General features: G+C 39.1%; 5 protein-coding genes across 19 annotated transcripts in view; 3 read left to right on the forward strand and 2 right to left on the reverse strand.

Annotated features, from left to right (window-relative positions):
- Positions 1–21951: 21951 nt before the first annotated feature.
- LOC112561492 (zinc finger protein 706-like) lies at positions 21952–23632 on the forward strand. The gene is made up of 3 exons (XM_025234026.1): positions 21952–22097; positions 22653–22745; positions 23179–23632. The coding sequence occupies exons 1-2, from the start codon at positions 21960–21962 to the stop codon at positions 22740–22742; spliced, it is 228 nt and encodes a 75-aa protein (XP_025089811.1). The 5' UTR covers positions 21952–21959; the 3' UTR covers positions 22743–22745; positions 23179–23632.
- A 1471-nt stretch (positions 23633–25103) lies between these two features.
- Positions 25104–32605, reverse strand: LOC112561490. Of its 4 annotated transcripts, none has more exons than XM_025234023.1 (5): positions 31589–32605; positions 29779–30339; positions 28348–29126; positions 27818–28035; positions 25104–25846 (listed from the first exon to the last, which is right to left on the reverse strand). In XM_025234023.1, the coding sequence occupies exons 2-5, from the start codon at positions 30215–30217 to the stop codon at positions 25738–25740; spliced, it is 1545 nt and encodes a 514-aa protein (XP_025089808.1). In that variant the 5' UTR covers positions 30218–30339; positions 31589–32605; the 3' UTR covers positions 25104–25737. The 4 variants fall into 4 exon arrangements, with proteins under 4 accessions (XP_025089808.1, XP_025089810.1, XP_025089807.1 ...); XM_025234025.1 differs by lacking the exon at positions 31589–32605 and adding an exon at positions 31151–31531; XM_025234022.1 differs by lacking the exon at positions 31589–32605 and adding an exon at positions 30957–31044.
- A 141-nt stretch (positions 32606–32746) lies between these two features.
- LOC112561489 (solute carrier family 22 member 18-like) lies at positions 32747–48757 on the reverse strand. Of its 8 annotated transcripts, none has more exons than XM_025234020.1 (11): positions 41045–41256; positions 40718–40826; positions 39745–39830; positions 39082–39325; positions 37963–38095; positions 37073–37179; positions 36685–36777; positions 36216–36328; positions 35773–35874; positions 35249–35369; positions 32747–33956 (listed from the first exon to the last, which is right to left on the reverse strand). In XM_025234020.1, the coding sequence occupies exons 3-11, from the start codon at positions 39811–39813 to the stop codon at positions 33736–33738; spliced, it is 1203 nt and encodes a 400-aa protein (XP_025089805.1). In that variant the 5' UTR covers positions 39814–39830; positions 40718–40826; positions 41045–41256; the 3' UTR covers positions 32747–33735. The 8 variants fall into 8 exon arrangements, 7 of the variants coding, with proteins under 7 accessions (XP_025089805.1, XP_025089804.1, XP_025089801.1 ...); XM_025234019.1 differs by having other exon boundaries at positions 39745–39862; positions 41045–41255; XM_025234016.1 differs by lacking the exons at positions 39082–39325; positions 39745–39830; positions 40718–40826; positions 41045–41256 and adding exons at positions 47372–47615; positions 47730–47877; positions 48683–48757.
- Positions 48758–49902: 1145 nt separating this feature from the next.
- On the forward strand, positions 49903–55521 carry LOC112561568 (phytanoyl-CoA dioxygenase domain-containing protein 1-like). Its single transcript, XM_025234129.1, has 10 exons — positions 49903–49923; positions 50610–50747; positions 51027–51173; positions 51558–51652; positions 52029–52080; positions 52643–52710; positions 52937–53006; positions 53391–53503; positions 54616–54718; positions 55195–55521. Exons 1-10 carry the CDS (start codon positions 49903–49905, stop codon positions 55252–55254), a joined length of 867 nt encoding a protein of 288 aa, XP_025089914.1. The 3' UTR covers positions 55255–55521.
- A 12255-nt stretch (positions 55522–67776) lies between these two features.
- LOC112563049 (mucin-17-like) overlaps positions 67777–71334 on the forward strand; it is a 9848-nt gene continuing 6290 nt past the window's right edge. Inside the window, exons 1-5 of one of the 5 annotated variants that reach the window (XM_025236751.1) lie at positions 67777–68808; positions 69579–69778; positions 70267–70344; positions 70752–70914; positions 71293–71334. The exon at positions 71293–71334 is cut by the window's right edge and continues 52 nt beyond it. In XM_025236751.1, coding sequence (XP_025092536.1) covers positions 68715–68808; positions 69579–69778; positions 70267–70344; positions 70752–70914; positions 71293–71334 — 577 coding nt within the window. In that variant the 5' untranslated portion in view covers positions 67777–68714. Of the gene's footprint in view, positions 68809–69578; positions 70042–70266; positions 70345–70751; positions 70915–71292 lie in introns of those variants that run through there. The other 4 variants (XM_025236749.1, XM_025236747.1, XM_025236748.1 and 1 more) reach the window with 4 other exon arrangements.

Here is a 71334-nt window from a genome sequence, read left to right on the forward strand (position 1 = left end):
GGTTAACAGAAATAAAGGAAAAAGGAATATTTGGTATCGACACAATGACCAAACACAAGGATATGGCGATGACTGTTTTTTGAACTTTCCTCGTCTGGTCTTTGCGTATCGCCACGTTTATGTCTTCACCCGATAACCCAACATTTTGCGATCGTTTAGCAGAACTTAACATGTGTCGTAACATAATCACATTGCTGATGACGATGACTGTCATAGGTATCGCCAAATGCGTTACTAGATGTATATAGCGCAACAAGTACAGATACATCCAGTGGTACATATTGTCAGTAAAGCCACAGTCGAAAGCTTTCGTTGGTAGATTTTCATAGGTGACAGGTATTGCGTTACGCCCATACAGCTTGTGTGAGTGATACAGAAGGCTGACTACAATTATCACTCCAATAATCTTAACAGCTTTGCGTCGCGTGATCACGGAGTTAACACGATGTGGCCAGACGATGGCTAGAGCACGATGACAGGCAATAAAAGTTATTGTCCATAAACAGTATGTGTCACAGACTGCAAGTATAAAGGTAGGAAGCTTGCATTTCACATTTTCATCACCGAATCGCCTGAAAAGTAAGAATGAAAACAAATAGCGCCCGCCGACAAGTATGATATCAAATGAAGCAACGGACAGTATGAAAATGTCGATTGATGATCGTCTCTGACGCAGACGACGAAAAAGAACGACTACCATGATGTTGTTGAACATTCCAAAAACAAAAAAAACACCCCAAGCACTTGAACAGCGAGATACAATTTTCTCAAGAGATTTGTCAAGTTAATATATGCTTGAATTTCTTTGGGAGAAAAAATATATATATATATCGTTTCATTGTTATAAAGAGAACTGTTTTCTTCTATTTTTTTTGACATTCTTTTTTTTTAATGTCTGTGGAAGTTACTTTAGTATTGTATATCAGACACCTTAGGCAATGACTATTTCAACGAGTTTAACTTTTATCTCACTTAACCCGAAGATTGTCTTTTTTAGAAAAATCTTGGTTCCTGGTGGTGTGAATACTTCTTCGGACCTTTTCGGTTTCTGGTCTGCTTGATCTCCAGAACATAAAAAGAAAAAAAATTCAAAAGCGGACTCTTACTGTCATCAAAGACATTTTCTTTGTTCTTCGTGCAAACATTTCAAAATACTCAATTGTTAATACCTTTCTTCAGTATAGACTGTTGCTTGTGTTTTATTTCGAGTCAGTCTGCTATTTCACACCTACGTGAGCAACAATAATCTGTTTTCAAGCCTTAACATAGGATAAAAAGGACTAAACGAAATTCCGACTTTGTAGGTAAATATGTCCGCTAGGTGTTAACATCGGAGGTATCACTCGACCCCTGTGATGTACACAACACGCAGTTTGTCGACAATGATAGACTGCAACATTCACAGCACATCCTAGACATCAAGAGGTCAACTCTACAAACTGTGTGACACCTGTTCAACTTCTAAACACCACGCACAGAGAAACCTTTGTCTGAACGACAAATGAAAGGCTGAGAATCTGTAACATTTTATACTTTCTCCTCATCTCTTCCCCTCGCAAGAATTTTCTTATTACTACCGTCCACATAAAAATAAAACAAATATATACTGCTACGTTTCTTGCGAGAAAATATATTTTGTGCATGTCAAATTAAAAACTACATCGCAAAAACAAAAATCATCTTTTGCATCAGTAACGTTTACCACCTTCCAACACAGTCCCCACACATTTCTTTTTAACGCATGTCACATGTTTTTAATTTTTTACTCCTTTTTCTTTCTTCATTCTTACTTAATCAAAGAGAAACTATCTTTTAAGTGTTCCAGAGGATACCAAAGTATAAAATATATGCAAGAAACAATTTTCACTCGGACTAAATTAAATCGTTTTAATGTCAGTGACGGAAATTTCTCAGGTTTCACGGAGTTGTGGCTCACGCCTCTAGTGACTCAATGCCAGTCTAATGGCACCATTGTAACAATTGTATAGAAACCGTCTACAAAAACACAAGCTAATGTAGTCACAAGACTTTTATTACCCGCTGTCTTTCTTTGTGTTCCGTTGAACATTGCAAGTGTAAATGTAGAATGTAAAAACACGGCACGTTTTCCATTTAATTCAACCAATTCGTAGGTGCAAACAGAAGACGACTTCCACCTGCTGCTTGAATATTTGTTGCTCTATTCACCCTGTCTTTTGCAGACCACACTGCTGATAAATTTCGCCTTCCTTCCCTCACAGAAAAAAATTATTTCTAGGCGTTTCCTTTATTCCTGAGTGATCTCACACCAGGAGGGGGGGGAGGCTGCCAAGAGAACAGACCTCGCTGCTGTTAGTCACGTGACTACGGCTGCAGCAACTTCACACAGCGACGTTGGCAGCCAGTACCAGCATCGTCATACACCTTGTCGTAATTATCGACGATGAGACATTTTGCCTACCGGGGACACCCTTCTTTCTTGCTTGCACACACTTACAAACTGAACAAGGTAGACACGGTTAGTCAAGAGTTTTTACTCAATTCGCATTTTCCTTTTTCCCGTGTCTTTTTGCTAATACAGAAAAAACTATAAAGACATGTTAACATTTCTCGTTATAACTACATACTGCGTTACTTTTTTTCAGACAGGAAAAATACATCTACACAACATATCTGTTGTTAATAACTGCACTCACTTCCAAGAAATACGTTCTGATCTTAGTGGATTTCATTATCTAAGCAGATGTTACATATTTCAGGAAAAAAACAAACGTTCTCACTAACCCAACAGTGTTTAAATCCTGGACATGTTCATGCTAACCCATGCTAACCTTTCTTCATGCCTCAGTGTGTTTAAATCATTCACTTCTAATAATTAATGTACGCGCGACTGTCTTCTCTAAAGGCAGTTGCAAATTACTTATGCTCAAACATTTTTTATGTGAACAGATTATGAAGTCTTACGTAAAAAGAAAGGAAAATATAACACTCAAATGCTTTTGTAATCCGATTTGTCTTGCTTTCATTCAAACATGCACACTAATTCAGCCATTGGCAAATTACACGAAGAACTTCATTCCATCCATCAGCTCGTTCCGTCTCCAAATGTGAACTTCTACAAAAAATGTACTTCAACACATTTGTCATCTTTTAGCCCAAACAACCAACAAACACTCAGTAAATAAACAAAAAGGAATTGGAGAAATGGCGTTGGAGGTTCAATTGACAGAGCGTAAAAGACGAGTTTCAGAAGACGAGGAAAATCAATCATTCATTCATCCCGTGACTGGTTCCGGTCGATGGGGGTTGGGGGAGCACATGGATAGAGGGGGCATCAGACGAGTCCCGCTACTCACGTGTTGTGGGCGGCAGTCAGCAGGTCCTCAGTCTCCTCCACGTTCGTAAAGCAGTTCTTCCTCTCACCTCGGCAACGTCCATCGTTCTCCCAGGTATATTGAAGGACAGTCTCCACAAGGTGTCATGCTGGGTCACGCGGTCAAACCAGACCAGCTGACGTCACTTGACTGTTGGAAGTATGGGGTTCCTGGTGTCCAGCGAGTGTAGCGACCATGCATCGTACAAGGGTCACTGAGTACAGACACGCAGTCAGGTGGACATTTGTGTGTTGTTTTCTCCAAATCAAATCAAAGTTTATTGTTTTTTCCAAGGAAGTCCAAAACAGAAGTTTTGTTTTTCCTCACAAACCCAACCACGTATACAAACACAATATGAGCGTTTTCATAGATATATATACACACACACACACACAACATTATGAGCAGACCTACCTACCCATTACAAGACATTCAACAGACACGCACACCTACACTTTCTCACATATTCATGTGAACCTCCTAAGAAGGATGCCAGGTAATATTGTAAACCTACACGTAGCACTTTGTAGCGCCTGCCAGAGAGCAACAGCTGAACTTGAAGATGGAGAGGGTGTGTTTGGTCAGAGGTGATGTCATGTATCATCTTTCTGACTGCATGAAGGTACAAGTCACAAATTGGAAGCTGTCATGCACTAATAAATGTAATTATGTTTGCCTGGTGAATGACTTTGGCCAGTCTTGCCTTGTCTAGAACGAAAAAGTGACTATACCAGGTGGCGATGTTAAATGTAAGGATGCTCCCAACAAAAGACCTGTAGACAATCTCCAGTACCCCAGAGGTGAAGCTCAAGCTGCGGAGTTTCATTGAAAGATACAGTCTCTTGTCTGTCCACTTGGTTCACGTGATCACCACATGAGTCTTCCATCACTATAGCAAGATACTTAGTCATATGTACCTGCTGTACTTTGATTTTGATTGGTGGGAAGAGAAGGTTAGTTGTTAACAGAACAACCAATTCTGCATCTTTGCACGCCCTGTATACATTAGATTGTATTCAAAAATATGGTACAGTACTTCATACAATTATACTATGATTGCTGATAAAAAAAAGTTATTTAATACATTCAGTACATTTAATACATCTATTAGCACATCCAGAAATTTACTAATTTAGTCAAAGATTCTAAAAATAAAATATTGCAATAAAAGTATCCTTTTCCAAGTTTGAGTGTCAGCAGGATCCTGATGTTCCACTGATTCACAAAGATGTATATACAGTCAAATCTCTCTACTATGCCACCCCGCTACTATGCCACTCTCGGTATTATACCACTTTTGCTCGGTCCCGACTATAAATTCAATGTAAAAAAAAAAATTACTATGCCACCCCCTACTCTCGCTACTATGCCACTTTTGTGTGATTGTTAAAAGACACAAATTGTGAAATTCTGCTTAGTGCTCGATTATTATACTCTATGGTAGTGTAGGACATTGCAGTTAGGTGGATGGAACATAGCACGCACACAGGGAGGGTGGAGGGTGGCGATGGGGGGTGGTCGCTGGCCGGGTGACAGTCACGTGACAGAGGGAGAGCGGGAGGGGGTCAACTAGCGACAGGATGCAGGTGTGCGGATGTGGTTGGGAGGGGTGGAGGATGAAGAGGTGAGGGGGAGAATATGAGGAGACAGCTAGCGCAAGCCGACTATTCTTGAGAGCTTTGGACTGACGGGTAACTTGAGCAAATAAAGCCGTTTTTACGAACCCTCCGTATTATGCCACTCTCGCTACTATGCCACTTTTGCTCGGTCCCGGTAGGTGGCATAGTAGCCAGATTTGACTGTATATAGATATCACTGACGCCTCCACTAGCGGGCAGACGTTAAGATGAATCGACGCCCCCACTTAGAGACGAGAGACCACAACTTACCTGGGTCAAATACTCTAGGATACAAATACTGTGTGTGTAAACAGTTTATTTCACATTACATCACGTGACAATATTTGTGTACGTAATAATTACATACAGTAAATAAAGAATGCACACGCACAAAGCACAAAGTATAAAAGTTACATGATAATAGTAGTTGTAACATGTTGCAGGGACAGTTACAGCCCAGAATAAGCTGGCGCTGTGTGGCTACCAAAAATCTTATTAATTTTCAAAATATGAAAATACTGGAAGTCTACGTCACAATGAGTATGTAAACAAAACTATTAGTCATTCAGTAGGTGCTGCATAGACATCCGCTCTGTGCTAACTAGTTAACCTCATGTCACCCCTCGGTCACAAGGTATCTGTTCGCTCGAACTTTCTAATCGACTTTTATCCACTTCCCTTCGTCCTATATCTCTTTAATATTCGCCATTTACGTATTTCAAGTGAAAATGAAATATGAAATCGTTTCCAGCAGACAACAGGAAGTAAAATAATTTTAATTAGGGGAGACAATTAGCTACAGCACTGGGACTAGTGGACTGTAGGTTATCTCCCCTACTACGGTCATCAAGAAGGGAATAAAGTCGCAAAGTAGAACGATTGTTTAGTAAATATTTAGTAGCCATTTAATGCGTCTGTACCTCCCGTAGAAGTTTTCTCGACAACGACCGGACTGAGACAGCATGCTGGACTGGACTCATTGGAATTGCTTCTGTGGGATCATCTGTGATGAGATGGAGGCAGGATTGTAAACATTGAGACTCAACCATGTCGACAAGAATGTAGTAGCGTTGAGATGTAAAGTGCGGGTACAATGTCCACATAGCGAAAGGTGAAAGATATTCAACAAGATGTTGGCAAGTCAGGACAAAAATACAGGAGCGCGCGTCACAAACCTCGGCAAACAGTGCCAGAGGAGGTTCGCTCCCTTGGACCTGTCCAAAGCCGTTTAGGTTCTTAACCCATTTCGGCGGGAATAAAATGTTTTTCTCCTAAGAGTCTACTTTATTTACCTCTTTCATACACGACACGTGTAATCCCCAATATAGCTAACTCTTCCATGTCCAGAATTAGTGTTAGTCATTTCGTAATACTCAGGCAAATCTCCAATACCATACAACACACGTGCATCAAGTCCGATAGTGGCTAAAATTAGACTTCCAAAATGTTGTTGTTGTTGGTGGTGGTGGTGGTGGTGTGGTGTGGTGGTGGTGGTGGTGGTGGTGGTGGTGGTGGTGGTGGTGGTGGTATTAATGCACTTTTTCACAAACCGTAGAACAAAAGGTTTAGCTACTTTACACTTTTTATCTGCTTATGGTTTTCATAATAGCAGAGCATATTCTCGTGCATTTGATAACAAAAAGATAAATTGTGATAAGATCGTACATGTTACATGTTACAAAAGTGTTAACACTGGAAAATTTACGCTTGACAAAATAGAGCAGGCTATTTTTTAATTAGTTAAGTTACGTGGTCGGCGAATTTTTGCGAATGTAGTCAGCCAATGGCCAAAGCATGATGGCCGATAATTAACGTTGCCGAAAATATCCAAATCGTTTACAAGATTTTTACATCACCAACAAGAAACTGTAATATCGTTTATTACTGGATGGTTAATAGATGATCAAATTTAATGCAGACGAAAAAAAATGATATTGCTGAATATTGGAGAAACAATCCAAGTCGGCGGTGACAAAGATAAATAAAATAAAAAACTCTCTTTTTAAATCTTGCACGTTGATATGATATGTACACGGTAGTTCTTGCTCGCAACTGATCGATCATTGCCAGGTACTACGACAACGACTTCTCCAAGCAAGCTTGTACTGACGTCACCACACGCTGCTTAACGGCCGTCACACAAAAACTTTACAAACTTGTCCTTTGTTTGCTCCTGACCTCACAACAGGAGGTGGCTGCCGGGTAAACACGTCTCAGCTGTGTTAGTCACGTGACTACTGCTGCAGCAACCTGCAGGCTTGTCGTGCACATCGTCGTCATTGTTATCGACTACCCTGCCCTCCGAGGACACTTTGCACACCGAGCTATGTGAAGACACGGTCAGTCAAGAGGTTTTTACTTGATTAACAATTTAATCGTGGTGCACGTCTTTCTCACCAAGACACAGAAACAAATAAAGAGATTTCCTAAAGTCTTTTCTCATTCTCTCATCCTTGGTTATTGTCTCTAAATTGTCAGTAAGAACTAATAAATGTCCTACAAGATAACTAGTGTCTATTAATAATTACATCACGTATTCCCAAGAAATGTCATTTGTACTTAGCAGATTTGTTTATCTTACTGAAGAAATGTGTTGTAAGACGGAACTTTCTGGTTCAGTTTTTTCCGGGTGGTGATCGAGAGTGTTCTACTCGACTACTGTGTGATGCGTGCAGCTACCCGTGGCTGTCACCTACCCCCCTGTGGGTACAATCTACACCCAGCGCAGTGTCTGCAGAACACAAGATTATGGCGGATGCTTTCCAACCGTCCAATGGGGTGTTCTGTCTCATGACCTCTTGGGTCAGATTATCCAGGCTAGAATTTTCCGAGTGACAAATAGTTCCTTTGCCAAAGATATAGCCTTCCTAAACTCGCCATAGCTTGTGTTAGTATTTGTGGAATGTGTCATTTTGCAGTCTGTCAGGTCATTACAGTGCCTGTATGAGACCAAGTATTTATTTGTACCTTTTCTCATACTGTGTTTTGGTTGACTCACCAAACGTATCGTTATGTGTAGTCACTGTGGTCAGTGTGTCTGTGCTAGAAAGATAGAAAACGTGTGGAATGGAGAAAACAAGTAAGGAAGAGGGGTAGTGTGTGTATGTGTGTATGTGCATTTGTATATGATAGGCCTTATCTTTCTTTTTTTTTGATTTTTTTTTTTTTTGCTCTGTCTCTTTCATAATCAAACCTTTTTTCGAGAGCAATGTCACTCGGTCAAAAGACATTGTTTTTTTCTTAAGCTACCATGAATACATACAACAAAATTCAGCATGTAGAACAACAAAAATGTTTGAAGATACAAAGGCAAGTGAAGGACTCTTAACAACAGGGCACTCACTACTCGGTTTTCGTGGTCATTTGATTAAGATTGGAAGAGAACAAATACACTCTTTCTTTCCTTTTTTTATTCTTCACAGAGATTTAGGAACATTTTTAACAATATTTAAAATCATTTCTTCTCAATCGTTGATCAACCTAGGTGAAGGCAAGGTAAAATCGTAGTACAGACAAAGCCAGCTAATTGTAAGTATGCAGATGTCTGGTTTAGAACATCTCGCGTGGGTGGGAGTGCTAAAGTTCCTAATGCTAATTAATACTTTTCCATATAAGTCAAGCGAGTAATTAATTATTGTCGTCACCCATAAACATGTTCTAGAAACCCCGTTTTAAACTTTAGACTCACAATGGTAGGAAGTCTTTAAAAAAATTAGGAATAGCACAAACTTTATCCCAATTGTCAAGGTTAGCATTTACCCTGCAGACGAGTTACCTTTCCTAATTAGTTTAATCTCCCTATATCATCTGCTGCCTTCTTCACGTGCAACATCAGCACAGTGCCCAAAAAATCGCATTAAATCATATATACATAATATTGTACACACCAAGCTATCAACGTTCCACGAATAGAAAAAAATAATCAGTATTTAACCAGTTTATTCGCCATTTCATTTTATTATGGTTTGGTTATATTGATGCTATTTTTGGAAAAAAAAAAGATAGTGAAGATAAGTGTGAATAAGATGTACTCGCTTTTCTGGCAGCTGGAGGTAGTGTGAATATGTCACATGTGCACCCAACACTCGCGAAGTCGCATGGACATAAACGCCTTTTTCGTTGTGACAAAGACAACTATAATATGTGCTTCATACAGGCCTTGTTTAGGTTTAATTATGAAAAAGATCGTTACACCGTGAAAATACACGATAAAAGTTACATCCAACGATTGCTCTTTATAATTACCTAACCTTTCTAACTATATATATATATTGTACTACCAAAAGTGAGGTTTTTCCAGTCATTAGTCAGTTGGATCTGAAGAACTCTAGTTCCTACTCATAATGTCTCTATCTAGCAACGGTCACACAAGAGGCTGTACTCACTACACACTTAGTTGCAGTCACTCAAGTTCTCTGTAATGCCGACTCTTAGACTCGCAATGTCGAATCCATCGAAGTTCGTTTGTCTGACGGAGTCTTCACGGTTCTCGTCTCCTCCTAGGAATTGTTGCTTCTAAGTCAGTTACTCACACAATCATTTGCTGCTCCCATGATTGTGATGAAAGAACGCGCTGGCCCGTGACGGTTAATGAAACATTTTGTTTAAATGTACCGAATGAACTTCTTCCCCACAAAATACTCAAGATTTTCACAAAACATTTCACAATTCATTGCTCTCTTGTACAGTCCAAGCAAGTCTTAGACTTTAGTCAAAGGAAGACATCTTCTTCCTATAGCAGTAGCATCTATACCAAAGCAAGACCTGTCAAAACGAACTACAACTGCTGGTAAAAACTTAAAGATCATCACCAGACTTGCAACATCGAAGCTGTCGACACCGTTCTATTCTATCGTGTCACAGACACTCGCGTCCGCCTAGACCCCTGGACATTTGCTTGTTTATCTTCTTCATAGCACAACTTCGCAGGCCTGTGTACATTTAATGATATTAACTTAGCTTACCTAATAAAAACACAATCAATGTGAAAAATTCTCCCTGAACATACATCAGTCAATCCTTGCTACTATCTGAAATATTAAACACAGTCCTAAAATAAAGTTCTTTTCTTGATTGATAGTCTAACATAAGAATAATTAAGTTTAGAGTCTTGCACGACACTGCTTTCACTGATGACTAATCAGATGATACCTTTAATTTTGGTCACTGGGAATTGTTGCTCCACTGTACCAACAGAGGTAACTAATGTTTCAGAATCCAAATACATATCCTCCAAACACACACACACACACACAAATTATGTTAAAATATAGAAACAATCACTGGGGAATAACCCTTACATGTATACACAAAATGGTGCTACCTCTGGCGCGAGTGACTCAACATACTACAAGTCACAAAAAAACATCAATAACAACAACAACACTTTTCAAGTACTCCTTGGCCTAAACACTTATGGCCCATCTCGAGGCTCCCTCGACTGCGCCTGCTGGCAGTTAGAACAAAAGCAAATGGCTCACAGTTATCTATATCTTTAAAAAAACCATCAAAAATTCATCAAACAAAAAAAAAATCCGAAATACTCAAGAAAAGGAACATCGCATCCTCCACTCCCCTACGCTTGAGAAGTAAAGCGTTGGATGGCGACAGTTAATTTAATGGTCGTCCCCCCTTTCATTCCTATTTTCTAAAAAAAAAAGAAAAAAACCCGGTAAGCCACGCGACAAGTGAGGCTCGGCCACCCTCACTTTGCTGGATGTTTAAGCTCATGTCACCCTCTGTGACAACAAGTAACATCGTGACCCAGTCACAAACACAACATCAGTCGGATCATCCGCTCGATGCTAAAAACAACTGACAGTGTCAGGGCTCGAAACAGCTAAGATTGAAATGAGGGTGACAAACGTATGTGGAGCTTAAACGAGAACACATGCGAGTAAGTAAATAATAATTGTGCATGCAGCTTAATGAGGAAGAATAAGTTTTCACATCGCATCGATGAATATAAATATTACAAATTTATGTTACATTATAATTTTAATGGTAAAAAGTCCTTATCATCAGTCTGTTATATCTATAAAATAAAATGCAATGCTAAAACCTTCTTTCAATAAAGCAATTACAGGAGTTTATTTTAGACGAACGCAAATTTCAAATGTGTTTATACTTTATTAATATAATAATACACTTAGAAAAAATAATTTAGATGTGCCCACTGAAGAACAGAGAATCAATAATGAGAAAAGACGCAGACTGAAATGACCATGATTATTTCTCATTTAATTTTGATCAGGAGATTTATTTACCAGTCTGTAGAGATAATTCGGTTTTTACTCCAGTAGAATCTTCTAAATAAAGTTCCAATCAGCAGGGTTTTATTCCCACATCAGCCGTTTCATTTTCTAGACGAGAAATCGCTTCTTGAACAGGACAACCTGAGCGATATTTCTTCATTTGACTGGAAGACTTGCACACATTTGCTGAACTGAGCCACGCTCACTGTTACAAATACTACTTGCTGGCAACAAAACTCTTCAGCATAGGAAGGTATGTTTCCTCTGATTTCCTTATATGGAAGGCTCATATCTTGTAATTAAGCATAGTTGTGTACTGATATTTTCAAAATTACTATTTTTAATTGAAACTAACCTGATCATAAGCGAAAAATATTGCACTTGTGTTCTCCTTTAAAAAAAGGTTGGTTGGGGGGCATTGTAGTATTAGCTGACTTTGTATATTCAAAGTAGAGGCATAGAAAAGTTACTGGTAACTGTAACAGTTGGCTGATATGAAAAGGATTCGAAATGGCAACCAAACATCTTAAAATGTAATGGCAACCAGAGCATGCAACATAGGACAAATTTGGTGTTATTTCTTAACGAATGCATTTCATGTGCTGAAATAAACTTTATATTTTAGCTCCATCTGTTTTTCTAATGAGTTTCTAACAAAATTACAAACAATCAAAGCATTATAACACAGTTTTCAGTTATTTTAGCTGAATTTCCTCACATATTTCAAAGAATTATGTATAAACAAATAGCCTCCAATTTTTCTTACCACTTGTTGTCCTTTGCTACGGATCATTAAAGCTTCAATATGACAAAAAATGGAAACTGAAAAAAGTTACAACAACGTAAAATTAGTCTTACTGTGTAGAAAATGGGTGAAAGTAATATACATTGTGAGGAATGAGGCGAGGAGAAGGATGGGCCTAACATGTCCAATGGAAATAGGGACACTTCTACTGGACTTTCACCCTCTCAACACCCACTCGCCCTCTTCTTTGCACGTCTGCACGTGTACACACTAGTAACCACACTCACCCGCGTGCGCAGACTTAACCGACAATACGGTTACACAGGAAACAGATTATAATCACAAAACTTTAGAAAAGAATGAGGTTGAATACTTTAATAATACCTTTCTTGGCTCTGAGTGCCTATCCGACGTACACTTCACTTCACGTCCCCCGGACGTATACACCTCCCCAGTCTTGCACACAGCTGGGAGCACTGCACTGTCCTCGCGACTGGCTACCCCTGGACAACCAGCGGTTGCCCCAGGCAACGGGTGTCAGAGATTTTGTTTCCGGTTCGACGGTGTATCGTCTGCGAGGGCGGAGACCCCTTCCTCACTCTCCAAGGTCCCAGACTGTGAGCCCCAGCAAGTAGCAATACGTGTTCACGTAGACCTGGCCTCCCTCACACTTGCTGCCTACAGCTCGTACGGCGCTCATACTAGTCCCTGCTGGCTTATCAGGAAAAGGCCACGACTATAGACTTCTAACCTAAACTATATACTCATCTAAACACGTGACCCTCGAAACCAAATCCACCCGGCCTTGGCGCTATCGATCAAACACTAAAGAAACTACTGCCCATCACGAAATACCCCTAAACGGCTACATCTTATCCCTCGGACCTGGAACTCGATCGCCTCCATCAGTCAAGGCGACCTGTCAAGTCGTAAAAACGGACTGAAAGGCTTCCCTTTACTGTCCGCTTTCACTGACCGCTGCCACCTATACCTACCCGGCCAAGAAACCTGTTGTTCTGGCCTTGAACAAACATAAAAACATTGTAAAATGCTATTGCCCATTATAGACATGTACGCCTTCTTTAGAGAGTAGAAACATCAGTTTAGAATGGCGTGGACATTGCCTCATTACTCTTGATCGAATCAAAGGTAAAATATTAATGCAACAAGAGGGTCTACAGAGGTAAAGTCACAGCAAAATCATCTATGAAATAAAGTACTTTTAGGTGAACTGAGGAAGCTCTTCAAACAAGACCTTCAAATAATACTGCGTATTAGACTATGTGAAGGCTGTAGGGCAAAATTGTCCGCAATTATCATGCATACCACGATTTTAACTTTTATTACCACTCGAGCATTAGTTAGTTCTCTGCAACTTTTTTGTTTCAAAATATTGTCTTCCCTCCGACTAGGCAGCGCAGCAGGTTCAGACTGTTGAGGTTTTAATAGACTCACGTTTGACTCATTACTGCTGGCCATTTTGTTGATACACTGCTTTCGTCATCAGACACTTCGGCTGTTTATGGCGCGTTTCTCGACAGTTACCGCAATATCGAACTATTCAACAATATTGTGACTTATAGGTCAATCTGCGAGTAAACCAATTCTGTTCAGAGATATGCTGCCTTTGACAAATGGACTTTTCACACTTTGAACAGGAAAGAGTGAAATACGTGTTAAAAAAAGTAATAAATGTAAATAAAAACCTACAAATAGACGCAACTGCAAGTATGAAAGGGTAAATTCTGATGAAAGTCAAGCTGAAAATGCGAAGGAAGGGCTTGAAGAGTTTTATCTCAGTTTCGTGGTAGAAACTATAGGGCACACGGCGATGTGCATCTCTTTTAAGACAGCATCTTCTGCCAGCATTGTTTGAAGGAGAGACTATCACAGTTTTACAAACTTGTACATCCAAGCAAAAACTTTGTATTCTTCCTGTTATTTTCTCTTTCTTGAAATTAAGCTATTTATCTTCAAATAAGTGTATAATAGGCAAATTAATGAAGGCTTTAACCATAGTCACAGGTACTTATCAAGGAAAAACCTCCTTTTAGATAAATCGTGTTTCACTAATTTTAATTTTAAACCTTTCGTTAACGTAAAGCGAGTTAAAAGTCCATTTCTGCCCTGTGAGGTTCACCCCCGTTAAGCATCTACAAAGTCACTGCGACGACAAGCAAAGTTCACACCGATGACAAAACCACAACAGTATTTTCTTGGCCTCCTGCCTGTACTTTGATCCAGTGAGGCATAAAATTAAAAAATTCATCTGTGAACGAAGTTCACTGATAAAGGATATTATAACATTACCTAGGAATAAACACAAATACTCAGTTGATTGGCTTGTCTTCATTTTTGGTCTAAAATTAATGAATAAAAATGGAATTTGTGGTAGAGTGACAACGACCAAACACAAGGATATGGCGATGACTGTTTTTTGAACTTTCCTCGTCTGGTCTTTGCGTATCGCCACGTTTATGTCTTCACCCGATAACACAACATTTTGCGATCGTTTAGCAGAACTTAACATGTGTCGTAACATAATCACATTGCTGATGACGATGACTGCTATAGGTATCGCGAAATGTGTTACTGGGTGTAAATAGCGCAGGAAGTACACATGCACCAATATGTACGTCTGGTCAGTATGGCTACAGATTAAAGCCCCCGTTGGTATATTTTCATAGATGTAAGGTACTGAGCTAAGCCCATATAACCTGTGTGATTCATACAGAAGGCTGACTACAATTATCACTCCAATAATCTTAAAAGTTTTGCGTCGCGTGATCACAGAGTTAACACGATGTGGCCAGACGATGGCTAGAGCACGATGACAGGCAATAAAAGTTATTGTCCAAAAACAGTATGTGTTACAGACTGTAAGTATGAAGCTATGAAGCTTGCATTTCACATTCTCATCACCGAATCGCCTGCCCTGTAACAATAAAAATAAATAGCGCCCGCCGACAAGTATAATATCAAACAAAGCAACGGATAGCATGAAAATGTCGATTGATGATCGTCTCTGACGCAGACGACAAAACAGAACGACTACCATGATGTTGTTGAACATTCCAAAAGCAAACCAAGCCACACCAAGCACTTCAACAGCGAGATACAATTTTCTCATGAAACTCATGAAGTTAACATACGCTTGAATTTCTTCGGGAGAATATACATATACATATATAGTTTCATTAATGTAAACAGAACTGTTTTCTTCTATTTCTCCTGACATTCTTTTTTTTTAATTCTGTTGACATTACCTTATTATTGTATATGATACACCTAAGGCAATAACTATCTCAACTTTTTAACTTTCTTTTCTAAAAAAAATCTTGGTTCCCGATGGTGTGACTATTTTCTCGGGCCTTTTCAGCGTCCAGTCTGCTTGATCTCCAGAAAACAAAAGCAAAGCTGCTCAAAAGCAGACTCTTACTGTCATCAAAGACATTTTCTTTGTTCTACACGCAAACATTTCAAAGAAGTCAGTTGTTAATATCTTTCTGCAGTATAGATTGTTGCTAGTGTTTTACTTCAAGTAGGTGTGCTGTTTCATACCTACGTGTGTAAGAATAATCTGTTCTTAAGCCTAAACATGAAAAGGACTAAACGATGTTCCAACATTGTAGGTAAATATGTCCGCTAGGTCCTAACGTCGGAGGAATCACTCGACCCCTGTGATGTAAACAACACGCAGTTTGTCGAGAATGATAGTCTGCAACATTCACAACACATCCTAGACATCAAGAGGTCAACTCTACAAACTGTGTGACACCTGTTCAACTTCTAAACACCACGCACACAGAAACCTTTGTCTGAACGACAAATGGAAGGCTTAGAATCTGTAACATTTTATACTTTCTCCTCATCTCTCCCCCTCGCACGAATTTTCTTATTAATAACAACCACATAAAACAAATATAAGCTACTCAGATTCTTGCGAGAAAATATATTTTGTGCATGTCAAATTAAAAACTACATCTCAAAAACAAAAATCATTTGATGCATTAGTACCGTATAACGCCGTCCAACACAGTCCCCACCCATTTCTTTTTAACGCATGTCACATGATTTTTTACTATTTTTCTTTCTTCATTCTGTAGAATATTTTTACTAACTACAAGAAGTTTCTTACTTAATCAAGGAGAAACTATCTTTCAAATGTTCCAGAGGACACCAAAGTATAAAATAAATGCAAGAAACATTTTTCACTCGGACTAAATTAAATCGTTTCAATGTCAGTGACGGAAATTTCTCAGGTTTCACGGAGTTGTGGCTCACGCCTCTAGTGACTCAATGCCAGTCTAATGGCACCATTGTAACAATTGTATAGAAACCGTCTACAAAAACACAAGCTAATGTAGTCACAAGACTTTTATTACCCGCTGTCTTTCTTTGTGTTCCGTTGAACATTGCACGTGTAAATGTTGAATGTAAAAACACGGCACGTTTTCCAATTAATTCAACCAATTCGTAGGTGCAAACAGAAGACGACTTCCACCTGCTGCTTGAATATTTGTTGTTCTATTCACCCTGTCTTTAGCAGACGACACTGCTGATAAATCCCACCCTCCTTCTCTCACAGAAAAAAAATTTTTTTAGGCATTTCCTTTATTCCTGAGGGATCTCACACCAGGGGGAGGCTGCCAAGAGAACAGACCTCGCTGCTGTGTTAGTCACGTGACTACGGCTGCAGCACCCTCACACAGCGACGTCGGCAGGCTCGTTATACACCTTGCTGTAATTATCGATGATGAGACATTTTGCCTACCGAGAACACCCTTTTATTCGTATGTACAAACCTACACATCGAATTAGGTGGTTACGGTTTGTCAAGTAGTTTTTACTCAGTTCTTATTTCCTTGTCCACGGTGTTTAAATCATGGACATGCTCATGCTAATCATTTTACATGCGGGGTTGGATGGGGCGAGGGTACTGTGATTACGGTGGCTTAGATGCTAGAACACGGGAAATATTCGAAAATGCTTTTAATTTCATGAGCCATTCTTGTACGTAATGAATACTTGTAGTGGTTACTTTTCAGCTTTAAAGCACCAAAGATGTGATCAGTTCGGCATTACTGGATTTTTTAAATGAGAAGGAGATGAGAGAAAGATTAAAAGGACGTGTCAGCGCATACTTAGTGGGAAGTCGAAACGATAAATCTATCACGGTTAATGACCAATCAGAGCAGATTTCCAGGACTGGACAAAGGTGTAGAAACCATTTTTCTACTTGCACGCAACAAACGCGTAGTTTGTCTGGCGTTACATAGTTACTCTATACATTTTTAAAGAAACAACTCATTTCAGTTCACGTATGTTTTTTACGGCAAGATCCAGTTCAAAGATATATTTTTACAATCCCTTTATTGCTTGTGTGGATGCAAGGGGTAGAGTTAGTGGTGTTGTGAGGCTTGCAAGACGTTGCATTGCGCAAACCGATCCGAAATGCTTCCATTTGTCCAAAAATACAAAATCATTCAAGTGCACTCCTTAACATCACTATGGCATTCCACAGAAAACATCAGAATCTGAAAAAAAAGCTATAGTCGCCTTCCGAGGATTTTTCTGACAAAAGCAGTCTTTTGTGTCAGATGCTTTCCGCGTGACTACGCACGGCATCTATACCAGAGAGAGTAGATATACGCTCTCTGTCTATACCCATGTTCGCAAGTTTCCCTTCCTTGCCGCAAAGATGACATTGCTATTTGGCCTTTTCATTCTTCACTTCTTAAAGCTATGGCCAAAAGTTGTTATTTTTCATCTGTAAGCCACAACTTATTAAATTGTCTGCTAGTAAGAGGATGATGATGCCAGTGCAAATGGCGGCAGTCAAATCAGCAGGGGAAGGTATTCTGCAGCCATGGGTCTATATCTGGCTTAAACAGCGAAGGACATTCAACCTAAAAAGCAAATTAGTGGTTAAAAAATTTAGCATAATCAATTTTCTGTTTTCGTCATCACTGTGCGAAACTGTGACTTTTTATTTTTCATCCACGTCTTCTTACTTTGTATCACCGGTCTCTTCACCCTGCTGCCGTAACGGTTTCATGTCATTACCATCACAAGCTTTATTAACGCCCGTATTATTATTGACCTTCTTTCAACGTCAAACAATTATACATTAATATCTACTCTTGGCCTGAGTATCGATTGATCTGTGTTTGCCACCGATGAAGAATTCAATTTACAGTCTTAAGATCGACTGTTAGGATCACAATCTCTACAGATGAACTCCACCAGAACAACGATGATTTTTAATCTGATTTTTTTCCCAAAGTCTTTTCTACCTGTTGTCGTAACTAGAGATAGCCATCAAATATGGTCACGTGATTTTTAGTTACCGTGCAGCGAAACAATTAAAAACTCCATATCTACCACCTATACCCGTTTACAATGAATCCTTTAAATGAGTACTGAAAACACAACCTCTTCCTTGAGCATTACTCTTAGCGACAATCTACACAATGATAGTCCTTTCACACACCCTTTTCCCCTTCTCCGCTTATTACTTCCCTGTTCGTCTTCCCTTCCATACTCTCAGTCCTTTTTACTTGTATCCTCTTCCTTTTTTTTTTTTTTCTTAATTTGTCTTTTATTCCTCATCAGTAGCTTTTGTTTATCCTTCCGTCGTTCATATAGGTTGCTTCTTCAGTCCCTAATGTGTTGCCCATGTCTCGTTCTAAGAGCATGCTCCGTAGAAGTGTGAGTATGCGCTATATAAATTTTCCATTTATTATTATTAACACTACCATGAACTATTGTTTCGGCCCTCTGCTCCTCTAGGAGCAACAAGGAATAAACTAAACTATGAACTACTGATTGGTGGTTGTTGCTGCTGCTGCTGCTGCTGCTGCTGCTGCTGCTGCTGCTGCTGCTGTTGTTGTTGTTGTTGTTGTTTTTGTTGTTGTTGTTGTTGTTGTTGTTGTTGTTGTTGTTGTTGTTGTTGTTGTTTAGCGTTTACCATTGAAGAATCAACATCTTTACGACGTGTAGATTTTAGCTATACTTTATCAACATCCTGGTCTAGAAAGATTTCATTCAACGGAGCAACGACTAAGTCTAACTGCAATGAGACAGCCGCTGAAATTTCGTCTTTTGTGTGTGTGTTAAGCGTGGTGAGCCAGGGAGCTGCGCTATACAAGCTCACTGATTCGTAGCAGGTATATTCATTTATGTAAAGTGCTTTCTTAATAAATACAAATATGTTTTAGCTGGCATTGTTATGGATTAAAAATGCAAAATTCACTGTTCAATTTTATATATGAAGATACTGATCAAATCAATACGATGGAATTCGCATTCCACCTTTATAATAAAAACAAATATGTCTTTGGTAATATTTGACATTAATATCTGCTTGTGTCATCAGTGATCGATTCGTCTTTTGGGCCTGGGATGATTCGGCTTTCGGTTTTACGACGATGTGTCTTACTTCGGATGATATGAACATAGCTGGGACGATTTGACTCAGGCTACGGGCGAAATGACCGATCCCACAATAAAGCAGTGAAGTTTGTTTGTGAGTTATGCTCCACACTGCAGAGACTTGATTATGGTTTGATCTCTACCATTTAAGACTCATCCCTGAAATGTTCCGATATGTAGTATTAACTCTATTCATATAGCTTACAGCACAAACATAACCTTATTTCAAGTATGTTATTATTACTGATAGGGAAATAGCACTGAACACCTTTGTCTTACAGCTAAAATCGTGTTTCATGTTAGCTTAAGTTTACAGCAGACCATCTTGACTTCCGGTTGAGAGCCGTGTGCTACACTGGCTGGTAGCGAAAACGTCCCGGTCTAACAGACATAGCTCTCGTCTGCACGGGATCAAGGAGTTCCTCCGTGTGAGTATTTATCGATCAGTATACTTTTTAACAATTAAAAATAAGCAAGGTCTGAATGAATGTTATAAAATATTCTTTCTGTTTAAGGCACGTGTGAATTTGTCAAGTGACCAATGGCTTACGGGCCGTTGATCCTCGCTTTGTTATGGCCGGTCCGTGGCGGTTTAGTGTGGCTTAGTAAAGAAAAAACAAGCAGTTACAAACATTTCCTGTTCAAGGTATAAGTAGTCGAATAGACATTACCTTTAATTTAAGAAACTGTACGTGATACTCATTATTAATTTACTATCCAAATCAATCACTGTAGTATAAATATTATTCACCGCCTGTTGTGTAACAAATTAGTAAGATGATTCATCGTTTCTATAACACTGCCAGTGCTTTTACTTTCCTATCTCGTTTTTCATTTCATGTGCGTGATCAAGTTGATCGTTGCTAATGAAAATATATGAAGAGTTTTTATGTAGACCTATAATGTTACGTATTAACATTATACTCGCACCAAATAAACACTTGTAAGTAAATGCTTGTGTGTCTAGGTAAATACAGGAAGTCAGGAACATGCGGAACTCGTTTTGATGATAGACACGATCTAAAGCGATGAAAACATGAATATTTAAAAGATACTGATCATTTTATTCCCACTATTTGACGTCTTAAAGACAATAAGCCTGGTTTAAATCATTTGCTTATTTTGAAATAGGGAACCTGCTTTTCCTCTAACAGTTGGTAGATTGGTTAACCTTAAACTTCCTATCAGAAGTAGTTTGTAACGTGACAACTGTTTAAACATTTCTGCCTCATGCAACATGCCCTTGTTTTTTCTTCATGCAGTTGTGCCAACATGCGTGAAACTTAGTCTAGTCATTTTTTGGACAGCTAATGAGCGAAAACCATTTTGTCTGCATCCAACATACAGAGGTGGACTGCACATTGACATCTCATACTTAAATTATCGTGACTAATAATTTTATTTGATCATTTGTTCCCAAATGGTTACAAGAGTTTTCATATTTTCCAAAAAAAACCATATAATGTTTTGCGTGGATTTTCCTGTGAGTTTCCCTATGCCATTTATATTGTTGACCTATTTTAAATGTCATGGCATGTTCTTACAATATTTTAGCATGAACAGTAAAAAAATTTTGGAATAAACTCCATAAATACAAAGTTAACATATAATCTTGTGATACAGTGCCTGTCAAGATTTCAAAGATTGTGGATCATGAGTTGCATTATCATCTTCAACATTTTGTGATGTGGCTTCAGTAAAGAAGCCTGTTGTGACTGTTAACAGACTCAGTGGAAACTCTAGTTTGGTTCCTTCTCTTTCAGTTCATCAGCATACTGTACATCTAATCAACAAACAAAAGGACCAAACAGAAGACAAGCTCATTAAGATTAGCAAATGTACATGGGGTGGGGGTAAGGAGGGGAATGTGTTCTTTGTGCAAAGAGCCTGCGTAGTTTGCAGTAATAATCATTTAGCAGTAAGGTGTCCAAAAAATGAACTATTACAGAAATAGAAATAAAATATGTAGATTGATGCTGGATAGGAATATGTTCTCAGCTTAATCAAAAAGGCCACCACCAATTGGTGCAACTTTGTAGAAGTGTGGTGGCTTGCACTCCTTGTCAATCCACAGACCTGTGTTGGCGGGAGCATTGTGCTCCTGGCAGGTCTTACCAAGCCAGACAGGTCTTGAACACGGCCCTCCAGGTTGTGTGTTTTGCTTTGGACTAACAACCCACTCACGTAGAAAAGAAAAGCTGTTACAGAATCTACAACAGTACCACAACAGGGGCCCGATCAGTGTTGAGGCACTATGCTCCTCGAGGAATAGCAAGAACTGAACTAAACTTAAGCAAAAGGACATTTGTATTTGTATTATGGATGTAAATGTAAATGAGAGTGATGTCCCTTCAACTAACTAGCTAGAGGGGATAAGCTGTCCGTCGCTTTTTGTCTTTTCCTGTTAATCTGAGTTCAAGCTTTTTGTCCAATATTGATCTGTGCAGCTAAACAGTAATCCTTCGGCACTTCATGCTTCACTATTTCACAGGTTTTAAAAGAAATTTTGGCTATTTTAATGGTTGGTTCACTTTTTTTCCTGTCAGATTTGAAAATGGCACGTGGCCACCAGAAGATTCAGTCCCAGGCTAGAGCTCAGAAAAAGGCAGACAGCATGAAGAAACCTAACAATCTTCATGAACAGAAAAAGGCAGCCCAGAAAGCTCTTGTTCATTCCTGTCCAATATGTAGGGTAAGAGGAAGACTGTGTGAATGCATGTTGTTCATTAACATTTCATAGATGCTTAGTGAAAAGTACTAAAAGTGGCTTGAAACTTTTGTGGGGGGGGGGGAACTTGTGTTTTCTTTATTGTTTGCTTTTATGGAGCCTTATATAAAACAGGTGGGTTTTTTTTTTTAACATTTAAAATGTTTTTGTATAATTACCTTCCTGTGAACAGTAAATGTGTCTGTTGTGGCATGGATATCATTTTGCCTTAAGGCCGGGCACAACCCCCAACTTCGACAAAAATTTTAATTTGTAGCCATAAAACCTAGATTTTTTTTCAAGCCATGTTTGGTCTTAATGCTAAGTCTGCCAAGACAATCAAAACTAAAGACAAATTCAAAGAACATTTTTTTAATGACAAAAAGCAAAAATAAATATTTATAAAAGTTAGTTTGCGATCAGTTATCCATCCATTTTACACCTTATTTGCAACAAAATTTAACTTTTTCATAATGTGGAAATTTAAAAAGGTTGTATGGACCACCGGGACCTGTAGATTATCTGTGTATGATTTTGCAGGCTCAAATGCCAGACCCCAAGACGTTCAAACAGCACTTTGAGAATAAGCACCCCAAGGAAGCTCTGCCTGAAGAGCTTAAGGATGTGTGACAGGTGAGGTTTTTCTTGCATACAGGGCAGACCACATGCTTGCAGTAGCATGTGGAATGTTACACATTTGCATATGTTCCTCTCCTACTCAATCAACCAATTCCTTCGTAGAAAAAGAAATCCAACTTTGTGTAAATAACATGGTGTGTACAAAAAATGTTTAATCCTTATAATTTTATCATCAAAGTACAATGTGAAATACCAGATGATGGTTTGTCTTTGCAGCTATTTTCTATTTATAGTGAGGTGTGTGATCACTAGATTACAGAAGAGAGTATATATATATATTGATCACATATCAGGAGAGGTAGAAATTCATAAAATTGTTGTGTACAGGGAAAGATACTACATAATTGTTACACATTTGGATATATGTGGAAGCAGATGTTTTAGGCATAAAGAAATATACCTTAAATATTTTTCATTTTCCTCCCAGATACTGTTCTGTTATCTCTTGGGGACAAAATCATTCAGTTTTCCAGCCTGTCCCCGAAATCAATCATTTGGAAAATGGAAATATGTGTGGAACGTCATTGTCTCCATGCATCGCAAACATCAAATCAGCTACAGACTGGTCGCCTTGTCCATTGGTTCCTTGCAGTGTGCTGAATACCTCATTGTCGTCTGACATTCAGACAAGATATACATGTGATCTTACAATAAAGTTTCTTTGGGATTTCCCAGAGCGTATATTTATGTGTCTCACATATGGGATCGGTTGGTGGCTGTTTTTCTCTCCCTTGGTGACTGCTGCTTGAAAGGAGCTACTGTCATAAGTAGTACAAGGATGTGGTGTGATGTGCACACATTTATGCAATCAACAAACATTACTACCAACCTATTCCATCATCAGATTTGCATGCCATCAATAAAGTCTCCTTGTACTTGCATATTTCTCAGATTTTCTCTTATCGTTCGTGGCTTTAACTGTGGTGCACCATTAGAGATGCCTTTGGGTTTTAATACATGGTCAAGAGAGTGGGAGTAGAACTGAACAGCAGCTATTGAGTGCTGGAGAACAGACTTGTAACTGTTCACTACATGTTCACCAGTCCTTCCTGTATGCCTCGTCTGGTGATGCTTTGAATGATGGTCTCTGTTTGAAGACAAGTCAAATGAGCAGCTTTGGCAAGCATGCCACTTTATAATGTTGCCAAAAGGGTTGAGTTGGGAGGAGTCAGCAAGGAGTTTTCTTCGTGGTGGTTGGTAAAAATGTATTTAGTACCTCAGAATTATATGAATCTGGGAACCAAAATACTTCACACAAAAGCATTTTCAAATGATGCTTTATTTTTCTTGCTTGCATATCAAAACTCATATTAATTCATCAATGCATGATAAATTTCAAGGTAACTAATATTTACAGTGGAACCTCTATTGTCCATATGTTATCTGGATAATCAGAAATCTAAAAATTCACAAACGCTAGAATAGTTGCTGTACAGTGAAATTCTAACCTTGTGTTTATAAAGTTAGAAAAATTCAGACATTTGCGTTCTTGCAGCACCTCAATATTATTGACAACAGTCACTTAGGTCCTTACAAATGCACGAAAGGTCCTTGGCACATCCCTGATCCCTGGGATTTGGGTGTTTAGTTTTTTGGTGATTCCAGATAACCAAATGCACGGTTAATTGAAGACCGGATAATCAAGGTTCCACTGTATTTTACATTTCAGTTAAGTAGTTCCTTTGTCATGATGCCAGACATCAGCCCAAGAATGTTTCCTCCCAACTGGCCACCATTATGATGCAAGCTTGTGTGATTTAAATATGATATGTAATGGGCAGATTTCTTTAGATTTGGCAAAGACATGAAAAAAAGCTGAGCATGTAAACACATGCAGTGTCTGTGTAAATTATAAAATCATGTATTAAGCAGCATCACTTCTTGTTTTCTTTGTGGCAGATTCTATTACGGCACATTATATGCATGACTTATATGCTATATATGTGCATTTGGGGGTTTAGATTGGCAGGCATGCTGGAGTTGGTGGCACCGCCTAATCTGTAACAGTAAATTCTGCAACTCCAGTGACTGGTGAGCAGCATATGATCAGGCTCTCCTGAAATAGTTATGTTTTTCAGAAAGGCTAAACTCCCACCCTCTAATTGGAAAGAATGGTTTGTAAAGGGCAATGAGGGGTCAAAGGGAAACAATTAGCAATGCTTAAGCAGTAGAATGGGTGAAGCTATGTGAACCTCAACCTGGCTTGACCATTCTTTCCCACTTGAAATTCTGCCTTAAAACACTCTAGAAATAGCTTTCATAAAATACTTCAAGTAGACAACCATTGTATGCTGCTTAATATCATTGGAAAAGGAAAAACATTCACAACCAAGCAGGAAAATGCTACCAGAGCAAATAAAATAATTTAATACATTTTAGTACATGTGATTGAATGATTATGTTGAGAAATAGTCAAGACAGTAATAAAAATCAAATGTGCTGATGAATTGTATCCAAAACAGTTTTATTGTTTGATAATTGTATATAGCCGGAATCTCATTCATTAAACTCTTGAAACATTACTGTCAAAGATTTTTCGAGTGCAAAAACAAAAATAAAAAGCAGCAAAGAATGAGGTATGTAAGAGTTGGATAGGGGGTCAGAATGGAGAAGTTGATAAGATTTAAACTGTGGGAAAGAGGGTGGATGGCTCTGGAATGTCTGATGGCTAGAATAATTAGTGTAGCTTTACAGCTGAAAGAGGCTTTTTGGATTTGGAAGCGAGAGTGGAGAGACGACAGGCCAATCGCCAAATGAAATTCTGAATAAAAGCTACAGTTGTGCGTCAATTTCGATCATGTGTTCTTGAACAACTAGCCCACCCCTACATAGCCATCAGGGACTGATGTGTTGGTTACATGTGAAATGTAGAGAAACCACCCCACATCTGATTGAGTTGTTCCACCCTTAATTAAAACATTTATTTACTGGTTATATGCATAAAATTTTTTCTTAAAGTGATAGATATGTATATGCATAGGTGATGCTAATAAACATCAATGTTTCGTTGATGAGGAAGGCAGTCTTCTGTGATTCCTCTGGCTGCCAACTCTTCTTGAACTCTTGATAAGTAGTTTGGATCTGGATATCCAAACCTGTAGCGAACAAAATGTTCCCATTCTCTAAATTCTGACAATTATTGGTCAGACAAAAAAATTCTTAATTTGTTTTTAACTTAAAAGCTTTTATTTTTCTTTATGCTAGTAAGATAAGAATCACCCTAGTAAGCTAAAGGTTTCACCAAGAATTGTTCTATCAAGTGATATAGGTTCACACAGAGAAATGGCAAAACTGTGGAGAAAATGTTAAAATGCCAGGTAGGTTTTATTTTTAAATTAAAGCATGTGCTCTTTCCCCGATTTAAGGCTGACTCATAGTCTGCACAAATAATGATTTAGTATATTTCGTCACTCTTTATCATTTCAGTTTATTTCTGTTTCTTCAGGTTTTTCTATTGGCCACATCTATTGGTCTTTCTGGTACACTTCTACTTGCATGCATAATGCATTAATGCTGTTAATCAAATTGTTTTTAAAAGAGAGTAAACTACTTTTGACTTCTCGTCTTTAGTAATGCACAAATAGCATAAATTTTACACAATATTTTAGCTCCAATCCCATCTAACAGCCAAAATAATAAGTAGATTTTCAAAGTGCATGTCTCCACTTTAAAGTAGGCTCAAAGTGCTGTACAGAAAGCAAAAACAAAAACACTAATACAATAATGTAGATTTAAAAATCAACAAAGCACACATACATAGACCAAAACAAATGTACAGAGGCAGAAGCAAGGCCTCATAGTCAAGGTGAGGTGAACAAAGGTTTGAAATTTTATTTCGACGACACAGTTGAGAGAAGAGTCCAATCCTGGCACTGTGGAAGCATGAGTGATCATGACAGAAGTCGTGAAATATTCATGGAAAAAGATATAAAATACACCTTTAGAAGGTCAGTCAGAAATGACACAAAAGATCCAAAATCTAATTTGCGGAAAATGTACTAAATATGGTAGATCAGATAAGAGAAAGATTGTAGAGCCGAAAAGTTAAATCTGCAGTGAAAACAATAAATCTCTTAATGTAAAAAGCTTTAGACAAGATGACTACACAAAGAATAAGCCACAGAAACCACTATAGCAGATGAAGATGTCTGTAAGTAGAAGCAACTTGGCACAGGCAGAAAAGAACAACCCAGAAAAGAGGTTAATGGCACGATAAAAACCATAGATCAATAGGAGATGCCAAAAGATGAAGCTGACCTATGGACGAGACAAAATGATGAATGGCAGTCCCCTCTATTATAGCCAGCTCTAAGCAACAATGAAAATGTGAAGTAGCATTTTGCATCAGAGCAATTCCTCCTTTCCTTGAGTATGGTCTAATCACTTGACTGATAAAATTTTGTTACAGTAGAAACAGGCAATAAGAAGCATTTCAAAAGCCAAGCAATGAAAGTCTATGCAGTGAAACGAAAATCTGTCCAAAACAATCGGTGAAATCCAAAATCGACAAAAACTGAGGCAATTATTTCCACAAGAAACACTTCACAGGGATAATAAGAGCTGAGCACATGTGATTGTTTCTTACATTTTGAAACTGAAAAGGCAAAATAAAAACATTACACCGAATACGCAGTAATCACTTACGTGTAATTGTAGTATTAGCACTCACAATCAATTAATTAGCTCTTATGATTACTGCTAAATTAAAATCCACTCTCCAGAGGCAGTAGTTATGAAGTCGTTTCCCCAGGGTAAAATGGGAAACCAAAGGAAAAGCCTCTTGCTTTCAAAGTTATAAAGAAGTGTTAACAAGCAGTGACTACTTTATATTTCTTGACTCCAGGGTACCTTTGCCACCACATTATAACTACAGCTCCAGGAGTAAAACAGCATGTGCAGGGTCTGGACTTCACTTTATAACTTTAGAAACAAGATGCTTGTCGACTTCCCCATGTTGCCCTAGGGCAACAACTTACTCTTGCTTCATAACTACAGCCCCTGTTGTACACAAATAAGCAGAAACATTAACTTACATTTGTACCATTGTAGACGCTGAGTTTATTTACCTTGTTGGACCACCTTCAAGTGAAGTCTTGTGATGAATGTCATTCCATGTGACAACATTGTCTGCCCCAGTTGTCTTTGATGTTCCCACAGTAAATATCAGCCGGTTGTCAAATGCCGCACGTAGCAGTCGGCATACTTTCTTTCCCTCTTCATTGTTTGGTAGGTAGGCACGGCGCCAGGTACCTCTGTATGCATATCCTGGATTAGGATGCTCCGTCTGCACAAGATATTTTACATTTCAGTTAAGTAGTTCACAATAAGCTTTCAGAAATAAATTGCTTAATGGTTTAATAGGCTTCATAAACCAGGTAAGTCATGAAATTCCCATACAACTGGATTATGTTGCAACATTTTTTTTTAAACTTTAACTGACTAATGCCACAAGAAAGGAAATCCAAAATCATGAGAAGCTTTCTAAATGGCCTTTAACTCGTAAAATACCACTGTACAAAACACTTGACACTCCCATTCATCCACATACATATGTAGACCTGGACAAAGTCTTTCTGCAAGCTTCTTGTGCTCTTACCCCTTGGATGCCATCCGAAAAAGAATAATCAATGGTGATTACACCACAGTTTCCAAAGCCAGGCACATGTCCACATGTTTGGGTCACACTCATTTTTCCATTGATTGGCTGATTACCTATGATAACACCATACAATGTGTTGCAAGTGGGACAAACTGGTTTGTGGTGCCGGAAAGTATCCTCTATGCATTCTGTGCAAAATGTGTGCCCACATTTGTCCAGCTTCTTTGGCTTTTGGATCTTGTCCAGGCATATGGGGCACTTTTCATCTTCCTCATTTTTAAGGGGAATATTTTTGTCCAGCACATCTCCAGGAGTCATTTCAAAATCTTTATCTGTTCCATCTTCAGAATCCTCATCGTCATCATGACCACTTGCATCTTTTGCAGTTTCCTCATTATTAATGCAATGAGGTGTAAAATAATCCTGCCCTAAAATTGAAGCAAGGTTTGAGCTGTCATCGTCTAACCTCATCATTGCAAAGTTTTTGCTCAGGCTCATTGATGACATTTGGTTTTTCTTCTTTCCATCGTATTTCATACTGCAGGCAGGATTTTTCGATGAAGAAAATGTGCTTCTTTCCTCAAGTGACACAGGTGACAGCTTTTGGGTTACCGAAGAACTTTGTGTAAGCTTCTTGATCAGCTCTATTGTTTCTCTGAAAGCTTTTTGGTCCTTGGGATTAATGTGAAGGGAGACATCCAGGGATCTAGGCTTTGCATCTATCATCGATTGTATGAAGACCTTCACTGCATCAGCAACTGAAGCTCCTGCTCCTCCTGTAACAGCAAAACAATAGATGGAAGAAATTTAATAAGTGGATTGTTTCTGAAGAGGATGAGGAAAGGAAGATAATAACAGAACGAAATAGCAAGAAGATATTATTTTAAAGATGAATTTTTCATATTTTAACTTAAGATTATGAAATATAATCTTTGACCACAAAGTTATAAATTGAATTAATTGCAGAAATGCTTATATATTTTCATTTTTTATGTGAGTTAGACTATTTATTCCAGTGTTCACAATACTCCACACCTAGATAGAGACATATGCCATTGCCCAGAGGGATAAAAGTATTGGGATAATGTTTCATTCAAATAGGCTTCTTCACACTTTCTTTCTTTGCCAATTTTTGTTGAAGCCATCCTAATATGTACCACATTGTAAGAATCCCATGAATCAAGCATGAATCCCCAAACATTCTCTCAGTCCCTTTTTTTCTTGCTCAAAACAAGTTCACCATCTCTTATGCTCTCATAGCCTATCTCCCTTTCTCCACCCACCTCAAATCAATTCAAAATTTATTGTCTGTTCGAGAAAGACCAAGACAATTTTTCTTTTGCTCACAAGCCCAACCACATATACAAACATAAAATAAGCAGAAGAAAACATAATTGCCAGACATACAAGACATTGACAACAACTTACCACTTCCAAGTAAAGGCAAAGCCAGTGAACTTTTACCATCATTACAGGCTTGACGAAACAAATTTGCATACAGTTCTGTCATCTGAGCTATCCATCTCTGAGAATCTGAAGAACTCATGGAAGGGACTATCACATAATAAACTGTATTGAAACCAACATGTTTACCATTGCCAGAGACATCTTTCTTGAAGGTGCAAGGATAGACTCTTCCAATTTCAAATTTTCTGGTCTTTTTCTTTAGACTGTCTCGCCTTTGTTTGTAATCACGAGGACAATTTTCAAGCAAACATCTAGACACAGCTCCTGCACCACAAAGACTTGTGTCTTCACCAACAACAACTGTTGCAGCACTTGTGCATATGATGTTGTCACATGAGACAGTCAGATGTGTGCCACTGACAATATGAAAGCGACTTGTTTTGGTTCCCCCTGTTGCCATTACTACAGAAGAATACTGAAAAGAACTCAAGGCACAATGGCTTCTTTTTAACCTTTTTTTTTTTTTAAATATTATTTATTCTTTTAAACGTGATGAATGGCTTGAATTTCTGTGTCAACTTTCTGAAAAAAAAGAAAAAAAACGGAAAACATAAATGGCAAAGTCAAGAGTCTTTTAATCATTGTTGGTCTGCGCTGCGAGTGCGATCTATATCTTGGTCGTAGTGCTGCGCATTACAAATACCCGTTCTTATTATTAGCTGAACATTAGAACAAGTATTGAGAGAAAGTGCATGAGAGATTGGGTGCATGTGGTGAGAGAGACAGCTTGCTTATTTGATAAACATGACCACGGTACAAGAAAAGGACTATTCTGTCTTTTTGAGAACACAGATAAAAGAAAAACGAAAGGTACGACTGACATGAAATCATATTTTGAATCCCACTGCACGTTTGTACAACTTCATCAAAAACACTGACTAAAACGTGTTTCTCGCAAATTATTGCGTTTTTCCTAGAGTGTCGAGCAGTTCTTGATCAAGTGGATGAACATATGCTGCCTTGGAATGTGTGATTTCTCAGAAATATATATTGTTGTATGCAGCACCTCGGAAGACAAGTTTACAATACTATTTTCCTTACAATTGGATTTTCTTGAACTCTTAATATCCTAAGTCCTTATAACTAGACGGTCACCTAGATATTCGACTCTAAATGCAATCATAGTAGCATATACTTGCCCAAGATCGAAACCACGAACTCGAATTTACTTGTGATCGAAACCGAAAGTTGGTATTTTTCAAGAGAAGTAACTCTTATCCACCTTTTTGTTATCGTTGTTCTCTCGGATTCACTCTTTGTGTAGACGATTTACAATAAACAAAGCATTACTATAACTTAATAATAATTTGAAGTTATATCGAACATTTTTTACTTTTTTTGAAGTAGGTTTCTCAAATAGCGTCAGTGGTGTCGGTGAACTACTGTAGCATGAAGGCGTATAGTTCTTGCATGGACGTGTATTTATGTTTGTGGTTAGTGGTAGTGTCACAAACTTGTGTTATCGCCCGATCAGCGAAGTCTCTGCTTATAGTAATAAGCCAAAATACAAGTTCACAATAAAATAATGGCAAAAATCTTTCATTTAAAAAATTGTTTAAAGAAAAAAATCACGTTTATTTGCCATTGTAAGATATATATACGTTCTATGAATGCCTATTGCCAAGCGGCCATTTTTGTTTAGTAAAATGATATGGCTAAGCTTATTTGCATGGTTTTGTTTAAAATAGGCAGCTGAGCTTGCGTATCTATATTGTTCGAAAAACATATGGCTTTTTTTGTAATATTTGACTTTAACAGCTACTTGTTTTACCAGTTATCGATTTGTCTCTGGATTGGGACGATTTCACATTTCTTCGGACGAAATGGATCTAGCTGAGACGAACTGACTTCTGCTGTGGGCGAACTGAAACTGAAAGGATGCCAAAGAGCACGAAAGTACAATAAAATTTTAATTATTCATGGCTCATTCTCTTAAAATTTATAGACTGGTGTGACATGGTCATGTTTCCTAGTTTTAAACACCAGATCTGTAGCGGAGTTTCGTACTTTCTGGAGTTCATGAACATAAGGTGTGCGCGGGACAGCCTGCCAGTGTAGCAAGACAGAACGTTGAGCAAGACATTTCGTCCCACACCAAAAGTCAATTTGTCCCATCGTATATAGTCCATTTATGTGTGTATTACTGTGTTGTCTTTGTATGTTTGTTGAGAGTGGGTCGGGTTTGTATCATGATTGTAAAGTGTGAAAAGTTTTGGTAACAGTAAAAGTTTATTAGTAGTGGTAGCAGTATTTTTTAAAGTGTTATTTTGCATACATTCTTTTTATGCCTCCTTTGAGAAACATTTCTCTCAATGTTTCCACACTAAAACAGTCTCTGCATGGTCCCTGAGCATGGACTGGTGATTGCCTAGTCCTCTATCAAAGATCTCTGGGCGAGTAAATGTTAACAAGGCTCTGGGTCCAGATGGGATTTGTGGATGCAGCTCCATTACTGTGCCAATGAACTTAGTTTTACGGCATATATTCAAGCATACTAATTCCTGATGTTTGGAAACTTTTGCACATTATGCCTGTTCCAAAAAACAGTTGGCCCAGTCAACCCAAGAACTTCAGACCAGTCGCTTTTATGTCAATTATCATGAAATTAGGAGAAAACTGTAAGTAGAGAGGTTATGACTGATCTATATCTTGACCCGTTGCAGTTTGCCTATAGATTTAGAAGAGGTGTCGATGATGGCTGATGCTCAGCTGTTTATACTAAATACACTCTACAAACGTCCAAAGAAACCTAGAGCTCATGCCAGGCTTCTCTTTGTTGATTTTTCTTCTGTGCAGGCCCTCTTGTTAGCGGAGAGTCTATAGTTTCAGACTTCCATCTGTCGCACCAACTCTCTGGATCCTGGACTTTTAAACAAACCCATGTGGTACGCGTACCCAATGTTTCCCTACCCAAATTCAATAACAAGAATTATCTCTGTATCATCACTTTTATTGCTTATTATTGAACAAACAAAAGGTTTCACAATTTTGCATTGATATAAAATGTAAAAATAATCTTACAGATGTATGCCCAGTACTTTCATGCTTATATATAAGGCACACACACACAATTTATGCAAGCATGCTTGGAGATGGTTTCCCTCTTTAAAAATGCAAACCAGATGCTCATTTCTGAAGTTTTCAACTGTATTTTCGACTTTTAACAAAGTTTGTTTAGAGTTTAGACCACCATTGGTCAAGTACATTGCCACCGCTCTGGCTAATGACCTGAGGATGGTCAAAGTGGGCTCATAAATCTGACCAGTGACATGGGACACGCTGGCCTGAACACATGACAGCAGAGTAGAAAAGTTTTAGTACCTGTGAACTTCCCTGACTCGGGCCAAGATCAAAGGGTGACTGGGGACACCAAAATGTAGGAAGAGGGAACTCACCCTCGGACTATGAGAGTCATCACTTTCCGAATCTGCATGCTGGCGAGCGGAGGTCCGTCTCGCAGAGATGTTAAAGTTGCAAGAAGCAAACTTGTGTTAAGTTGGTGGGAGTATAGCTTCCTAAAGGACGGTGGATTATATAAATATGAACTAGAAATTTATTTATGCAAACTGTGACCTGTGAATGATATACACAGACTGGATTATAATTGTGAACTGTAAACGTATGGGACAAGAGACACTGGAGTAAGCGAAGTAGCCAAGTATCAACAACTAGCCACATTTTGTTGAGATAACTGCCATTTATATATGTATATACTATTTATATCTTTTATCTTTTATATCTTTTTCTTAATTATATTTTCTTTTACATATATACAAATCTACTTTCTTGATTGTGTGAATGTATGTGTGTGCTGTAACGAAGTGTTGTAATTAGGTGTGGTCGAATGCTGGTCAGATTAAGTATCCATTGCACCTCACAACTGGCCAGCCTGCCAACCTTTACATCAACAATATGATGTTACTTGTTGACAATAAAGAACAGTTGTTTAAATTTAGCGTATATTGCCCAAGGTTTCTTTCCATAGCCAATGCATAAAACGAGTGTGGTGACAAAGCTCACAGTGAAACCAAAATTTCCAATAGATGGATAACCAAATGCATTCAGCATGTAGCCCCCCAGAGTTGGAGAGACAGCTCGTACAAAGGAGTAGATTGCCATGTTGAGACCAAGTACTGCTCCTGTAAAACAGCATGTGCAGTAAATACCTCAATCGATGGCAGCAAATTATCTAATCTTAGTATAACCTATTTAATAACAAGCAAAAACGTTCATATCTTTTGTATGCATTTATCCTAATTGTATGAGCCATAACACATTTCTATCTCTTGTTCCATTAAGATGTGTGGTGTAACATCAATATTAAAGCATGCACACACAATATCACACCAAGATGGTGTAAACTGTTGATGGTTAGGAGTGGACCAAGCAGTCAACTGCTTTCCCATGGGGAGAGTAGAACTTTAAAATGTTTTCAACTGTTTTCCTTCATGATGATTAGTGTGCTGTGTGTTGACCTACTTTAAAAGCAGGAAAATTTGTTTAATTGAGTTTAGCCAAGTATTACCCTTTCCCTGTATGCATAAGTGTTTGAAATCGTTTATACCCTCTGCAGTTTAGCTGGTTAACTACAGATGAGGTGGTTGTGTGGGTGTGTGATATTGTAGGTATGCCTCAAGAATGGTTTGGGGTGTAAGATTGTGTGTTTTTGTGGTTTGCTACAATGCACCACTTGCACTTTCTATTTTCTTAATGTTTGTTCATCTTTTTTCGTAACTGAGAACACTTCTCAAGTTATAACTGCCCACTGGGATTAATAAAGTTCGTCACTTATAAACCCATCTTCATATACATTTGTAGGTGACAGACGATGGCGACAGACACAGTGGTATTCACACTCTTGTACAGCTTAAAGTGCTTAGATAGACCATAAATTAGTACCTTTCTCTCTCCTGCCTTCTTCCCTCTTATACCATAATTTCAATTTAATAATTATATTTATGCTATGTTAAATAAAAGTATTGTTAGGAGGAGGAAGGATAGAATTTTTTGAAGAGGTTGTCCTGGACAAGCTTTGAATTATTGTATTCTTAACTGTGAGTTTATTTAAAAGATATCTTGAGATTTTTAATTCTGTCTCAAGCAGTTTCATACAGAAAAAGATTTTAAAAAGCAAAGAAAAGATTTTCAAAATTATAACAAATATAAACAAATATTCATATTATAAATATCCACATAATATACATAAATATATGTTTGCAGAAATGGATTTTCTTTCAATTTGTGCCTTATCTCTCCTTACCTCCCTTTCTTTCCCCTCCCTTCCTTCCCCTTACTTCTTATGCTTGATTATCTGCCCCTTCAATGATCTCATTAGATTTGGTCAAAGATTTGCCTTATCTATAGCTTTGTTAGATATTTTGTTTCCAGACATGACTGACATATACTATAAATATGATAGGTAAACACTGACCTGTACTGTCACTAGAAACAGTGTGTGTGAGGGCACTGGTGACAATTATGTTGAGTATTGTCAGATTCAACACTAATGGCATGCACACCAAGTACAGCTGCCATACTTTGGTTGTATAGGCCTGTCACAATTTATAATCAGCACACTCGCCAACATACTCATATATTTGTTAGACCTCTAAATACTCTTAAATGTTCTTAAATCTAAAGCAGCTGTTTTGATAATTTGGATGAAAACAACTTTAGTATTTTTGTAAAATTATTCAGTGAAGTAATGAAATACATTTTTCCCCCTGTTGATCACTTATATCATGATGCTGATGTAAAGAAGCTGGATGCATAGGTTAATAAAAGTTCAACACATAGTGTATAACCCAGAAAAATGTACTAATCTGAAGTGAGCAAAAACTTCAAGCAGCTAAATATTTTATCATACATGTCAATGATCTTTTAGAGCAAGATTTTTATATTTTTTTGTACATTATGATGAAAAACCAAAGCAGTGGGAAGACACAGCCTACTTACCAAACCAAGGTATGACCAAATCAAGAAGAAGGATGAACTTATCAATACAGTACTCTCACTAAAAATCCTTGCCACAAACCGCACACCAACACCTTGAGCAACCTTAATTGGAGACAGAAACAATGCTTTTTAAGTAGCAAGAAGATAAGTTGTCAATGTGACAATTTTACATTTCTTTTTGGGTGGTCCAGTGGCCCAACAGTTAGTGCCTGTCACCAATTGGTTGGCTGTCCTGGGTTCAGCTCTAGTCTTGGGCATGCTGTTCTTTCTCTGCATGTGGCATCTGCATGTTTACATAGCTAGCTGCCTTGCCTTAGTTGCTGGCTCAGCATAAAACACCAAGTCCCCATTTCTCTCCCTGTCTAATATTGTCTAGGAGAGCATTTGAGCAAGTATGAATTGCAAGAAAATACATCAGGAAACAAAAACATTGTAGAACTTACCATGATTGTAATGCCTATGAAAGACATGAAATATCCTCCTTGTTCTGGGGAGAGCCTAAAAGTATCCATAGCAAACACAGAAAATGTGCTCTGGAAGATCCCAATAGGAACAGCTGAATAAAGAATTTTAAATTTAATTAATTGTGTCACTTGTAAATATTTTGCTTAAAAACACTCCATTTTGTTTTAATGTGTCTAGCATCCTCAAACCCTGCTTAATACTGAATGAGTCTGCAATAGAAATGATTTATTAGACTTCTATGTATAATAAAGCCCATTTCATTGCCAATAACTGATGGATGAATAACAGTAAGTCTTAAGCGTTATTTAAATTCATTGTGAATAGGGCTTAATTGAGCTAAAATCTGAGTTTGTTTCAGTGAAAATTCTTTTTCACATTTCCACAAAATGACACAGTTTGTATATAAAATTATCATTTAAAGCACTTTCCTTTAGATTCCTCCCTTACCTGAGCAGAGGCGTACCAAGAAGAGGAAGATGACACCAGGTGTAGAGAAAAAACGAATCATCTTTTGAACACTCCCTTCACTTTTAATGGTGTCTGCAACAACAGTTTAATATATTTTAAATGATCTGACCCATTCTACAGCACCTCTTTCCAGAAAAATGTTCCAATGTTTTGACAGATGCCTTACCTTCAGGTAAAAAGTGTTTTAAAGCTTTACCAAAGCAACAAGATCTTTGAAGATCTGACCCATTCTGCAACAATTCTCTCCGAAAAACTGCTACTATTTTTAGACAAATGCTCTGCTTTCAAGCAATAATTAAATATCTCAAAGCTGAACAAAAACATAATTATAGCAGTTGTAGCATCAAAGACATAGCATAAAACTTGCCAGCATGGTGTGAACCCATAGGCTTCATTTTCCATGGAATGACCATCAGGACAAAAGGTAAAATCAAGAGATTTCCTGCTCCTGCCATGAGTGCTGCAAGTTCTTCCCTGAAATGTATAGCCAACACGAATTTTTTTTAAAAAATCAGAAAACCTATTCAGTATTTATTTGAGAAAAAGTTTAATATTTCACCAACATGTCAGTGTCACAATCTGCAGAACACATTGCTCTAGCATGTGGCAAAAAAATGTTTATAAAATATGCCTTCCCATTGTCATTTTTACTATTTATTATTACAACAACAAATGCAAAAAAATATTTCCTTCGACTGCCATAGGCAAGCACAGGACATCACTATACATGAATACTGTTCATTCTTGTTTCACCCACTAAAACCGTAAGAGTACTCTTGTGTGCATGCGCTCTTTCTTGTGCATTACTGTGCAATACCCAAAGTTCTTAAAGATCTAGAATGAGTACAGAAAGTTTGTACATACATGTGTGTGCTAAAGTAACATAAGTTCCTATTGGCTGTTTTATACATATATATGTGTGTGTGCACAATTCTGATGTGTTGTTGATCTTTTTCTATACCTGTTGATGTATGCAGTCCTGTATATCAAGATTAGAAAAAAAAAGGTATCCATTCAGATTTTGGAAAACTGTATTTTGTATTTGAAGTTTTATCCAGTCATATGAAAAATTAGAAATATGCATCCCACTAGACCTTTAAAGAAAAATTGTTTCCAAGAAACCAAGTGCAAGAAGTCTATACATGAAACATTCTAGTCATCTCATACCAGTCATCAATTAAGGCACTAAGCCATAATATTCTATCTTGAGCTCAGTTTCTACTTTCGCATCTAATAATAAAATATCTATGTGCTGACCCATATGATTCTGTTAGCCATCCTCCTATAAGTGGTCCAACAATCATGCCCACTCCAAAGGAGACCCCAAGCTGTCCTAGAGCCTCTGCTCTCTTGTTTCTTTCATTTACACTGGTCACAAGCATCTGACAGGCTGCACAAAGATGCCATTACATGTGCTTGCATTAGTTCTGATAGTTACCATGCCACTCTGAAAGTTCCTGAACAATGAAAGAATAAAAAAGACTACCATCAATTTAAAGTGTCCTTCTCCAAAAATGTTAGAGGAAGCTTAAGAGATCAGTGCCCCAGTCTGCACGAATGATCAAATGACAGAAACAGGTCAAATATTTAAGTTTAGCTTGTATCTTGGTGAGACTTTCTTCATGAAACACATTGCCAACACTTTTATAAGACTGTTAATTAAAAAGGTAGTTAGTCTTTGCTTTCATGTGGAACCTAAAATCGATCAGTACTAAATGCATTGCAAATGGTGGTCTACGCATACCTCATGTTTCATCTTATATTTCAGCCTTAAAATTATCGATCATGGATTAGAAATACAGGGATCATAGATGAAGAAATATAATTCAAGCTACACTCCTGCCAGAAATTAAGAACATAACAACTGGGATGTGAGCTACCCTATTAAAAAAAAAGTTAATTTGTTTTGAAAAGAAGTCTTACATGTACACAGACATTTTTACAATAGAGCTAAAAGAAATAGGGCTGTAAAACTCCTTATAGCAGAACCTATCTTTTATAATACCAGTATTAAAATTGGTGGAAAGAGCTTTCTACGTGAAAACTGGCTGACAAAAAATATATTTAGTATTGGAGACTTGTGACTTGTGTGTGTTTTCAGTTTCTTAGTTTTGTGTGGGCTCTGTTACTTTTATTTTTATGCTGTAATAAATACTGTTACATGAAATTTAAAAAGTGCTTAAGAATAAAAAATAAAATAACAAAGTAAATGTTAGAATACATAATTAACAAGGATATAGTTAGCACCACTGGGAAAGCCTGTATCATTAATTTGTCAAAATTTATGACCACAAGTATGACTGTCTTTATTATTCTCCTCTAACATTTCCTTATACCACCAGTTATACTCTCCCACTGCATGCATCTTATCCACACCTGTATGGCCATGCATGAAAATGGCAGGGAACCTAGATACCACAAGCATGGTTAGGTTTGTGGAAAGTCCTAGAAACACATGCGACAGGCCTGCGGAGGTCAGTGCAACAACCACTGCAACTTTAGGACCAAAGACATCTCCAAAGTGGCCAAAAGGTAGGTTCCCAATAAGCTGAAGACCTGCAAATAGTGTCTGGATCCAACCGTAGATTACTGTGTCAGCTCCTAACTTTCTAGATAAGTACTGCAATCAGAATTAAAATGGAAAGGGCAACTTGTTACTGATCGAATAACTGAACATTTAATTCAAAATCTTTAAATCTTCGTTCCTCACTGTATTGTTTAGAATTGTAAGTAGAAATTCTAAGGCAAACAGACATTTTTTAAACATTAGTAGATGCATGCTGAATAGGAATGTTTAAAATTATTTAGTCTTAACTAAAAGAAAATGTTACTGATGCAAAAAAGTAGTCATGAAAAACATTCTGTTAATGCATATAACTACCACCAATGGATATCGAATGAATTTCATGCATATATATAACTAGATTTAAATAAAGAAATATTTAGATATTAAATAAATTAAAATTTAATATTAAAATGCTTATAGCACATAGCCAGAATCATTAACTCGCAAACAATTTTAGTTCAGGTTATACTTACTGGAAAGGCACTGGCCTGCATGAAGAAAGAGGTGCCATAAACAAAGTTGATTATGTGAGTTATTATCATAATGTGCCTGCCTGAAGCTGAAAACCCATGGTGATTTTCATGTTTATGCCTGTAGTCAGAATTCTCTTGGCCTTTAGGTATATGCTCATCAAACACCATTTTATCTTTACCAAAGACATCCATTGTCTTACTAATGCTAACTCTTGTGCATCAATAAGCAATACATACATTAGGGCGTCAAGGTATCTTTTAAAGTTCTACAGGAGCTAGTATGCAAAATCACGTCTTCAAGGGCTGCAACATGCTATTCTGGTTGGGTTGTTTTTTTTTCATATCACAGGTCGTTCAACTCAGCTAGTACGTTTTTTGTTATAGGACAGTCCAATCATCTCCTTTATAAAAAAAAAATTTAAAAAAAAAAAGCAGGTTACATGGTTAATTGCGTACACCGTATTCTGTGTCAGTATGGAAGCTTCTCAAATATCAAGTCTCTAGATGTAGTGTTTGCAACTTCTGATCAGAGTGTACAGTCTAACAGATAAAGAGATACATTAATCAACAAGACAATCGAGTACAATGCCCTTTCGCAATTATAGTCATGAGGCCTTTTATAGAAAATATATAATGTGTACTCAGTTACTAGCCTTTTTCAATTTACTGGGGTATGTGTCTCACCAATGCACTATATATATATACGTTTGAACTTAATACAAAAAGAAATTTGTCTATTCTTTCGTTTATAATTATATATATTATATATTTAAGCATTATAGTCAGTTAGTGGGGTATTAATATTAAGCGTTCGAAGAACTGTCACCTGTTGTGGCCTTTGTCGAAATCACTTTTTGTATATGCAACCACTGTATAAGCTGTCATGTCTGGACAACTTATTAAAGCTTATATAATGTCAGCATCGTCTACAAGTCAAATTCCTCCTCTCGTGTCATACGGGACGTATACTGACCTGACTACAGCATATTATACTTATTTTAGAACTACTGCTCCTGTATAGCGCAAAGCGTCTCGGACGTCGGTCGCCTTGGCGCAGTTCTCGAGATCGTATTACAAAGAACCTTAAACAAATTGGCAATTGTCTCTTTAACTTAGTGCTAGCTGTGTTAAACAATTTTCAGAAAAACACTTCTAAGAAAAGCAAATAACCCATGTCTTCACGTTAAACCCGACAATAACAAGCAGTTTATTCAAGCTTTAGAAAAACACTGTGGTTAGTTTATTTCGAGTAGTGCTTCTTAATTACTTGTTCTTAACGGTTCCTAACGCCGCCTCTGACCTTAATTACATGTAATTGAAATGCATTTGAAATAACAGTAAACCACAATAACTGATTGCCAGTTTACGAGAGTCTTTTAATTCTGTCTAACCCTGGACATGTTCTGGATGTGGTATTTGTAGTGTATTTGTAAAAACAGATCGTCACGCCTTTTGTGACGTTCGTACGTCCTCCTCCCGTAGACGTAGTTTGTTTGAAGTAGGGGACATCACTCGCGCGGTGCTTATAGGTGACAACGCGCAGGTCAGCTATAGCCCCTTGGATGTAGTACTTGATTTTGTTAATTTGCTGGCAATCCATTAATTTTTGTAAAATTAATTGTAAAATTTTTGTCCAATTAATTATGTTTGTTTTGCGTTTTCTTATACGATCTGTAAGATTCGGAGCAGTATCTTGTAGCATTTCTTTTCGAATGACTGAATGCGTTTTCTCCGTCTAACAGCCGTATAGCAGGATGGAGAGGACGATCGTCAAAGACTTGCATGTCTAGTCAGTTTTTTGTGACAAAACGATTATATAAACGTTTTTGCTTTCCCATGTCCTGATGAATGTCCACTGCACAGCAACAATCCTTGGCGAGCTCAGGTACTCGAAGCGTGACAATGACAATGACCAACTTAATTTGTGCCAGGTGGGCAATTGGAACATGGGAAGGTGCTCTAGTTACAAAAGTAAAAGTTAGAAAAAAAGTAAAAAATAAAGTTCGTTGCAAGGTGCAGCGTTAAAATATGTCAACATGAAGCTTGATCTGCACGGTATATATATATACCTCTCATACACACCTTTTTTTTAACGAATCTTCTACTTCCATAATTTACTTTTTTTAAGAAACAGGACATCAGAATCATGTGTTTGAAGAAAAAACATAATACCCTTTATGGTAGTATTATACTTGTTTTCAAATGCACATATTTTTTCTAAAACAAGCAGTAATCTTTGTAAATTTGTAAAGAATGTAAATTTCTGCGCAATGAGCATTCTTCGGAATGGATACCTGCGCATTACAAATCGACATCATCATCATCATCATCATCATCATCATCATCATCATCATCATCAAATGGCAAATCATTTTTGTGTTTTTCTTGTTCTTTGCTTGGCTGGTTGGGTCTTTTGTTTTTGGTTGTTTTTTTTTTTTTGTTATACCTGATGACTTACATGCAAATTGAACACTGATCATTGGAGTTATTCAGTAGGTACTATGTAGAGTGAAAAAAAACAGCACCCTTTAACTTTTTATATCTTCCCATTATTTAACTGTTTGTATCTTCCCATTATTTGACACGTCTACTCTATAGTGATATTTTGCCTATTTTAATGCTATTTTACATGGGGGGAAAAATAAAGTAGTTACAGTAAGCTTCCCTTACGCTCAGTCATACACTCTTTCTCAGAATTCATTGTTGTAATATTTATATTTATGCATGGCCTCACAACCTATGGTATTAAATCTACAGGTCACATCTATCCATCTTATCAAAGGGATTTCCTCCACTACCATCAAGAGTTCAGGGCTTACTGTCACTGTCAATTGCAATAATGTTATAGTACGCACATAAGCTGTATTAGCCACAGACTTAATGATAGAAGTCTCAGCTATTATAGCTGTCTACCCTTGGAAGGCAGCCCAGTGGCAAAATTGCTATAGCACCTGTCACCAATAGTGAGGATTGGCTTTCCAGGGTTCAGATCTCATCTCAGGCACTCTGTGGTTTCTCAATGCATCTTGCTTCTGTTTACATGACCTGCTGCTTTGCTGTGAAATAACCTTAGTATCTGGCTTGGTGTAAAGGTCCTATTAACCCAACCTTAACCCCCTTCAATGGTTCCCTGATAGTGCTTTATTAACCCCATATACCAACAAGAATGGTATCGCTCATATCGATTTTATTTGTTTACTTATGCTTGACAATACACTCAGCTTTATTTGTGAAAAGATTATTAAAATAATCTAAAGATAATATTAATAAAGTTCATTTATATAGCGCCATATCCCATCCTTATAAGCAAGCTAATGACATTTTACAAATAGCAATAATAACAACAATGATAATCATGATAGGGAGAAATTGAAGAAATCAACCAAAATGACAGAAAAGAAAAGGAGATAAAATATTGGATGAATAAAAAGGGGTGTACTGTCTGAGTAGTGGCAGAATGAATGTAGTACTCTGTTATTCAACATGTCTATGAAATTAAAAGAAATGCAAAAATTATAAAAAAAAATCTTGTAGACAGAAGGAAACAGAGGACTAGAGTTGTCTATGCAGCCTGGTTATAAATTTCACTACCCAAGACTGAGTTTGATCTGCAATTGTTATCGAGGAAGTCGTTAGAAAGAGCAGGCCAAGAATGCTCCGAATAAATCTCCACAGGTCAAACAAGCTGTAAACAGTAGCGACAAGAGATTTTCATGTTAGTACATACCACATGTGTGCACAGATCTATACAAATGAGAGCCTGGTCATTCTTGATAATACACAGTTTACACACATGGATGGTCACACTTACAGATTAGTATTATCTATCTATATCTCTATATCAGTACATACATAGGTCCTCTCACCAACGAGATACCATGACACCCAAAAGCAACTGTTTAAATTTACCCCAGGCTGCCCATGGTTTCTTCCTGTAGCCAATGCATAACATAAGTGTTACAACAAAGCTCATAATGAAACCAAACACTCCAATAGATGGATAACCAAATGTACTGAGCATGTAACCTCCCAGAGTTGGAGTGGCAGCTTGCATGAAATAGGTTACTGCCATGTTGAGACCAAGTACAGTGCCTGTAAAACAGGACATATATTGCAGTACATAGCTCATGTGATGACATAAAAGTACATGTCACATTAACCAAAAAAAATCCTTGATTTGCATCTGTCATATATATTTTTCTCCAAAGCTTATGTGAGCCACAATACATTTCTATAGCTTGCTATTAAGGAACATTGTTGTAAAATTATCTGTAATAATGCTGAAGCATGCACACAAACCCCACAGCAAATTGGTGCAAGCTATGGATAATTAAGAGTGGCCTAAAGATTGACATACTTCGGCAGGGAAAACTAAATAAAAGTTAAATGTATTGAAATTTTTTTTCTTCCACTTGATGAGAACTACTGTATTGGCCTCTATAAATCCCACATGTACTTCTGTTCTTTAAGATAAGCTTTACCAAATTGATCTATACTGACTATATTGATCTATATTTTTATATATATTATGAATATGACAGGTAAATACTGACCTGTATTTTCACTTGAAACAGTGTGTGTGAGGGCAGTGGTGATAATTATATTAATGAGTGTCAGACAACACAGAAATGGCAATGCACATCCAAGTACAGCTGCCATACTTTGGTTATATATGCCTGTCACAAGTCACAAGACCAAGCATTAATGCATGTATGTGCTCACACGCATGTGCTTGCAGACACACACACACAGACATGTATGCATAGATATATACAACTTTTCTGTTTGCCACACATATGCTCAAAAGTCATGCTAAAACCAAATCAACCATGATTATAATTCTGTTCAGAACAGCTTAAAAAGTTTTTGGAAAATTTTTCCTGTTAATCACTGTCTCCATTACCTGGTTGTCAACAGTCTGGAAGCATAGGTTAACAGGAGCTTAATAGTATATCTTTTTAAATGATTTTATTCTTTGTCTAAGCTAGAATAGTTACTGATCTGACATGGCAGAAACTCTACTTTGAACAACAGCCTTTTAACCAATTTCGAGGAGGCCATCTTTCTCATGTATGCTAAATCAGCCTCAGCTTCATGCACTCCAACTTGGCAATACTTTGCATGCACAGTTCTTTGCATCTGGATGAAAACTGAGCTAGCCAAAACAGGCAAAATAATTCTGTGCTGATGCTTTTCTCAATCACTTAAAATCACAGTTTGCGAAGTGCTAATTACAAAAAAGAACCAACCAGAAACCATTACCCATTTCTTCCCAAAGGTATTTACAGGGAAAGTGGTTAAAAGTCTCTAAATCTCTCATCATACATGTGTATGTTTTACAAATCATGCAAAATATTACAATGTTTTTTTGTAGAACCTTAGTCACGAAGCATTGTGAAGAGTGATTTAGTAATGCAAAGTTATACTCACCAAACCTAGGTATGACCAAATCAAGAAGAAAGATGAACCCGCTAGCACAGTACTCTCACTGAAAGTCTTTGCCACAAAGCCCACACCAATGCCTTGAGCAGCCTGAAATCAGAGAAACAATAATCTTGGGCATACTAAAAGTAAATTGTAAATATGACAGTTTGCATTCTGGGAGATAACAGAACTTCTATAACTCACCATTAATGTAATGCCTATGAAGGACATGAAGTACCCTCCTTGCTCTGGGGAAAGCCCAAATGTATCCATAGCAAACACAGGAAATGTGCTCCAAAAGAGCTGGCTAGGAAGAGCTAAAAAAAAAAATTAAATTATTTCATTTGGATTACAAATTAATTTGTAATGTTTGCTTAAAACACTCAACTGACAGAATGTTTTATAATTGTTTTCTCAAAACACACAAAAAATGTTTTAGACTTCTTTTAGCACAGTCTGGCTTAAGACCCCCCTTTTCAGGAATACTTTAAGCAGCTGCTGGATTTCTTTTCTCTGCTTTTATTCCTTCCACTGTGTGTGTGGGTGTGGGTGCACTGTTTGCTCATTATGAGTGTGTGGCAGAGATATTGTTAAGCCAATTATTTATGTCACAATGGCATCGACCTTGCTATTGTCACCTAAAGAAATGCTTCTTAAAAAAAAATAATGTTTAGGGCTTCTTTGAAAAATAACATTTATTTCATAGCTGTCAATGATACTGGACTGAGCAAATTATGACGTTTGGCACACTTTTACCATTTATCCAAGCTGATATTGACTTTTGCATTAACTTTTTTTAAAGAAAGTGCAGCAGAGAATACATAGCATTAACTTTCTTCTCCCGACCCCACAGTGAGAATGACCTTAAGAGTGTGCTGTCTCGTACATGACACAATATTCTGCACACTCTTAATAACAACATAGCCCTCATTTTTAAACACTCGTTTAGCTTTCTCCCCTACCTGAACAGAGCTGTACCAAGAAGAGGAAGATGACACCAGGTGTAGAGAAAAAACGAATCAACTTTTGAACACTCCCCAAACTTTTAGTGGTGTCTGCAACAATAATTTAATATATTTTAAATGATCTGACCCTACAGCACCTCTTTCCAGAAAAAATGTTTTGACAGATGCCTTACCTTCAGGTAAGAAATGTTTCAAAGCTTTACCAAAACAAGCAAAAAATCCGTACTAAAAGCAGCTGTAAGCAAAGTTATGAACTTGCCAGTATGCTGTGATGACGCTGGCTTGATTTTCTGTGGAATGACCATCAGGGCTAATGGTACAGTCAAAAGATTCTCTGCTCCTGCCACAAGTACTGTAAATTCTTCCCTGTGCCGTCAGAATAAGGTTAAAAAATGCCGTTGTTCGAAGACTTCTCCAGTTCCATTTTTCTCTTAAAAATGTCCAGTCTAATGCTTGAAATATTCCATCTTTCAAAATTAATACTCAAATAATAATATGATGATGATTTAACTGCATACCAGAAGGCTTATATGGACGATAACAGCTTTATCTCACGAATCTCAATAAAGCACCTAACCATAATGATCTGTACCAAATCTAGTTCTTAATGCACTTAAAATAAAAATATTGTACTTCTTAAGTTTACAATAAAATCTACATGCTGACCCGTACAACTTGGTTAGCCATCCTCCTATAAGTGGTCCAACAATCATGCTCACACCAAAGGAGACCCCAATCTGTCCTAGAGCCTTTGCTCTCTTGTTTTTTTCACTTACGCTGGTCACAAGCATCTGACAGGCTGCAGAAAGATGTCATTACATGCGCGTTGCATTAGTTCTGAAATTTCTAGTATAAAAAAGGATGAAAACTTCCATCAATGTAAGGTGCCCCTTTAAGAGGAAGTAGAGGGAATGGAGCAATTTTTCGAGAATTTTACAGTCTGCAAAGTCTGCATGAAGGACTTAAAATGACACAGGTTAAAAATACCAAGCTGCTGTATAAGAATGCCTTCTTTACTGAACAAATATTGTCAATAGAACTGTTTTTCAAATCTTTTATAGACTCTTAAATAAAAAGTTACCATAAATTAAGAAGGATATGATCAGCACTGCTGTGAAAGGCTGTATCATTTATCTGTCAAAATTTATAACCACAGGTATGACTGTCCTTATCATACTCTTTTCCTACCACCAGTTTTACTTTCATCACACCTCCCACCACAAGCACTTTAACTATACCTGTATAGCCATGCATAGCGATGGCAGGGAACCTAGAAATCACAAGCATGGTCAGGTTTGTGGAAAATCCTAGAAGCATGTGTGACAGGCCTGCTGAGGTCAGTGCAACAATCACTGTGACCTTAGGACCAAAGACATCTCCGAAGTAACCAAAAATTGGGTTCCCAATTAGCTGAAGAGTTGCAAATAGAGTCTGGATCCAACCGTAAGTTTCTGTATCTGCCCCCAGCTTTCTACATAAGTACTGCAATCAGAATTAAAAGGGACATGGCTTTGATTCAGGAACACATCAAATAAAATTAAGTTTACGCATTGAAATTTTTGCAGCATCACGGAATGATCTTCAGTTTATACTCACTGTAAAGACACTGGCCTGCATGAAGAAAGAGCTGCCATAGACAAAGTTGACGATATGAGCTATCATCATCATGCTCCTGGGTGAAGCATGAAATCCAGGATGATCTCCACGTTTCATCATGGGGTCAGGATCTTCTCCCCGTCTAGTGCTAAGCACAACAAACACGATTTTATCTTCTGGTAAGAGACTATGGTAACATTACCTCTCCAGTCCGGTTCTATATTCCGACAGACATGCATGCAGTAGAACACCATGTCATGTGGTAAATATACACACACAGTCAACCGTTGGTATCAAAGACAGCCGTGGATACCCAAATCCATGGATGTTCAAGTATTGTCTATAAAACATCGTAGTCTTTGCAACTTACGTATGTCCTGTGTCCTTCCCTGTACTTAAAATTATCTATAGATTATTTATAATACCTAATACAATATAAATTATCTGTTTAGCTTAGAGAATTCTGACAAGAAAATACACCTACGTGTTTAATTAGTACAGAAGCAGCTGCTGGAGGCTGTCTACCGAGGACACATCAGCAACGCGTTCTGGCGAGAGGACATGGATGTGTGAAATGACGGGCAGCTTCAGCGAAAATTCAGCTTTAGTTGGTGCTCGGCGCCTACAGAAGTTGTCAAAATGAAACTGTAGATTTTATTATCATTAACTGCACTTTACTGTTGGGGTCCATGTAACTCAAACCATCCGGGGTTTAAAATAGGCTCTCCTGTTACTACCACAGTGTACTCTTATTCTCCTCAGAAACGTAGCAACGTCTGTTAGCCTCTGCACACGTGTCAAGTATCAGTTATCTGGAAGTAGTATTCACAATTGCTATCAATGTAACCACATTACTCTTCGGATCAGCAACATCAGAGTTTTACGTCGTGACCTTGTGACCTTTTCCTTTACCTCATCCTCCCTCGCCCTTTAAAAAAGAAAATCTCGCTTACTCTGGGGCTGCTCTTCTTTCACGGTACATTGCGTCTTCGACAATCATACGTAGGCTTCAACTGCTGTTTATATAGCACGTGACAATAATAATAATGATTGGGGTTTGCTCGTGTAAGTTCTTTGTTGACGGGTTTTTTGTTTTTTGTTTTTTCTTTTTTTTTGTTTTTTTTTGTTTGTTTGTTTGTTTGTTTGTTTGTTTCGATTTTGCACGCTGAAAATGTTTTGGATGCACTAATATATGGTTGTGATTATAGAGTGATATAAAAACAGATCTTCATAGGTCAGCTGCCATTTTTTCCAAATGAAAAATAGACGCTTTTTTTTTGAAGTAGTCTGGTTTATAGATACTTATGTATAAACAACTAAAAATATTTTTTTTTCTTTAGTTTAATTTAAGCAGTCGGCATGACGCGGCTGAACCGGTTATTACCACAAAGCAAGTCTGTTTACTGCAGCTTTAAATGATTTGTGACACTGCCCAGTATATCTTACTGTTAGTCAAATTATCCAGATAAAGAGTTTGTTGAAGCTTGCTTAGATGCATATTATCTTTTAGGTATCTCACAACCAGTTCGGTTACGATCCTGTAACGTTTTGTCTCTTAATTTTCTTTCTGTAAACTTTCGAACAAAGATTCCCATGGCTGTACTTTCATACTAAGATGCTCATCAGATGTTCGATTATTCTTCCTCTTATGATCGGACTCATGCTCACTCTGTATTTTCAACCGAAGATTGAGCCCATGCGTTCAATTATTCCCCAACACACGATCAGACATTTTGGTCAACTTTTTATCCAGATATCGTCACAGCATCACAAAACCTTATAGTGCGCTCTGAAGGACTTTGCATTTATTACAACTCTAATCCTGACATCATCAAATTTAATTCTGATTGATGACAGATGCTCCCGGTCACAGAGGATCGCCACCTGTTGCTATCGATCTGATTTTCCAAGGAAACGAGATGAAAGATCAGGCCTAGTCTTCGTTTTAGTTTTATTCTGTCTCTGAAAAGCAGCACGTGCATTAGTCATTAAATTTTCTGTCTGTCTGTCTGTCTGTCTGTCTGTCTGTCTGTCTGTCTGTCTGTCTGTCTGTCTGTCTGTCTGTCTGTCTGTCTGTCTGTCTGTCTGTCACACACACAAGCATGCTTTGCATGGCTTTTGTCATTTGACACTACTGTGCACAGATGACACTTTTATGTGAAGAATTAAGAAGATGGAAAGTGCAGTAGGACCAGTGAGTGAGAGACGATGTGAGCCTAACGCCTGCAAATTTCTGACGCTTCAATTGTACTTGCATGAACATACTGAAACTGTGTCGGTTGGTATTTTAAAAAGGACACGGAAAAATGCACGAGGGGGGTTGGCACTAGGGAGAAAGAAGCTGATCGAGAGTTCTTTGAGTCCATGTGTCCTTGCTGATGCCTTATCTGGCCTCAGTATTATGCGATTTCTGGGCACAAGGTATAGTGAATACATACACACAGATAATGTGGGAACACACCTGGTCATAATAAGGAACGCTCACACTGCTTAGGTCGTTTGTAGTCTGACAACTCTTGTTGGAACACAACCTCTTGAAGCATTTAAAGAATAACATTTCTGTCCGATTCCACTACAGCTGTTGCAGGACCTCGCTCTTGCTAAAGACAAGGTTACTATGGCTACGCCAAAAGAGTTCGTTCGGGGAGTGCCAGACTGGAGTACCTTGCACGAAACGACAGGCTGCCTCAGTCCACCGTCACTGTTAGTGATTAACTTTTTTCATCCACTACATTAAGCCTTTCACTATATTTATGTTATTCACGCCAGCGCGTCTTAATTTTTATTATGTCAGATTTTTTTTTTTTTTTCTTTTTCGATTCTCGTTTTGTCGGCTGACACTTTTGACTGTTACTGACCCGAGTCCCTTTGTCCCTTCAGGACGCTGCTGTCTGGGCGACATTCAAATGGTCAAAGGAGCGAGTGCTGCAGTTCCACAAAGATGGTTTTGTCAGCAACGTGCCAGTGCTGACGTCAGATCAGCGTGACCTGCTGCTAGAGGACTATGGCTATTTCCTCGTGAGTTGATTTGCTGTCATTGGGAGGAGAGAGAGAGGGAGAGATTATACACAAACAGCGACGTTTTGAACAAGCTAAGTCGAGAGATAGAGAAGAGAGATAGAATAAATGTGTCCATGTGTGCGCGCACAGGCGTAATTATATAAAAAAAGGAGAAAACAAACCACCTTCTGACAAAGCAGTTCTTGCAGACATACGTGTGATACATATGTCCTCTGACTTCCTGATATGAATCATCAAATCAATGTAGTAACGAATATTTATGTGGTGAATATGCAGGGTGAGAAACAGCACCCTGGCATGGAGATGATGTACGAGTACCATAGCAACCAGGCTGAAGACCCTAGCAACGTCTTGATGCACGCGTTGGGGCAATGGCGACTGACTCGGCTCTTCCATGATTTGGTGTTTCTCCCCCAAGTGGTGGTGAGTCTTTCGAGCTAAGAATGTTTTATGTCTCTTTCCCCTCTTTTGCCAAGATGCCCTGCAAGTTAAAAATGGGAAGTGCTTTGGCATCAGTATATTCGCAGTTATCAGGTGACATGCTAGCTTCTTGCAGAGAGTTGATGTAACATACTAACCAACGTAGACAAGTAACATGACGGTTACAAAGACTTGGTAGCTGGTGGAATAAAAACCTGGTCTACTCTGACACAAATACTTCCTATAATTTTTCAGCACCGCGCAAAGACGTTCCTGTCGAATATATCGTGAACGTGCGAGTGCACACACAACACAACACACAATGCACAAACACACAAACACACACACAAACAAATTGATGCATGCCTATATTTTTCCGGTGTCCAGGTACCGGTGTCACAGTGCCTGGGCTCTGTACCTGTTCGTTTTTGGCACGACCAGCTGTTCGCTAAGCCTGCCAGGTGTGGGGGTGTGGTAGCTTGGTACGTACCATGGCAATCTCTGACTGCACTTATGGTCACAAAAATCCATGTGTATATCGATGGTACATGCGCAAAGATAAGCTCTTATCCAAGTGAGTTTCGTAAATGTCTTAATAAACCAGTGCATATTGTCACATAGACAAATATGTTCATCAGTGAACACGACCACAGAGAAACTACGCACATATCTGTGTACTACCCACGTGACTTCTGTTCACTGTTTAGTATCATCACCTGTTTTACTTCTTGTCTTTGTGCAAGAGACGAGAGAAACTAATAATTGTGTTTTACCCATTTCTCCTTTCGAACGAATAATACATAGTATATACTTACTGACATAACAAGAAATAGTAACACCAGGCGATGCGCGCTGTAGGCACCAAGACTACTCCTACTGGACACGAACCAAGCCGATGGCACACATGACGGTAAGTGTGTGGCGTGCGCACTACTCACGCCTTCGTTATCTATGTGCGTGCACGTGTGTCTGCATCATTGTTTCCATGTGTATATTTTTGTAAATATGTTCTTATGTGTGTACAAGTATTTTGTTTGTGTATATGCGAGTATACATACCCTTTGTGCATCTATAAATATATACATACACTTTGTACTCATTTCCTATTTTAATTATTTCAACTGTCATACGCTTTTAAGTGTGCGTTTCATTTTGACCGTCTTCTGTGTAACTTTGATGTGTTGTCTTTCATCCCTATCTATCTATGCCTTTCTGTCTCTTTTAACTTACTTTTTTCTTGCAGTCCGATGCTCGTCTCCTATATTTATCTTTTGTCTGTCTTCTTATCATCCGTCTGTGTGCCAGCCTGACTAGTTTATCCTTTTATGTCTTGTTTCCTTGCCTTGCTGTACTTACCCGAGCATGTTTGTTAGTTAAAGATCTCCATGTAAATATTTGTTAATTAAGCATCTTTCCAAAGAACCATAGACACAAGACTGAAGTTGTGTGTTTGTGTTGTGCATGTCGTGTAGGTACACATCGCACTGGAAGACCAAACAGAAGAGAACGGGACGATCAAATATATTCCTGGCTCACATCGGTGAATAATTATGTCTGATTTTTTTTCTTGACTTCGCTTTTTATCAACTTTCTTTCTGTCTGTCTCTCCTCTTCTCTTTCTTCGTTTATTTTTCGTCCCATGATACAAAAAGAACTATCTCTTTTTCTCTCCCTCTCAAATAGAGAAGCAAGATGCTTCGTAAGAAGAAATGGCTAAGGAGCGAAGTCTGTGTAAGTATCATGACCTGTAGTGGTTTTTCATCTAGATGGACCAGAAACAACGGTGGACCCCTACCTGTCCTCGACTTCAACTTCAAGGACATGGAGGGAATCAAGGTAGTGCCCATTGTTCTCAGATTTAGTCGGCCATTTTAAGCCTGAACGGTCTAGCCTCGATACACACACACGAATCTCTTTCACACACAAGGGGACGACAGAAAGTTTGAAGATGTTTAATAAATGGCGACAATATTATTTAAATTTCTTTTTGCTAAAATTAGACCTTTATTTTAACTGAATTTTTAAACATAAGATGAAATGAGAGACACTTCAGGACTAGTTAGAGACCGGTCTTCGCGTGAAAAATATCCCATGAAATAAACGAATATTCTTCGCATAATTAAAAAGTTTTAAAACTCTCTTCATCCCCACAAACATCAGTATCTAGACTACTTCGGGATCGGTCATTTGACAGTAGGATCTCGTGTTGGCATTGTGCAGTCTATTCTTACCGAGGAGGAAATGCAAGCATTTAAACCGGTGAGCGCCCTCCTCAAGAAAGGTGAGGCCAGCTTTCACCATGGCCTCTCTGTGCACGGTTCCTATGGCAACAGGTGAGTTTGAGGACAATGTCGTAGACGTAATAATATTGGGTTGTTTTGTTATGTTTGCTTGTTTATTTGATTTATTTTTCATTCTGAGTATGTAATATTCAGAATTACCTCTGCGAATTTACGTCAGTGTATGATTTATTTTATTCATTTCCTCCAGATGCCACTACTGAGCAAGATGTAAGTGTAGAGAGAACTGTAGAGGTCTGTGAATAGAATTGCTCCCGTAGCGTTGTCACAGACTGCGAAAAAAACCCCACCAAACAACAATAATTCACAGCAGGGATGGGGTTTTGTTTTGACAGGGATTTTCGTAGAAGTTTAGGGAGTTTCTTCGACAGAAACGGAAAGCTTGTTCAAGTTCGTGCTTTGCTGAACTGAGGGATCCAATAGGACTAAAAAATAATGGCCTGATCAAAATTTGCTCATAATATGTTTGTACATGTTGGACTTTGTTTTAAAAAAAACATGTACCTGAATCTAAATTTATAGTGAATGTCTCTCGTTTGTGCGAAGTGTGGGTGTGTCTGTGAATGTGAGAGAGAGAAAGAGAGAGAAGGAAAAAAAAACAAACAAACATAGCTGGGTTATAAAAGATCATGTGGTGACCAAGAAAAAAAAAAAAGTAGGACCAAGCGATTTATTGCTTAAAGACGTCAGATTCGTAATCTCGTTGTCCCTCCTATCTTAAATATCATGAAGACAGTTGATTCAATACCTATTATTTTCCCCTCACAAAAAGTTTAATCCAACATCCTGTTTATGACTGCTATGTCCGACAACGAATCAAAAGATTTCTTATACCGTACTCTAACGACCTACCCCACTTTAAATAAAAAACGGGACGAGGGCATCAGTCGCAAAGAGAAACAGTCACTCATGGCTGAAGACAGAGCAAACACATCCTTTCGTTTCTTTCTTTCAATGTGATGTTTATTGAGTAAATGCCTCTCTCTGATTTTTCTAAAGTAAAGCAAAAAGAAAGCTTATCGGAGACAGAATTCATATCCAGCTGTAAGAAAAGATCCGTCGTGTGCAGAGGTTGATCTTAAGGATAGATATTGAATACTAATGTACTATTTACTATCTGTGCCTGAATCGTGTTTTGTAAACAGGTCGGAGCTACCCAGACGCTCTGCGGTGCTGAACTACTTCGCGGACGGCGTTGTGTCCGATTCCAACGATTTGATGCTGAAAGGCACTCATCCTATTCCAAAAGTAAGTCCAGAAGAGAAGGAGGTGAGGGGGTTTATGGGTGCGGTGCTACTTTCCATAGGAAAGTAAGAGCATACTGGAGGGAGGACTGAAAGGCATTCCGAGGTCAGTAGAGGAGAGACACTTCTTCTTTCCAAAGGAAGATAAAGAAGAGGGGGAAGGGAATGATTTTTGTTTCTTTAGGTAGGTCTTTAGGTAGGTCTGCCGTGTCGGTCGTTGTTGCTACAAAACACTGCAATGTGTGAAGAGCTGGTAATCCTTAAAGTGTAGAAAGTTGACTACTTCTTGTTCTATGATTGATTGACTGATTGATCTATTGATTATTAATTGATCGATTGATAATAAAGTAGTTTATTTTGATGTAGTTACATGTTTCGAAAGCATTTTTTTAACTTGTCTCTTACAAAGTTGTTTAAGAAATCTCGTGGCCTATGGCTACAAGCATGTGTGATGGATGCACAGAAGTGTTTGTGTCACAGGGTCAGAAGATGGACGGCCAGTTCTACCCGCTAGTATTTGATCCTGCTTGGAGCTGTTAAGATGCGAGGGAGCTACTATGCTATTTCCCACCCAAAGATTATGGTGGACAAGCAACTCTAAATCGTTCTTTTTCCAGCCGATCTCATTCATTGAAATAATGGGACGACAAAGTGTACTTAAACATTTTTCTGCTACAATACGGATTGAAGAGGAAACGAAATGTCACAAATTTTCAGAAGGTCGACTACTTGCAAAAGCGAAGAATTGTGCTTCATTTTTTTTTACGACAGTTAGAAAAGTAGAACTAGTTAATATGAACAATTAATGACCCCCTGTTGGATCACCACCTTGCCGCGGTCGGGGGGCTTGCGTGTCTCGATGACCCTAAGAGCTATGCCGACAGGAGCATCAGCTCCTAGCAGGGTCACCCAAGTCGGACAGGTCAAAGGGTAGAGACCAGACAAAGAGTGGTCCATGAGTGCTGAAGTCGGAGGTGGTGGGCCGCAAGGCGCACCCTGAAATAACCACACCACCACGCAAAACTGCCTATGCCACTTGAAGACAGTATTGATAGAAATGGTGCTCGCCTGTGAAGATCCGCCAGGCAGGTGCAGTGCCGGGCTCCGTGCCTCAAAGGAGCCACCCTCAGCTACTGGAGGTCCTTCAACTCGTCTCGTGGAGCCAGGGGACGAGGAAGGAAAGCGACTGGCCAGAGTACCACCAAAACCAATGACAACCCATCAACATCATACATTGGAACGCAGAAGGGGTTGCAACAAGAAGATAGAACTGGAACAGTTCCTGTACCAGAACAGCATTAACATCTGCTGTATACAGGAAACCCATTTACAAAAAGAAAAGCCCTTCAAGATCAGAGGGTACCAGACATTTAGGAGTGATCGTCAGGGGAGAAAGAAAGGTGGAGTGTTGACCTTAGTCAGAAACAACATGAATGCAAGCGAAACGAAAAGATACATGGACGAGGCAGAATACATAGAAGTCAAGGTCACCATCACAAACAGCGTCCTCCATGTCATCAACTACTACTGCCCAGTGACAAGATGCTGTCCTTGACACTATCCAGGTTCCAGACAGCGGCTTCCTCATCGCCGGAGACTTTAACAGCCAGTCCCAGAGTTGGGGATACAACATACTTGACAAGCGAGGAGAAGATATCGAAACTTGGCAAGACGAGAACCATCTAATCCTTGTCAACGACCCACAGATCCACCAACCTTCTACTCGCGCGCGCTGGCACACAACAACAAAACCAGACCTGGCTCTCTGCACAGACGACATCCACAAGAATTTGAGCAGAACAGTCTTAGACCAGCTGGGAGGAAGTGACCATCGCCCAGTACTCCTTACCATCACAGGAAGTACGACACCTGAACCCCCGCAGCACGCCAGATGGAATCATAAGAAGGCACAGTGGGGGCTGTTCAGAATACGAACAAATGAGCTCACGAAAGACATCAAGGTGGAAGGACTAAACATCAACAACGTCGTCAAAGATTTCAATGCCAGTATCATCAAGGCAGCCAAAGAAACTATCCCACGAGGGGTGCGAAAGGACTACACTCCGTACTGGACAGCAGAACTTCAGAGAGCTCACGATGACCTGACAAAAGCCAGAGAAGAAGCAGAAACCAACCCCAGTCAAGAAAACAACATCAAGCTGCAAGAAACAAATGCCAAACTGCTAAGAACAAAAGTAGAGTGCAAGAGAAGAAGCTGGAGAGAAAAGACAGCAGGGCTGAATATGGAGAGAGACACCACCAAGCTGTGGAGGCTGACCAAGGCACTAAATGATGAGGGTAGCAAGGGACAGAAGATCACCTTGAAGAAGATGGACAGACACTGACAGATAAGGCAGCAGCAAATGCATTTGCGCAAGCATATGCAAAGGAGAGCAGCATCACCATCCACCGCATCTGCAAAAAGAATTCAGAAAGAAGAGAAAGAATGAAAACAAATGGGGATGTCCATGAGTCGATGCAGCAAGATATCACCATCCAAGAACTGAAGAATGCCATCAAACAGCTGAAGAAGAAAAAATCTCCAGGTCCAGACAACATAACGAATGAGATGCTACAACACCTTGGCAGCACAGCCCTCACTAAACTACTGGACATTTTCAACCTTAGCTGGAGAGAAGGCCAGGTACCTCAGTGCTGGAAGGAAGCCAGGATGATCCCTGTTCTGAAAAAAGGGAAGAACAAGTCACGAATCTTGAGCTACCGCCCATCAGCCTGATAAGCTGCGTCTGTAAAACCATAGAGCGCATCATCAATCAGCGCCTGCAGTGGTACCTGGAATCTGAAAGCATCATCATCCCAGAACAAGCAGGCTTCAGAAGATACAGAAGCACCGAAGATCAGACAACGCACCTAGCGCAGGTCATAGAGGATGCTTTCCAAGCCCAGAAGGTCACCCTAGCGGTCTTCATTGATATGCAGAAGGCTTTCGACAAGGTCTGGAAGGATGGACTCCTGGTCAAGCTCCAGCGAAGCAACATCAGCGGCAACATGTACCGGTGGACCAAGTCCTACTTGCACAACCGAAGAGCCAGGGTGCTTGTAGACGGACACTGTGGCCGTAAGGTGCTGCTACGACACGGAGTACCACAAGGGGGAGTACTCTCGCCGACCTTGTTCATACTCTTCATCAACGACCTGGTACCAGAGCTTCCAAGGGGAGTCCAAGCAGCACTGTATGCAGATGACCTGGTCATATGGTGCTCAGAAGAGTATGCAACAACAGCAAACCTACAGGATGCAGCTTGCACTAGACAAAGTGGCAGCCTGGGCAGATAACTGGTGCGTTACCAATCAACCGTGACAAGACAACAGCCACTCTTTTCTCTCTCTCCACCAAAGCGCAAGCTGGCAGACTAAAGTTGGGAGACACTCCACTGACACTTGAAGACCAGCAGACGTACCTGGGAGTCACTTTTGACAAAAGATTGACATGGAAGCAAACACATCTAAACGCAGAAGCAAAAGCCAGAAGAAAGCTGAACATCATGAGAAAGCTGGCAGGAACACACTGGGGCGCCAACGAAAAGATCCTGAAGACCGTGTACCAAGGTACTGTAAGACCACACCTTGAGTACGGATCAAGCACCTGGATGACAGCAGCCAAGTCACACCTTCAGACTTTGGACAAGGTGCAGAACCAAGCACTGAGAGTAATAACAGGCGCCATGAGATCTACGCCAATAGACAAGATGGAGCAGATAACAGGCATACCCCCATTAAAAAAGAGAAGGGAATGCAAAGCACTCGTGCAGGCCACCAAGTACAGGCACAGTGAAGACCACTGATGAGTGCCAGACAGAAACAGCTGTCCTCGGAAGGCTGAAAAGATCCAGCTTTGTGCGAGAGACGCAGGCACTACACAGAAAATACCAAACAAAGCTTCCTGCACAGGTCCAGGTACCGACTCTCTACCTCGATCCTCCTCCTTGGAAAGACAGAACAGGGAACATTACCATCTGCACCACAGTTCCTCACCTCACAACAAAGGATGAGCATAGCAACGTGAGCAAGAGAGCCCTGACGCTAGCCATGCTAGAAGAAAGGTACCCCCAGGAATCATGGATAAGGGCCTACACAGACGGGTCAGCCACAGACGCTATCCAGAGGGGAGGGGCCGGCGTGTACATCCAGTTCCCAAATGGACAGTGGCAGGCAGCAGCAATACCAACTGGCCTCCACTGTACAAACTATAGAGCAGAAGTAGAAGCCCTGGTCCACGCAGCAAACATCATCAGCAGCAGAGCAGACCATGACAGCCAGGTCGTCTTCCTGACCGATGCTCTGTCGGTGCTGCAGGCAGTCAACAATAACAAACTGCCAGACCTGGAAGCCGCGCTGCTAAACATCAAGTGCCTCAGAACGGCTCTGCAGTGGATCCCATCACACTGCGGGATAGATGGGAATGAGGAAGCTGACAGGATGGCTAAGTTGGGTGCAGAGGACGAGCAAGAAGACAATGCAGTCAACATGTCAGAGATGAAACCATCATTAAGTCTCTGTACAGGCCACAGCAACCACTGGACAGTTACCATCAGCTGTCCAGACCGGACCAGGTCGCTATCTTCCGCCTCAGGACTGGGCAAACAGGCTGCTTCACCACCTACACAGGAAGTTGCACCTAGTGCCGTCCCGAGATGCTCTTGTGGAGAGGCAGACCAGACTGTAGAACACATCCTACAGGACTGTAGGAATCTCCGTACCCTGAGGAAAGAGACGTGGCCACAGTCGGAGACCCTGCACAACAAGCTGTACGGGCCGGTGGAGTCTCTGCAGAAGACCACCGATTTCATATCAAGAGCTGGTCTCCAAGTGTGAAAGAGGCGAACGACAAAAAAAAAAAAACAATTAATGTACAAGTCAAAGTTGCATATTTTAATTGTTATTTACTTTTATGTAGTTTCCTTTTGTCCTCTTTGCAAAACTTCTTTATAGGCTCCAGAGCTGTGATGTGGCGCTTACTAATAATCGTCATCATCCATCCATATCCATCATCCATCATCAACAATCATTAATCATTATAATGTATAGGACGGCTTCTTGGCCAAAGCCTGGCTCACCGCGCTTAACAAACACAAAAATGCAAAAGAAAGACGAAAATCGTGCGGGTCTGTCATTGTAGCTAACGGAAGACTTTGTCGATGCTCCTCTGAATGAAATCTTCGTGGTAGACCAAGATGTTTATGTAGTACCGATACAATATACAGGTCGTAAAGATTTTGTTTCTTCCGTGGCGAACGCAGTAAAGATTAATCAGTAGTCTATAATTGTGATGACTAGAGAAGCCATTACGATGTCAGGTAGAGAAGACGACGACAAAGCATTCCCAGTCCTTTAATATCTATAAACAAAAGCTACATCACTAGTTCCAAATGTCTTCAGTTTTGTATCCTTCCCATGCGTTCCTACTAGAGTTCAATAAAGGGTGACAATCCTTGTCTCTCGAGACAGACAAGGGAGGTAACCCCAATTTCTAACAGATGGTGAACACAGATTAATCGATACTCGGTTCAAGCGTAGATTAAAAAAAAAAAAAGAAGAAGAAAAATCAAGAGACTGCTGGAATATGTGTAGTCACAAGACAGAGAGAAGATGTTTTAAAACGTTTTTTTAAAGCTGATAGAAGTTCAAGAGTAGCGACGACTTGAAACCATTATGGCGGCAAAGAGAAAAGACCGTTCCTCACAGTGACGAAGAAAGCATAAAGCACTTGCCCATACTATCGTCAGGAAAACAACAAACAAGTCACACATATATAATTATATATAATGGTGAGAGCTGCCTCTCTCAAGCCTTTAAGGCGAAGAGACACCAACAGTTTATACTCAACCATTTCATTTTCAGTTTACTAAGGGTCGGGTACGCCTTTATTAAATACGTCACGCTTTCCGGTAAGTCTACGTGTACTGTTTACCCGTAAACCTTATTTCAACCCTCATGTTGACGTCAATCTGTGCGACCTCTCGACACTGGGTTTTGCCGCGAAAGGTCATGTACCTCTCTTCTCCTGACGTCAGTGTCTGCTGCTTGATTGACAGTGCATGACCTTTCCTTAATGGAGTTTTTCTGTAAATTATCTACCTATTAGTGATCGTCGTAGTTCTCACTGTGTGCCCATTCATTGCAGAGCAAACGAAACAATAGTAAAAAGTCCGGGTGTTGCGAAAGCGCGTTGGGTTCCGGGTAGGATTCTGCAGCTCTACGAAACAATTGTTGGCCTTCAGGAGGTGTGAGGATGATAGTTTAGTTTACTCCTTGTTTCTCCCTTGACGAGTATAGGGCCGCAACAACACCTCGACAACGGACCCCGTTTTGGGTAGCCCCCCTCAGTTTGGCCCATGTGGTTCCGTCTCTTTTTAAAAATCCTTCTTGACTGTGTTCAACAGTTTAATAAAATCGACTTTATTTCAAGATGTCATTTCACTTTGCTAATGATAGGTCGAACTTGGATTTCAAAAACTCTTGGTGCTATTATTTGCACGACAGAAGTAGAGATTTAATTAACCGAATTAATATTATTGCCGTGTTTTAAAGGAGTGTCAAATGTATTTAATGTGTTGTGGCACTTTTGCGTATTCTAAAAGTTTTCAGCTGTATTGTCGGCAGATCAATTGAAAACATTTTAAGTGTTCCGTATCTTCGCTCTAGTAGTTGTACTGCCATTACTGGCCATAGAAGGGGTAAGAGCTAGATTGAATTTATAGAAGGGAGTGGGTGTTGTCGTTCAAACCTGGTATTTAGTAGCACTGTTGACCCAAACAGACATTTTATTGCCCAGCTTCCCAGCTGTGTGATTAGTGCGATAATGTATGTGAATAGACGATAAGTTATTTTCTTTGCTAATACACCCTGAAAAAAATCCGTTTTCAAAGGAAGTGAAAGCAATAAACGATAAGGATGTTTTCCATAATACAATATTCTAATTGCTCCGATTTCTTTTGGGTGAACTGATTGAACCTGCACATAAAACTAGAGATGGCGTGGCTAATTCCACCACGTAGTAGAAACCTTGCTGTGTGTGCACCGCGGGGAAGCCCCGCCCACCTTCTCCTCGTGACGCCAGTCATGGGTGAGCGGTTTTCACGACCTGTTGATGGTAGGTCAGCGAAAGGTACTTAGAGAGCAGCGAGGCAGGCACACCCGTTGACGATAATTATTATAGCTAGTATGCACGTGTGTGGATGAAGCAATCCACAACCAAGTGCGTGGATAAAGGATGGGTGTAAGTGTTGACAGCCACCCGGTTATCGTTAGTTGTTAGGGACGAAACTGAACAACTTTTTATAAAGCGAGATATTAAAATTTCATCTAAAAATGTGTGTAGACATCAACACCTTTTTTGTTATTGCAAACGTACAATTTTAAAAATATTTTGCTCATATTCTTACATTATAGGTGAGGTCACAGGTAGAAGGCGTCGGTCCTATTGAGGTTCTACGTTAATAACTAACCAAAACTTCCAAAACTTGATAGACTTTAGTCTATAATGATGATGATAGTGATGAGGATTAATATTAGTCGTAGTCGTTAATTAATAATACATTATCGGTACATATTTTGTTTCATGTTGTGCTATATTTTTGGCGTGTTATGTTCTTTGTTATAGCACGCCCGCGTGTTTCTCACTCAGTTGAAATTCATGACTAAATAAAATAATCTTCGTTAGAAGACATACGATTTCTTTTGTTGAGTTGAGAATTTATATGCTTGTACTTTCTGCTTCTCTGGGACGAGGAGACGATAAAACAATAAATTATCCCAAGCACACCACTTTCTCTGTTTTGTTGTATAATTCTATTGTACCCTGCACATACTTTACTTAAACACCTTTGCAAAGTTCCGTTTTAGTCAGTAATCATTAGTCAGGATGTCGATCGTTATTATTTCGGCAGTGTTTATCGGGTACTTGGCCGCGATACTCGACACCTTGTCTCATTGGCAATTCAGGGTGCACTCTCCCGTGATCGATGTCGCTTGATTCACCCGCCCACCCGTCTCGTCGTGACAAGTAGCGCTGATGATTTCATTAACTGAGTCACGATTCGCACTGTTTGAAGGACAGGGCCAGCTCATTCTTTGTTCCCTGTTTGTTTGGGGTTTTTTTTCAGTTCCTGTCTTCAAGTCGCAACTTGATTCTTCTAGCCGTTCCTAGCTATTATGCTTTTTTCTTTTTTTTTCTAAACAACGCATTTAGTTAGCAATCGTCCGACAAATCGTTTTAGGGTCTGTCTTGTGGCGATGACAGCATAAATTTTAAAGGATCGGTTTGGCCGGGATACATCACCACAAAGCATGTAGCTCAATTTTTTAAATTATACATAAGGGTGGTGTGGGAGATAATAGAAGAGAGGGGCAATTCGTTCGATTAGGGCGGCGGACCTTAGAGGTGGCGGTTCAAAGATAAATAGTTTGTCTCTTCTGTTAGGGAAATGAAGTGAATCGAATTCTTGAATTAACATCTGAGTTCTCTCTCTAGTTAAAGATTTTTTATTTAAATATACAACATTATCGTATAAATTCATAGACTGAAACAATCAACAATTTAATCCCCTCCAGCTTCCTTTGATTTTTAAGTTTCCAAATATCTGTGCCACCTGTGTTAATGTGTCCCAAGTTCTTCCAAAAAGGGAGACTAAAAGCAATAAAAAAATGACAGCTACAGAGACTCAAAAAGAATAATAACCATAAGCACAAATGTATATGCAATCTTTTTGGAAAGGCGGTTTCACGATCGGGGCTATGAAAACAAGGGAGAGATTATTTACTCGCACAATAGCGATAACAAATCAACTAACTGGCGAGGTCCCCTTTGCACGGGGATGGATTCTTATGCATCCTGAAGGAAAGTTGAAATACATTCCGAAAAACACTGGTATGCACGGCTATGTTTTTGAGATGAGTGCATACTTTGTTTTGGGAATTAGGTGCAGTTTTGTTCAAGTAGTTTATGATTCCAACTACTGTACTTTGAAGTTTATTTCATTTTATTAGGATATGGCAATGACAGCCATGACGACGATAAAGATTATGAGATTGGTAGAAAATATTGACCAAAAAAATTGAGAAACAAAATAATTTTGTATGATTAAGTATGGTTATCTTCCTTTGTGTTTATTTATCCCGTTTGTATTTGTGGACGAGGATTTCCGTGTTGTGTGAGTGTGAGCGCGACCAAGCAAACGAGAAAGAGAGAGAGCATATATCTTGCTACAAGTTGTTTAAACTCAGGTCATAGGAAACTGCTTCCTGTGCCGCTCCTCCTAGTCCTCCATCTTTTCCTTTCTCCGCATTGTCACCCAGGCCCAGTGGATCATTTTCCAACTAATGTTATCGTCCAACTTTCGTGACCTATGACCAGGATCTAATTATTCCGCTTGCTTGCGAAACAGTTTATGAGCTTTCCGTTTTCATAGCACATCCCTAAACGACAGTGACGCTGGTGTGTACGTGAGTGTGTGTGAGAGATGCTTGCTCTTGCCGCCGCTTCCATGCTGCATAGTTCAACATGCTCGGAAAACAGATCTTGATATATCTATGTCATGAAGCTAATATTCACAAATATTATTTACATTATTGGCATTCTTTATATATGGGCAGCTATTACCGGTCAGCAGAACAAGCAAATAAAGAATGATCAGGGTGCAACAGAACAGAATAAAGAATGTAATTAAGAAAAGATTAGAATGTAGGTCTCTCTTTTATTCTATCTTCCTATCACACACACACACGTATACTTGTAGACATCAACGAGCTACCTGTTTACAGTGTTACATAAGACTTTCACGCTCTTTATCTCTCGCATCATGAACTCTTCCTTGCTTGGTTTCATTTCTTTCTTTCTTTCTTCCTTCTTTCTTTCTATGATTTCTATCGTTTCATAGTTTGTTCCTTCCTTTGTAACTTTCTTTTTTCTCTTCTTCTCCTCCGTGCTTCTCCATCAGAACACACGGCTAACAGGGAAAGCAAGGAGTGAGGGAGCAAGTAAGGTGTAGGGGAGTAGGTTACAGCTATTTGCTGTCATTGTAGGGTGGTATTTGTTTATTGTTATTTATTATTTTTCTGCCTCATAAAGATAGTTTTTTTTGGAGTGGTGGATGCTCTGGCAGACAACGATGCGCTGTCACCCTCAAAACTGCCAGTAATACCAGTATCATGTCACACTGGTGCTTGCACTTTACAAGCCGACCCCCGTGTCGCTGACCCTCACCATCGGCATTGTTATTGATATCATTGTTGTTGTTATTTCCACTGTTGCTCTCGTCTCCGTTTCACCAAAAAAACCACAAAACACCCTTGTGACACACCAACCTGATCTCTATCATCGCAACACCATACGCCTGTATCTACAGTGTAGATATTGTCAGGTTTATATTGCATTATATTGTATTATATTGTTTGTATTATATTACTGCACACATTTGTCTCCTGGCCTTGTCAGTCAGACTTTAAAAATGTTTGTTCATTCCAGTCTACCTCATGTGTAGTCTACCCGTTTTCTTCAATTAGAATCAGATAGTCTGAGCAGACGACCGAGGTCGTGGACTCGATGCAAACATGTAGTTTGTGTGTGTGCGTGTGTGTTCTCTCTCGCGCGCGTACATATTTGTTGATTGTATACTGAGTACAGGAAGCAGGTCACTACACAATCCTAAAAATAAAATCATCATCCTGTACATTGTTCTCCATTGCAGAATCACTTCATCTCACTCACGTATCTTTCCATCTTGCCTTCCCTTAGGCACTCATTCTATGAATACATCCGTCCATCTATTAAACAATATCTAAATACTATTTTTTTTTTTTTTTTTTTAAAGGCCCTTTCACCCCTCCTGGGGCATAGGCCATCGACGACAGTCTTACCTGTTGTCGATGTTTTAGTAGCAAGGATTTGTTTTTACGGGGTGGGGGTGCTGGCCCCACGCCCAACCCTCCTCCTTTTTCAGCCGGGCTTGGGACCGTCCTTGGCAGAGGGCAGCCAGCCCTGTAAACAGATGCCACGTGCAGAGAAAGAACAGCATGCCCGAGACGAGAAATGAACTCAGGGCAGCCAACCTTCACTGTATTGGTGACAGGCGCTAACAGCGCTAACCGTTGCGCCACCGGGCCATCTAAATACTATACAGCCCAAACATTCATTCAGGTAACCATGCAGCTACTTTGTATTTTATCCTTTATTCTGTCCATCGGGATCGAAACATACCCATCTCATACCTAAAAGACCGGAATAAGCATCTCTATAAGCAAGCTTTTGTTAGGGGTTGGCCGACAAACAGCAAACAAACAACTCAAAATCGTTCCGAGGGGAGGGAAGTGAACCGAGTGAAGTTCGGAGGGAACATCGTAAGGAGCTGTTGAAATGCTTGTTGTTTAGAATTATTCTTGTCACTCCTCTATAGAATCCGTTCACGGGCATTGCGTTCAGACGACAATACCTGCTGAGCCCGAGGGAGGTGATCCCAGGTAGCGATAAGTCCGCAGGTAGACATCGACGTCAGAAGGTGTGGCGGGACGATGTCTCAAATATTTTGTTTATCACTCTCCTTCCCAGGGTCGGTTCTACTATAAGGCGAACTCGACAGTCGCCTAGGGCGCAGTCACGGAGGGGTACGGGAAAATGGCCTGCTGTTGTTGTTTGTTTAAAAGATGAACAATGTTATGAAAAATATAATGTTCATAGAATGACATTTGGAGGACACCGTTTGTCTGATTGTAGGTTGACCTTACCACGGTAGTTTCTCAGTACAGTTATTTTAGGAAAACCTCATCATTCGAGGACATTTGCAGTGACCAGCTACCCAACGGGCAAGTAGAGGGTGGATGGAACGAAGGAGGAGCGGGGGACGGCAAGGGTGCTGTGGAGGGGCGGCAATGGTGGATGGGGAAGGGGCTGGTGGCGCAGTCACGGAGTGGGGTGCAAAACTACTGGCCTTTTTTTTTTTAAGTGATGAATAGTGTTAGGGAAAAATACTATTTTCATAGAATGACATTTGCAATGCACCTTTCCCTGCCTGTAGGTTTACTTCACCGTGCAAATTTCTCAGTCCATGTATTACAGAAAAGTACCATTATTCGAGGGCACGTTTGAAGTGACCAGCTAACCAGCGGGGAAGTAGAGGACAGATAGTTCGAGGGGGCAGCGTTGGTGGATGGGGAAGGGGCTGGTCGGGGCGGATCCCAAGGATGGATGATACTACATGGGATTAAAATTTAACGACCCATATTTTTTCTATTTACTGTTGTCATTATATCATGGTCGTGAATATTTCACTCTCTTGATTAATTATTAAATTTATTATTATTTTCGGTTCAGGGGGTGTATTACGCTTTCTTTGTCAAATTGTAATGTTTGTTTATTTTGATTTATTTTTATTATCTAAGAATGCGTCTGTTTGCACACGGTGTGAACGGATAGCTTGTTGTTGTGCTCCATTGACAGAATATTTGAAATTAGTAAGAGATAGGCTATATACTTCTCTAGTTTTCAACAAACTCTATCAGGCCGGACACGGAGTGGTGCTTGCTGTTAGAATGTGTTTGGGCAGCACCTCGACATCAGGATTTATTTTACGACTCTTTGTATTGTTAGCGACTCCAAGAGTCTCCCTCGTATCGCCGGCCCACCTGTCAGGTGTAACTTTTGGGACGGGAAGGGAGCACTGTTATTAGGGGGGGGGGGGTTTAGATGCTAGAAGCTGTTCTAGTTTGAGTTTTAGACCAAACAGCAAAATACTATTACAGAAAGGTGCTGAAGATTTCGCATCTTCATCAGTGTGCAGTCGACATGACGGAGAACGAATTCTTGAAAAGGTTTAATTTTCATAAGCCCTTCTTTGACACTTCTGGGTTGTAACACTTGTGGTCGTAATGAGTTCTTCTAGAAAACCACTTTTCTACTATTTTCAGTCTGCATGATTGGTATACACTGTCATATATCTTTATATATTTTATTAACATGATTTGTCTCTTTTACCTTAATTATATTTCATTATTATTCTATTACCTTTTTTCTCGTGTGGATGCAAGTAGTTGAGTTAGTGGTCTTTTAAAGCTTAACAAAACATTCCATTGCGAGATCGGATCCGTTACCGTTCTATCTCTAGTCTTTATTATGTCACAGTCAGTCCTGGTGAGGTCTGTAGTGGGAAAGCATGAAAAATGAAAAACCTGAGTAAATAAGCTTGGCACTGCTATTGTGTAGAGGGAGGGAAGGTTACACGTGATGCACGTTCAATTAGGTTATATTTGTCATTAAAAATCATTCTTTACGGATCAGTTTGAACTTGTCGAATGACTGCTAAATGTTTTGATTACATGTCTGCTCGCGAATGTAAAACTGCTGAGTCCTGAGACAGGCCATAGCAATCATGAATATTAATATGTAAACTTATGTTTATTGTTTAAATTTTGAGTACAGAAAATGGATATAAGTCTAAATATGTAATTACTCCAATATTTTTGCTGATCAAATGTTCTCTTTTTGGGAGGCGATATGGGGGAGTATTTATCTCTCATCTATGTCGCAGCAAAGCCTTGCGCAAGCCCACCTCTCCATGAATCTCCTGCTATTCACTTTACCGTGACCTCTCTATCTCTCTCCACCCACCACGCATCCAGATACCCACCCACCCTCGACGACAGTAGTGTGTCTGACGTCAGAAGTCGGGTAGCAGTTATACTTGGGTTGCCAAAAATTATTTCAAAAATCTGGGTGGGTATGAGGCATTGCTATAAATGAAACGTCACCTTTCCTCCATGTTCTGTGACACACTGGCTTGTAACGACTGATCGTCAGCAGCTTACAAAAACTTTTACCACTTATCGAATAGGCTGCAAAGAGAACGCTGAAGTAAAGCACTTTTCTTAGGAACAACTTTATTTCTAGTCCGCTAACATCATTTTTTTATTTTTGGAATAACTGTTAGAAACCTAGTAGCGAGAATTTCGTTGCAAGGACAAGTTACGACGACCGAATATTTCTAACCATGAAAGAAGTTTTCCGAGGAGTTATTGTTTTTCTGCTGGGTGTTGTTCTCTCCTCTCCGATCCAAGAAATTCGGGAAGATGATCATGAAAGAGGTTTGATTTTTTTTCTTTTTTTTTTCTCTCTTTCTTTTCGTTTGTCTTTTCTTTCCTATGCAGGAAATTCGACTGCTTCTTTATTCATAAAGCACGTGATATTAATTTGAACATTTGTAAGATTGTTGAAATGGATTACCATTCTTACGGTCAGGATATTTACAACCTTTTCATGAGTCTACACTATTGTCCTAATATTCGCCAGTATGTTTTTAACTTCTAACGGGCCATATGGTATTATGACAAAATATTTGATGACTGCTTCTCTGCCAATAATTTGTGTTCGTGTATTTAATCAAGCCTACACAGGATTTTGCTATTTTTAGAGCTTATTTTACTGAAGCGTCTAAAAACTGTCCAACAATTTTTTAATGATTCCACAAAACTTTGCTATAAAATTAGGATTAACGAGGACATTGCAAAGTCTGACTAATTATACCGAGAACAAGCTGTGAAGTTATTTTTATCTACTAATATTCTCTTTGTCGATCGCTGAATTACCGCTGAGATGTTTTTTAGCATAATATTTTCTTATTTTATTTTTCATGTTCCGATTAATTATTCTGATGTGCCGATGCAATCAAATCTGCATTGCGAAGCTTATGTGACTGGCTGTACTGATCTATAAAGGGTGATAAAGTTTGTCACACATCATTCTCTTTGATTATTGTCTTTTTCTTTTCTTCTTTTTTTTTTCTTCTTTTATTCGAGGTCGTTTATTCCGAAACGAGTCGATGACCTGTGATAGAGCCTGTCTCTTCTGTTGACAGAGCTGGTCAACGTGCAGCTTTTACGTCATCACAGCGATCACCGAGTCCGACGTGAAGCTGGAGTCTCCAGCATGCCAGACGTCATCGTGACGCAATTCCGGTTGTCAGACAATGACGTCATTTTGAGGCTTCGTCGAGTGCCTCACCCTAAGATGTACACTTTTGGGGATTCTTTCGAGGAGTATACTCACTCCCCTATGGTAAGTGGCTCCACCAAAGAGGATACCAAGAGCGACCACTGTTATATGAGAGCCTGAAGCAAAGATAATTATCCTCTTTGTTTGAAGTCAGGCCACGCCCCTTGTTGACGAATAAACGTCGGCGCGCCTTTGTTCTGACGATCGTGAACTGGCAAAACACACACACACAAACAATCAGACGCGCACGCTTTCATACTTGAGACCAAAGAGACTTAACTTTGCTGAAACAGGTAGAAGGAGGACTTGGCCGGGGTAACATCCGGGTCAGTTCGGCTTCACTTATTCGCCTAGTGGTATCCGTCTGCTAAGGTCACAAAGAATAAAATGATTGTTTCTGCAACTTTATGAAACAAATATAAGGGAAAGGGGAATTTCAAGGGGTTTCAAGGAACCATGCTCTCACAGTTTGTTGTTGAGTACGTGAATGTCAAAAATTGTCTCAAAAAAATTCAATGTGCTGACAGGTTTTTAAAATATTTTTGATTCAGGAATCCTCTGTGTACGTTGACCCTTCACGATCTGCTGCGTTCATGGTTGCAAGGTCGGGATACGGCGATTACATCCTGGTATGGTGACCTCATTTTTTTTTTCTTTTTCGGGTTCATTAATCCTCGACAATTAATGGATTTAACTTAATGCTTAGTAAGAATGTGAGTTTTTCATGTTTATATTTGCCAACTGAGCTTAACATCACGTAGCGTGTCTCGTGTTTGATGCTGTGGTTATCGTGTATACATTCTGTGTATAATTTTTCTGAAATTTCTTAATCAAAATGTTTCAGCGAATTCCTTTACAAACGTTTCTAAGAGATTGGAAACCATTGTGAGACTTTGTTGTTACTGATTTAGTTTGTCTTAGATGTTGGCTCAGTTGACAATGATAACGACAAAGACAACTGCAAGGAAGTTGATGAGGGAGACGATGAGAAGGAAAGAATGGTGAAGGTTACTTGTCTTTTTTCTTTTGTTTACAGGAAGGAAATCTTCATCATAAAGGAAAGCAACTTTACTTACGTCCAACTCGCAGCAGACGATCAGCAGATGACCACAACGAACACGCTGTCTCCCCTTTGGTAGACATTCCCGTCATTGACTTTGGTGATGACTACTACGACGTTGGTGGCACTAACAGCAGCTGTAAGAAAGGCAGATCATCATCATCATCATCATCATTAATCGCCCAAGCAATCGTCAATCATCATCCATCGATTATCATCCATCAATCATCATCTTTTTGAATCACCATCCATCAATCATCATTATCATCAATCATCGCCATCATCGTCGGAGTAGTAGAAGTAGTCGTTGTCGTCGTGTGAGGACGCAGAATCATGCCCACATCACATTGATACAACACGAAGATAGCAGAGACTTACAGAAACACAAACAAATAACACGCATATATATATATAGTGTGTGTGTGTGTGTGGATCGTAAGAACACCATAGTTAATGAACATAATTCTCATCTTACTTTCATCTTAAAATGGTTTATTAAATAAATATATTTTTATAGACGATGGTGGAATCCACAGAAGGAAACGACAAACGCAAGTTA

Source organism: Pomacea canaliculata, linkage group LG4, assembly GCF_003073045.1.
Source record: "Pomacea canaliculata isolate SZHN2017 linkage group LG4, ASM307304v1, whole genome shotgun sequence".
Classification (NCBI taxonomy): domain Eukaryota; kingdom Metazoa; phylum Mollusca; class Gastropoda; order Architaenioglossa; family Ampullariidae; genus Pomacea; species Pomacea canaliculata.

What these genes read in the sequence shown, in the direction of transcription:
- LOC112561489 (XM_025234014.1), bottom strand. Translation starts at nt 41,446, where the DNA reads ATGCTACAAGATACTGCTCCGAATCTTACAGATCGTATAAGAAAACGC. An exon ending in TTTCATGCATGGCCATACAG is followed by an intron (nt 38,096 to 39,081) that starts GTGTGGATAAGA and finishes ATCTTTGTGCAG; the next exon opens with CCTGTCAGATGCTTGTGACC. An exon ending in CTTGGTACGCCTCTGCTCAG is followed by an intron (nt 36,329 to 36,684) that starts GTAAGGGAGGAA and finishes TTCTTTATTCAG; the next exon opens with CTGTTCCTATTGGGATCTTC.
- LOC112561568 (XM_025234129.1), top strand. Translation starts at nt 49,903, where the DNA reads ATGGAAAGTGCAGTAGGACCA. An exon ending in TGTTTCTCCCCCAAGTGGTG is followed by an intron (nt 51,174 to 51,557) that starts GTGAGTCTTTCG and finishes TCCGGTGTCCAG; the next exon opens with GTACCGGTGTCACAGTGCCT. An exon ending in GCACTCATCCTATTCCAAAA is followed by an intron (nt 54,719 to 55,194) that starts GTAAGTCCAGAA and finishes TTTGTGTCACAG; the next exon opens with GGTCAGAAGATGGACGGCCA.
- LOC112561492 (XM_025234026.1), top strand. Translation starts at nt 21,960, where the DNA reads ATGGCACGTGGCCACCAGAAGATTCAGTCCCAGGCTAGAGCTCAGAAA. An exon ending in ATTCCTGTCCAATATGTAGG is followed by an intron (nt 22,098 to 22,652) that starts GTAAGAGGAAGA and finishes ATGATTTTGCAG; the next exon opens with GCTCAAATGCCAGACCCCAA.
- LOC112561490 (XM_025234023.1), bottom strand. Translation starts at nt 30,217, where the DNA reads ATGGCAACAGGGGGAACCAAAACAAGTCGCTTTCATATTGTCAGTGGC. An exon ending in TTTGCCTTTACTTGGAAGTG is followed by an intron (nt 29,127 to 29,778) that starts GTAAGTTGTTGT and finishes TTGCTGTTACAG; the next exon opens with GAGGAGCAGGAGCTTCAGTT. An exon ending in CTTGAAGGTGGTCCAACAAG is followed by an intron (nt 25,847 to 27,817) that starts GTAAATAAACTC and finishes TGTTCGCTACAG; the next exon opens with GTTTGGATATCCAGATCCAA.